We start from the raw sequence: 72,089 nt of genomic DNA, 5'->3' as shown, positions 1-72,089 counted from the left end.
GAGAATTGGTACAATTGTGAGCTCAAAGCTGTGTGTAGTCCTGTATACTACATTTAGGGTCTATGTTGGGTCTATATAGGGTCTATAGCCAAGAATTCAGTTTCTTGGGTGCTTTTATATAGAAACAGATAGTCCTGAATCTTTCTAAAAGCAACTAAAACTAAATTAAAAAAAAAAAAAAAAAAAAAAGAAAAAAAAAAATTTTAGAAGAAATATACTCTGGGTTTGTGTCTCTATGGTGGAATGATTGTTTTGTTGTTTGTTGCTTTCCTTGGCTATTTTACATTTTAAAGTCCTATCTAGTAATCCATGCTGACTTCTATATCTTCCTGTTGTGTTATGTAGTCAATAAAACCCATACAAGGGGAATGTGAAGAATAACCTTGAAGTCTTGCATTCCACAGGGAAGGCAGCAAGGAATGAGGCCCAGAGCAATGGCTGTTGTGTTAGTGAGAATAGTCTCATGAAACATAAAAATCAAACGTTCATATATCTTGTTTGATTTGGTCTTCATTAATGCCAGTTGTGTATTCCTGGATATTTAATAATCACTCATTCAATTCAAGAGTGATAGCTGAAATTCTTATCCTAAGACATAGTCCTTGAACTAGATCTGCCAACAACCAATTTTTTTCCAGCCCCAGGCAACGATGTTTAGTCAGTTAGATCAGGTATACTGGTAATAAGGATACGTAAAGTGTTGCACAGGGTTGCAGAGTGCATGTATAGATAAGCAGGTCAGGTTTGGCTGGGCTTGTTAGACCACATGTGTAAGAGGCTCTACTTGTTCCTCCCCAGGACAGCTGACTCAGGAAAAAAAGTGTAGCTGTGGCCAAGCATTGGAAGTTGAGGCTTTTAATTCCTACTTTGTCATTCTTCTTCTGTTTTCTATTAAAATGATATTCTGTTAAACGTATACAAGGACTGCAAAACAATTTCATTATTCCCACTGTGGGTAATAACATATAGAAATGGTGAAAGGTCAAAACAAACTTTTAGCTATTTTTAAATAATTTTTTTAATGATCATTTGAAACTGAACAGGAACATAATGTTTATGGTTGTGAATCCACCAACAGTTAAAGGAAATAAACATCAGATAAATAAAATTATTTGACAGAATAAGTAGGAAACAAGTAGGAAATGTTTGGATTTTTTGTTTGTTTCAGCAGCACTATCCTGACATCATTTTGCTACCTGTATCAAAGGCTGTCACATCCTCACTCGACCTGGCCAAACCCATGTGCATACAACAGAATGAAGATGAGCTGTCGTAAATAACATCATATTTGATTGTCATACTAGATCCTTATGCTTGATTCTCAGAATCAGTGTTCATGCTCCCAAGTTATGTCAGCTTCCTTCTATATGACAGAATACATGTTTCTAGTGATCAGTATGGCATTAGAAGGAGCACTGCACTTAAACCTAAGAGCTATACAAACTGCAGGAATATAAAAGATGAATCGTGTTAGTGGAGCCTTCATACTGCAGTCCAGACAGGGTTTGCATATAGGTGTCAAAATTTTGATGACTGAATATATGTACACATCTATTAACATGCTTGGTATCTATGGTAATATAAAACTTCCTAAGCCTGCTCTGATAAAGCTCACTGAAGGAATAGACTCAATTTTCTTATGAACCCACAAACTTGTTTTTGACATAGTTCATGGAATGTTGTTACATCCTTCACACAAATACTCTACCCGAGCAGTATATTTGTTCCTACCCCTGTTTTTGTTTTTTTTCTCACTCATTTCTCCACATTTGATCCTCTAAAACCCAACCTCAGTAACCTTCACCAAAAGATGTGTGGGAAGAAAAAGTTAATGGTGGGAGGAAGAGGGAGGAGGGGGTCTCTAATGTCTTGGAAATGGAAGGCAGTCAGACAAACATAGGGTTTTGATGTGAGATTTATCATATCCACCATATCTAAACTTCTCCATTACCTGTGATGAGAATCGGCAATAGAGAATCATCCATAACAAATACCTCTGAAGCTTTCTGCTTCTCTCTATTGGCTATTGAGGAAGCCTGTTGACAGCCTTGGCCCAGGAACCTAACTTTTTGATGTCTGAAGTTTGGAGAAATTAATTTTATCCATGGTCATCATAATAAATATCACAATAATTGTTATTTATTACAATAAGTCCTTCAGCACAGGAAAGCTCATAGTGAATCAGTTTTTCCACATTTGGTTAATAGTTGTTCAGTGTTGTATCATATCTAGTGCACTAAGTAGTCTCTACAATCACAAATCAGTGTAAAACTATAAATGTATCTCCTTTTTGAAAGAAACTAGTGTTTGAAATTCCTTATGCTTTACACAAGATAACTTACTCATTCCTTTGAAAATCTAATTGCTTCTGCAAGAGCACTATACTGATTCTAATAGAAATATGCAAGGAAAATAAAAAATGGTAGTAGGTAACTGAAAGGGTTAAAGAGAAAATGAGGCTTAAAAAATTCCTAGAGAGGACTAGAAACTAATAACAACTAATAACATGAATTCTCTATTTGCTAGCAAGCTTTACCTACAAACATATTTCATAGAACATTCATAATATTGTGATAGCAAAGTAATTCCCACCTTAACTTGGGAGAGTAGTACTCCCTAGGGGCATTAGGGATGTGTTTGCCTGCATGTTTTCTGGGTTCTGATTCTGAATTAAAAATTACATTTATCCTTCCTTTCAGAATAAGGAAGGCAGGAAGAGTTTGACTCTTCTTGGATAAATACTTGCTCTTGAATAAAATAAATAAATAAATAAATAATATATATATATATATTTTTTTTTTAAATAAAATGTGTTATAGGTCAAGAAACTTGAAGAATAACAAAGTTGGCTACTCTGAGTATTTGTTTTAGACCCATGAAATCCTTTAGAATAATTATTGTATAGAAGCCTATGGATATGCCATAGAACTGATTTGTCATAGAACTGATTAGCCATAGAACAGCAGCAACTTTTTTACAGCTCCCTCTGCATTTATTGCTATGTCAGGAAGGCAGAGGTCAGGAAAGACAATATGAATTATATTGCTAACAGCCTATTTTCGTAAGAAAACACTGATTCTTTGGAGGCCATATCTTATTTCTCCCACAAATTGGTCCTGAATCAACAATGTACTTTACCAAAGTCCTAGTTTTAAGCAATGAATACGCCCTAGGATATATGTATCCCCAGACTGAGTCCTGAGATGAATGTCTTGTCATGACTGTATTGATGTACACAATCTATGTCCTCTAGTTTCCTTAAAAGACAGGCAGTCACAACACACAAACTCTGTAATTTAGATGATCAGAGGACCAGCACAGGGGAACATATTGACCATACCTGATACACGAGACACCCTGTTTGGGCTGGAAGGCTACAAATGGCATTGCAGTTAGACATCCTTGCAAATTTGTAGCCACTTGATCCTGTCCCCCACAAAAACCATCGACTTCTGAGGGATTACACTTATGAACAAGCTGATGTCATTAATGTTTTTAACATATAATATAGCTTAAACTAAATAAAAGAGATTCTAAAGCATTTATTCTATTTTCTACTGACTGTAGAATAATCTGTCCATGTGTTATGACAGCACAAAAGTTCTTTAAAAAGACAAGCACCTTGAGACAAATCACAGAATCACAGAATCACAGAATCACAGAATCACAGAATCACAGAACTGTAGGGGTTGGAAGGGACCTCGAAAAATCATCGGGTCCAACCCCCCTGCCAAAGCAGGTTCCTCAGAGCAGGCTCCCCACGTAGGCGTCCAGACAGGCCTTGAATATCTCCAGAGAAGGAGACTCCACAACCTCCCTAGGCAGCCTGTTCCAATGCTCCATCACCCTCACTGTGAAGAAGTTCTTTCACATGTCAGTGCGGAATTTCCTGTGCTCTAACTTGCAACCATTGCCCCTTGTCCTATCCCCACAAACCACTGAGAAGAGGTTGGCTACATCCTTCTGTCCCCCACCCTCAGATATTTATATACACTGAGGAGATCCCCTCTCAATCTTCTCTTCTCCAGGCTGAACAGACCCAGGTCTCTCAGCCTTTCCACATAAGAAAGATGCTCCAGGCCCCGTATCATCTTTGTGGCCCTCCTCTGGACTCTTTCCAGGAGATCCCTGTCTTTCTTGTACCAGGGAGCCCAGAACTGGACACAGTACTCCAGGTGAGGCCTGACCAGGGCAGAGTAGAGGGGGAGGATCACCTCCTTTGACCTGCTAGCCACGTTCCTTTTAATGCACGCCAGGATCCCATTAGCCCTCTTGGCCACAAGGGCACAGTGCTGGCTCATGGTCAACCTGTCATCCACCAGGACCCCCAGGTCCTTCTCCTCAGAGCTCTTCTCCAGCAGGTCGTCCCCCAACCTGTACTGATACTTCGCATTGTTCCTTCCCAGGTGCAGGACTCTACACTTGCTCTTATAAATCTCATTTGGTTTCTTCCTGCCCATCTCTCCAGCCAGTCCAGGTCTTGCTGAATGGCAGCACAGCCTTCTGGTGTGTCAGCCACTCCTCCCAGCTTTGTGTCATCGGCATACTGGCTGAGGGCAGACACTATTCCCTCATCAAGGTCATCGATGAAGATGTTGAACAAGACCGGACCCAGCACCGACCCCTGGGGAACACCGCTAGTCACAGGCCTCCAGCCAGACTCTGCTCCGCCAATCAAATGCTGGTACTAAGCCTTCATATCCATTTACATTCTTTTTTTAAAATAATGTAACAAGGAAATAATAGGTACCATCATTTTAACAAGGTGACCTTCAGAACGGATATTTCAAAAAAGAAACTGCAATTTTTTACACATAACACATAATCTGTAAAGACCACAGCTATGTAGCTCTGAACAGACTGCACTTAGTGCTTTTAGAGTGTTGGTGAAAAGAGTGGGTTTGTTAATTGCATAATTGTAGTCTTATATAATGGTATTTGTGATAGGTGAATTTATAATTTACTATTACAGCACGTTGCAACGAATTACTATCCACTTATCAGTCTATGAACAGCCCTGTATCCATTACACTGAAACTCACTTAAAGGTAGAATAATCACACTAATAGAATAAATCTACTGGTCACAGGGTAGTCCTTTATTGAAAAGAACATGTGAGGGCTCAGCAAGGACAGAAGGACCTTGAATGAGGCACCTGCTCAATTATAGGCTACAAGATGAAGGTTCTAGGCTTCTACTGAAAGTCAAATTTAGCATAACCTTCATAAATAAGAGGAAAAGCAAACAGACAAACAAGCAAAAAATGATAACCTGGGGTTATAACACCCCAGGTTAGTCCTTTGCATTGTTGATCATTGGGGTAACTCCTTGCAGTTTCACCATCCATCTGAATTGTAAATATAGTGAATAGTCAACTGTTGATAAGGATACAGGGCACACTGTCTTTATACCAAGCCAATGTATAAACCACTTTCTAATGAATGCCTGAATACACCAAACTTAATTAGCTTTTATACAGCTATGTTCAAAAAGGAAGTTTTTAGAACCCTTCATATAGATTATCTTTATTGGTGGCAAATTGTTATCAACACTTAACTCTCCTTCCAAAAAAGCTCAAAATGCAAACAATGCAGGAAGACTACTGAAGCAGAGTATCAGGATGAAGTAGCCAAAATTTATTATCAAAAAGAGTAATAACCAGTGTATAGCCCTATTGGATTATTAATGGCTGCACCTCAAATTAGATTGCAGCTGTAGTAGAATTTTTCAATCAAAGAAACTACTACTCACCATGTCACCCCAGAAAACATAGTGTCATGCTATAGATTGGGCCACCACTCTGTGCCAGTGGCATGGTGGTATGGGCACACACCTGTGTTGGTATCATGTAATGGAGGGATATATACACTTCAAAAATTTTTTGTGGTTAGGTTAGGAGAGGAGAGTTCAGTACTTTATCCCAGCTGATTATGCCACAACTTTGCCTCAGTCTGGCCACGCCATATAGGCTCACAGCATTACGCAGACACCGTGTGGGACTAAAGGTGAAGATCCATATCTGAGATAGTTGTCTTTTTCTGACATAATGATTTGGCAGAAGTAAGTACTGCTAGGGTGCAATTCATCTTATCCAAAAATTAATGTCTACATTAGGTCACACTTACAACTTATCTCCATTGACAATAAAGACAACATAAATTACATCTAGAATATATATTACATGCATATTTATTGAAATTAACTGGAACTTCATGGGGAGAAAGATTTCCAAACAGTGCTGATGTTTCATGTCCTCCTCTCTACATCTGCCTTTTTTTTTTTTTTTTTTTTTTTTCCAGTCAAGACAGCGGAGAAATAGAACTCCACAGCCCAAGTGCTGTGAAACAGCTCACAGCTGTACTGTTGAAGTTCTAGGGGTCTAAGAAGAACAGATGGATCCCATAATGAGGATCAGGAAAGCATCAACTTTCTATCTAGGATCTAGCTCTCAGTCCAGCCCAGACTATTCTTTGGTCTGTGTATGGGATTTAATACTGTGGTGACTACTTGGTTTGCATCAGAGCAGAGCCCAGATAAGAACAACCATCTATGCAGGGCAGTGTATTTGTCTGTCTGTCTGCCTGCCTGTCTATCTATCTACCTATATGCATATGTATATTGATTAATATGTGAATTAATTGCACATTAATTCCATTGTATTTTATTAATACATACATCTTATATATATTAGAAAAATAAAATTAAAAAAAAAGGCTTTGATCATACCTTAGTGAATATTAAAAGCAAATGTTAAGCAGTCTAAACAATAACACTGCCACTATCCAAAGGTGCCCTAAGCAAGATAAATACTTGTCACTTATCAGTGGTGCTGCCTACTGATGTGACTTTTGCTTGCTGCAAGAGGTAAAATCTTATGTATCCAGCTGTGTAGAGATAGGAGTTTATTGATCAGTATATGTCTTTCTGTTTTATGAACATGTATTGACCGAGATTGTGTGTGACAATCAGTTTTTCCTTATATATGTATGTGAGACAAGTACCATCTATTGATTTTGATTACACAGGTGGGGTTTTATGAACATCCTTTCTTAGCAACAGCAGTAAGATAGAGACCGTATTTCCTATAAATGTGTACACATTAACTGAAACAATTCTTAATTTACTTTAGATTGTACTACTGTTCTAATGTGTATAAGCAGCACCAGATAAATATATCCCTATTCATATAAAACATCATATTCTGACATCTATAAGATCATGAATTTAAAACATGCCTGTTGCCCTCATGGTGCATCAAAACGTGTTCACAGAACACATAAGTTTTTCAGCATAACTTGAATAGATCAGAACTACACTTAGTCACACAAAGTTATTTGCATAACTGATTTCTGTTATTATGTAAAATTGCCAAAGCAGTTCAAAGTTCAAGTATATCTAGGTAGGAAAAATAATAATGAAAAGCAATACACTTTCAAAGTGCAGAAGACACAAAACATCGATCAAGAGAAGCATGACTGAATGAGAGTTTTGCTAGCTGAAAGCCCTCTGTCAGAGTGCCTAACAGCAATTCATACAGGCAAATAAAATTCCTGTATGTACACAAAAATGTCAAATGCAAATATAAATGTGAAGAAATTATTCAAACAGTGTAATGTGACCACAAGCAAAACCGTTCTGTATCTGGTCCCTGTACTTTAAAAGTAAAATGACATAAATGAGGACGGAGAACAAAACGAACAGAACAGAGAGATTCAAAAATTCATTTGACAACTCAAAAAAGGTTAGATAAAAAACTAGGTAGGCTCTTAAGAGAGGAAAAACTGCACTGACGGTAGAGTTAAAAAAAGCCTGGAAGAAATTAAAGTGTCTGCAGTCATGCCACCAAGAAATACAAAATCTACAGAACTAAGCCCCTTCCACAGCTGTCTTTTACTCCAGCTCCTGCACACAGAAATCTTTTTAGCAAAGAAAAATATCCAGAGGTTCAAGAAGAAATCAAAGTTTTTGTCCATATAATTTAAAGTTGGGTTCATGTACAGAACCTAGGCCTTTCCAGTTTGCACAACCAGCAGCTCCAAAGAGAACACTAAACAGTATTTGAGTGCCCCAGGGTAGCATGTTCACAGTATGTGTCCATAGCAGATGCCCTAAGCACGAGACCTGCTCCTCGGATTGACAAAAACGTACTCTATATACTCTACCAATATATCTCTGAAGTGGGATATACCTGTACCAAAAGAACAAAGTTCATTAATACACATCTGTGACAGGTAGGCAATGATTGGATATATGTCAAGGTCCCTCAAGAAGCCAAGGCAGGAGTCTAAGTGAAGAGTTCGCTCATGAAATGAGACCAAACGACTTTTTTACAGTGGTATTTAATATATATATTGTGTTTAAAAGTGAGTTATTTTGTGGTCTTTCATTTTAGTCCTATGTCAGATGCATTTATTCTTTCTAAAGCATCACATATCTGAACTAGGGGATGAAACATTAAATGGTAAGTGCTGCCTGTAAGCTATTACCTAGGAAAGGTAGTATTTACAATGTAGAAGTTACTTTGGTGGTGATGATAGGTTGATAACAGAAGACAATTTCAAGTTTTTTCTTTCAGTTCAAGGGCTGAAAGAATAGGTAATTGCCTTTGGATGACTAGTATTTAATTTGGATAATTTTGTAATTGCCTTGAAACTATAGAGTTTCTGCAGGCCCAAAGACTAGAAAGAAAGAAATAAAAATAAATAAAAATAAAAATAATAAAATAAAAATATTTAATAATAATAAAATAAAAATATTTAATAATAAAAAATAAAAACATTTAATAATAAAAGTAAAAAGATGTATTAAACGCAGCTAACAGTTATTTCTTCAATGTCAAAACATTGCAGTGTTTTCTTACATTAATTATTTGAAAAAAGTTATGTCCCGGTCCTGCATTTAAAGGCAAGTTTCAAAAGCTGTGTAAAGGCAAGCTTCATCTCACTGTGACATTATTGTATGGTCAAAATGAATTTTTCAAACATTGTCTGGAAAGCTTAAATAGCCATTAAGGATCAAGTATTCTAGAAAATTCATTTATTCACCTATATCCCAGGTGCATTTCTTTAACAGATGTAAAGAGCTGCATGCTAGTGTAGACCAGAATGTAGCTTGCTTTTGCTACTACTATGGCTGGCTTCTCTGAATTTTTCTAGGCAGGTAGATATCTCCAAAAGACTTCCAATAACCCAATTGAAAATGGGAATGTAAGATTTGGATGCTAAATTACTCTTACAGGCTTACTGGTAAATACAAAGTAAACACTAAACAGTGTTTGTGAAATAATCAAATGAACATCTGTGCAAGTAGCTTAGAAAAGTGTTTTTGTGCATTCTTTATACTGCAATCCAAACAGACATAACTGAACCAACTTTAGAAGGGCTAATGTGGGACCCAGATGAGGCAATATTATACCTAAAACTTCACATTGTACTGAAATATATAGTGTGTGCTGACACTCACCTTGCAGATCAGAAATCCAGCCAAATAAAGAGCAACTATTTTAATGCATTCCTTAAATTTGGGGTTATAATGCAAGACCTCCCAGAATAGTTAGGCAAATAAACTCAAGAATGAGGACACATTTCCTCTGGGTTTACCCGTCATTTAGTTATGTAGATAGGGAGGAAAAAATATAAGTGCAAGTGATGCAAGGAACATATTGTTTCTTTCAGATAAGAAATGTTTTATGAATTCCTATGAAGTGTAGGGAACTGCATAATGAAAAATTATGCCATCAATAATGCAAAATGGAAGGGGAGAAATGGAACAAGTTAGGCCTGCAGCATTTTATTTATGTAAAAGAGCTCTTCTGTAACCTTGTCCTGATAAACAAGGAAAAAATGTTTAAAACATTTTTTTAAATAAATCTTCATGGTTTCACTCTACTGGTGAAATAAGATAGCCTGTAATTAGTAAAAGATACTGAGTACACCACTGTGTCTTTAAAAGCAGCATATATAAAAAGTTTACTTTGACAATGTTTAAATCCAGGATCCAGAAAGGAAAAAAAAAAATACACAAAAGCACACACATATATAGAGCTTATTCCCATTATAATGTTTTGTATCAGTAAAAACACAGTGGGAGACACCCTTGCTTATTTCTGGAAGTACAACACTGCACTGGTGACCTAATTATTTTTGTGCTTAAAGGCACACTCATCAGAAGTACAATTGTCTTAATAACATGTATGAACCTGCCTGTAAAAACTGAGATTGGTAAATGTGCAGGAAAAAAAGAAAGAGCTAGAGTAAAAATACTACACAGTCAATTTTTCCAGGAAGAATGTATTCTGTTGTAGTTATTAGGAAATTCACTTGCCCTGACAGTGTATGCCACATTCACCTATCAGACAGAAGGAAGTCCCCATATGGTAAAGCTTTGTTCCCAGAGTGGGATCAGTTGAAAGGAAGGACATAACTTAATTCAATGTCATCAGCACAGAAAGGATGAGCACAGCTTTGACAGCTTTCATTAGCAGAGGATCAAATTAGAGGGAATCCCAATTATCTGCTGTGGCTCTATTTGTGCAATGGCAAGCTAGAATAAAATTTATATGAAGAAACAGAGGTAGCAGTGTTCAGAGGAGACAAGGGCTTTTACAAGGTAAAAAAAAAAAAAAAAAAAAAAAGTGCTGATTTTTACCATTTTAGGACTCCCCAGATTTAAGAAGTCTGTATGCTAAAGGACGCAATGGAATTATTCATAATATAGTGAAACTAATAGTAAGTATAGTATCTGGCAGCAAACTCTGGATCTTTCTCGACTTTCCTTGAATTTAGGAGTCAAAAGAATGTCAACACTACAGATCTCTGTAGTTATTTATATATCGCACTTTGAAAGTTACTTTCTGTCTGAAGGAGTAAGGAATGAGGCAGCCTGTACTCTCGGTAGACCTCCAGAGATCAGTGGAAATGGCTGGAAGCTGTAGAAGTGTGTAAAATGCTTTTTTGTGTGTGTGTGCGCCTGGTTTTTTTGCTTCCTGTATAACATGGGAGTGATCTCTGTGTGCTTAGGAAGATGTTTTGTGTACTTCAGCATCGCTAGGCAGAGGTCGGAGGCTGTGTCTAACACTGCTAATGAGAGCTCTCTGCATTGAAGCCCCTTCTGGAGAATGAAAGCCATTTTTAAGTTCAGTGGAGCACCATTTTCTGAATGTAGACTCTGTAGAAATAAATAGACCAGATTTAAGGTATTGCTTAAAAAAAAAAAAAAAAAAAAAAAAAAAAAAGAAAGTTAGATGAATGGGAAGGTGCCTCTGTATTAACTGAATTGCTATGAGGTTAGATAAAGGAAGAAAGTATTGCTTGGAACTGCTATGGTGTTATTAAAAATGGTCAGTCTGGGTGCAATCTCCAGCTAAGTGCCTGAGGACAAAAAACTGTATCACAGTTCTGATGCTAGTGTTTAATGTGAAATTATATCTTTGGCTGGAAAAGAGCTCTTTGTCTGACAGAGCAGGGAGCTTTTGTTTATGATGTTTATTAGGGCTTACCAGGAAAGGTGGCTAATGTAGAGTGATAAGAGTATTACTAATTTTCTTTGACAAATGGCTCTCAGATATTTTCCATTGTGAATTGTACATTAAACAGCAATTTTTTTTCATGAATTTCCTTTTCTTACAGCTATGTGATACTGATTCCACACCCGTCATATGGCAATTCTAATGCTTACACACAGTGAAGCAGTATAAAGAGTGCTAAGAAAACAAGATTATAATAAATAAACATCAGTCTAGATATTTTTGCAGTCATGCTTCTTCAAACAAGCCCTAACAATACGCAGCCTAGAGTGATTCAAAAACACATACCTAATCCAGATACACTAAAAGAAATTATTGACTTCTGCTATAATTTTTGGTTTGCCTTGATTCTAATTTCCATCAGTATTACAGATACTACTTTCAGCTAAGCTCTGAAAAAAAGCTGGAAGACCTGCTTTTTTGCAAAAGAATGAGTTGAGAGCATTACATGTATAGTCTTCTGTCCTGTTACTACTGTCAGCAATTTGCTGAATAGTCTGAAGGAAGGACAAGCAAATATTGAGATGAGACTTTGGCTGGAGTAATTATTCCCTGTCATTCTCATCAAGAATATCAGAAAGTGTTTAGTTTAAAATAACTATAGTAAAAGAATGATTTTATGAGCATTTTTTGCTGAGATAATTAGTTTAACAGGAAATCTCTAAAACCTGAAAAACTCTCCAGTTCATCCTGGATCTCTTATAAACAAAATAAATGAGAATGAAAAGCCTTGGGGTAAAAGAGTGACAATTCTTTTCTGTTTTCATCAGAAAACATAAATGTTGAAATCAATTTTTTTTTCCACTGGGATGAATGAAAAGTATGTGAACTTGGTCTGAGGGCTGGGGCAATTTTCACAATGATCCCTTTCATTGAGTCAGCCTCTTGCCAGTTTATACAATCTTGAGATTGTATATGAAGTATATGAAGTTCAATGTCTGTACCACATCTTCCTGAAAAACAACAGCTTTCCCAGGAAACTCTCATTTTTAGATGCTGTTTTCATAACCTTGAGCAAGGAGGCCACGTATAATGCAGTAGCACCATGTACCCTTCAGCACCCAGTCCTTATCACCAGACAATGCTCTCCATGACTAGGTTTTGAGCAATGGTACAAGTTCCTGGAGATAAAGAAAGGTCTTTATCTTCATGTTCAGTGCTGCAGGATATTTTAAGACAAGAAAATCCACTCAGCTCCTTATAAACCTGAATTAGGTAAGTAATGCTTAGTAGTAACTGCTGTAACTTTGTCCTGTAGCAGAAGTATATTGTATGACAAAAAGAGTAGTCACAGAGACAGAAAATGTGCAGTGGACTCTGTATTCATTCCTGCCCAAGCATTTGTAATCTCTCACTGTCTGTGAGCCTGCTTTATTTTCCAGTGAACTAAGGCATTTTTGTACAATTTGAGTAGATGTTTCACTTAAGGATTCAGTACCTTGTAGCAACCAATACAGTTGCCCATACACTCTTGAGTGCTTAACTCCTGCACGGTTTTCATGCTCCCCATAACTTCTTTGATTTTTCATCATTTCTTTTCAGTATTTTTTCATTTCTATTGCAAGAGAGAAGATGATTTTTTGCAGCTGGAACAGAATGTTTCAGTAGATGTCCATTCTGCTTTCCTAATACAAATGTGAAGGTTATCTTCACTCATGACAGCTCATAATGTTGTTCCCCTGTTTTTTGTTACATAAATATGTTAACTGTATAGGGAATACCAAAATATTGAGTGCAGAACAGTAAATCCAATAAACAATTTTTAGGAATTTCCAAAGTTGGAGAATTTGAGTAAGCAAATGGTGGACAGCTCCACACGTTATTATAGTCACCCTATCAGTCACTGATCTCACTGCATAAATAATTATAATGTAAACTGAAGGAGAGATGGGAGGAAACCAGGCTGCAAAGGAAGAGCCAAAATGCAAAGAAAACAAAACTGGGAACATAAGATGATAAATAGAAAATGAAGAAAAAAAAAAAAAAAAAAAAAACTTTTACTGAAAAGGAGTTAAAGAAAGGTCAGATTAACTTGGGGATTTATGAACACTAATATGAAAGAAGAAAAGATCATACACACATAGAGAAAAAAGAGGGTTATTAAAGTGCTTATGTACAAATGGAAAGAGCTTAGCAGCAAAGATAAGAGAGCTGACAGCATACACACATTTGGAACTTGTGGTATTGTGGGAATAGTCTGATTGGGCTAGAAAACAAGAATGAGAAGATTACTGTGAAAGGAGATTTGAGTTTTGAGGAGACAGGGAGGGAGGAAAAGAAAGGGAGATGTATGCAGACTGGTGAAATGGGAGAGTTTAATTGCAAAGGATATTTCAGGTATGATATAGAGATGTTCGAAAGAAGACTGTTATTGTGGGTGTTTTTTCCACTATTCCTTAGCTCAGCAGATGAATGAACTTCAAAATCAGTGTGCAAATTGTACACAGTCATAGAATCATAGAATGGTTTGGGCTGGAAGGGACCTTAAAGCCCATCCAGTTCCAACCCAACTGCCATGGGCAGGGACACCTCCCACCAGACCAGGTGTCCCCAAAAGGAGGTGTCCCCAAAGCCCCATCCTGCCTGGCCTTGAACATCAGTGATGGGGCATCCACAGATTCTCAGGGCAAACTGTTGTGGCTTCACCATTCTCTGAGTGAAGAATTTCTTCCATATATATAATCCAAGTCTACCGTCTTTTAGTTTAAAACTATTACTCCTTGCCCTATGTTTATACTCCCTGGTAAAGAGTCCCTCCCCAAAAAAGTGAGGTATAAACTTGGAAAGAGTAGTAGATGTATAACTTAACTCTGTACATAAAATAAGGAGATGCCAAAAGACCATTTATGCATTTCTACTTGTTCTACAAGTATTATACATGTATGCAGAGTGATGGGCATACTCAGATGTATGTCTGCAAGTGTTTTACTCTTTAAGGGTCTGAAATTGACATACTGAATGCCTCAGTTGCCATAGACCTCCATAGGAATGAAAGGCACTTAACACTTCAAAGGTCCTTCATTTGAAAAACAAACAAACAAACAAACAAAAATAAAACATATAAAATTGTGCACAGACAGGCAGCACAAGATTTAACTTCAGGGAAAGGAGTCAATAAAAGAAAGTTAAACTTCTTTTGAAAGTTTTGAGAGTTATAAGTGAAAAAAAAAAAAAAAAAAAAAAAAAAAAAAAAAAAAACAAGGATGTACTACTCAGAAGGAAAAAAAAAAAAAAGCTCTCTTCAACTTGATTTACTTTTATGAAATATGAATATGCATTGCAGACATCTTTAAAAAAGGCATGATGGAGAAAATGAGGAAGAAGAGCAGGAACTGAATTCAGGTGCTGCTGGCTAATCAAACCAAGCACTGTGGGGCTCCTTTGCATGCTAGCCTACTCTTTCACATGCAAGAGTCATGCTTTGGAAGGATAATGTAATCTCTTGTCAAGCTTCATGGAGTAAGCAGCACATCACTTGTTCAAGCTCTTAAAATCAAGATTATATTGCTCTGATATGCAGCCTGAAGGAGATAACACTTCTTTTTCACATGGCTATTTCACAGTTGATTTTTTATTTATGACTGCTATAGATCTGAGAAGGAGAACCTATAGAAAAGAGACAATGCTCTAACTTTAAATGTAAATATCTGCTGCAAATTACTTTACAAACTGTACTATGATGGCTGCTACTATAGAATTTTGACCACAATTGCTCCAAAGCCCAGCTAGCCTTGTGTTGTGTTTCTGACAGCACATTGTTAGGGAAAGCAGAAAGAACTGGCAAGCATGCAAGGAATTTCCTGAAAGAAGACTTCCCAGTTCTAGAAAAGACCAGCTTAGAAAGCCTTGGTAACGAAGGCATTGGATTTTTGTTTAAAGATTTTTTCTTTCTTCCTTGAATTTGTCTCACCATTTCTTGAACCCAATTCTGCTTTTGGTGTTAAACATGTCCTATGGCAATGATTCCATGGTTTGATTATGTGGTGTGAAAACGTACTTTTTGTTTGCTTTAAATTTGCCACCCTATCATTTCATTTGGAAGCCCTGTAAATCTTACACTGTGAGAAACAATGAATAAATGTTTCCTGTTCACCTACCACATGAATAATTCACGATTTTATAAATCTCTGTCTTAAACATCTTTTTTTTTTTTTTTTTCCTATAAAAAGAGCTCTAATCTATCAACAGAAGCTATTTCTTAGTTTTGATCTCACTAGTTGTCTTTTTTTCTACTTTTTATAGTTTCCTATATGTTTTTAGTGATAAGAGACACCAGAACTGTACTCAGATGCTCAAAGAGTGGGCAAACCATTGAGCTGCAGTGTTGCATAACAGTGTTTTCTGCTTCATGTGGTGTTTATTTCTTAATGATTGCTAGCATTTCATTTGCTCTTTTGACTGTTGTTGAATATGGAGCTGTTATTTTCATAAAACTGTCAGCTATAACTCTGACATCATTTTTTTTTGCCTGAGTGGCAATCTGTAGTACAGAGACTACTTGTGTTTATTTATGTTCTTTTCTCCCAACTGTACTACTTTGCACTAATGAACACAGAATTTCATCTGCCATTTTGTTACATTTTATGTATTTACTCAGTAACACAAATTCCTTTCAACCAATCTGTTCTCATGAAAACACATTTTGATAACTTAATATATATATATATTATGATTACTGAATCTGTTTATTCCCTCTATACCCTCTACATCCTGTGAGAGAGATAATGTTTGAGAAGAATGTAAGAAAAAAAAAAATATTGAGAGAAAATTATATATGCATAGGTTTTTCAGGGTTTCTTTTCATAGAAAATCTATTTGTACTTTCCAATTTGGTATAAAGATAGTCTGTCAGTCTCCCTAGTGACCATAATGCTGGAACTATTGAAAAGGACAGATTCCTTCTATTAGGACCACTCAATGTGATGTCTAACAAGTGTTGGGTTTTTCTGTTTCTTTTCTTTTCTTTTTTTTTTGGGGGGTGGGGGGGGGAGGAGGGAGGGGAGCAGTGATAGAATTTAATCTATGCTCTGAGTATGAGAAACCATATGTGTATATGTGTGTGTGTGTGTATACACTTAAGATTTTGGATGGCCTATTTTTGCAACAGATGTTATGTCATTAGCTTGAAGTCCTCTGAAACACAGATTTAATAGTCATATTATATATCTGTCACAAAATTACCCTAATGCTTATCAGCATAAGGAAATTCCTAGATAAAATAACATATTTTGCATTTTGAGCAAAATTCCTCTTCTGTTTTGAAATTCGTAACATGCTAAAAACTACATGATCTGGTTTAAAGCACTGTTGAAATGGATTAACCTAGTCCACTCAAAGGCATTCTCAGAGTGGGCTAAGACGGTAGAATTCTACTCGCTTATTTTTGGAGATTTGCGTTAGAAATTCTTACAAGTGTAACAAATCACCCTCAAATGCTACAGTCTTTAAAGATATACACATCTTTAAGGTGTGAATTATCTGACCCACTTTAGCAAAGAATGAATCTCACTTACCTTCCTTTAACTATATAAACCAGAATTTCAGTGACCATAGGGGAATCTGGGGTGACTGGTTCTGCTGGAGCCCATCCCAGATTGAAAAGGAGCTAATACAGCAGCTGTTCTAGTCTGCAAGGCATGCTAAAGTGTATTCAAAAAGATAATGTTTTCAAATCAAATTAAATAAAAGACTGAAGAAAAAAAAAAGTGGTTATCACTGATGTAAGAGGTAAAGATGATAAAAATGAAGTATTCTAAGAATAACACTCCTTTTTTACATATAACACTCCTTTCTTTTTGCATTCAGGCAGAAATCTGAAATACTGGTGATTATGGGCTACAGTTAAAGACATACTCGTTTCTTAATAGTTTTAATGTGCTTGTCTTCCTGCTCAGTAGGAAACACATTAGTGAAAAAATATCAGATGTGGTCTTACTGGAGAATTAGTCAAATTAATTTATACAAAGATCCAGTAATTGTAAAGAAGTAACAGTATGAAAAACACTATTGGAATAAAATTCTCTCTGCTGGGTTAGGTAGATTACAGGAGTGATCTTTGTTTCTGCTTCATAGATTCTAAATTTGATTTTGCCTTACAATTTTGTGTTTGCTTGGATTATATGTTAGCCTTCAAATTTAAAGAAAAGCTAGGTAGCAAACCATCTTTCTGGAAAAAATCTGGAATAATATTTTAGACTCAAGTCTATATTAATAATAAAATAGTATCTTTCCTTATTCATTTCCTTGATTTCCACTTTTCCAAAATATATTCTCTGGCTAAGTACACAGACTTTAGTATGTAGTATAGTCGGTTCATCTGAAATAAGATCTGAACAGAATATTCATATCTAACACAAATTAAATGATCTCTGAAGTTAAAACAATTTTTCATAGTTGTACTATGTCAGCTTTCATTCTGTCTGTTTCTACTTGCACTTCTGGTTTGGAAGGAAAATGGAAAGAATTCAGAACGATATGTTTTCCCTTTCTGACATTTTAGTTCCCCTTTCTTTTTTTTCTTTTTTTTTTTTTTTTTCACTTCCATTGACTTCCTTCACACCAAACAAAGCTTGTAAGCATGAGGATCCATTTCCATCCTGACTTTGCAGACCAGAGATATAAGTAAAGTTCTCACACAGTTCTAAGAAATATCCAATTGAACTACAATTTTATTACAGAAACAGGTCATTATTCTCTGTCTGCAGAGTGCTTTTGAATGTCAGTGAGCAGTTGTGCACCTGCACTGGAAAAAAACTTTTTTAAGTGAAGGAAAAGTCAGTTACCTTAGTCAATAATATCTGCCAGAGAGGCCTTCTGGCATCTAGAAATTCTCTATAAAAATGTTCTCTCTGCAGCAATGGAATGTCTTAAACTGGTATTTTCTTTAATTTAGAGTTACGGTAAATTCATTTTTTAAAAAATATTTTATTCATTTTTTTTTAATATTTTAAGAATTCAGACATTCATAACACTTTTTAATTTTCATTAAAACAAAGCTTCCACTCTCATTTCTAGATCAAGGGAAAAAAAATAGTATATTCTCAGAAAGACCTAAGTTTTGAAAGAAATTTATCATTTATTTCAAAATAATAAATTTCTTTCAAAACTTAGGGAAAAAGGAAGACATCAGTGGATAGGTGAGAAAAAAAATAGAGATTAAAAACACTAGAGAACAGACTGTTAAAATTCACATACATTAAACAAACGTAACGTAGTGAACGAGAACACATAAATTAAAGCTAAATAATAAGCTTCATAGTTACATGTAAAATTAATCACCAGAGTTAGGGGAACTATTAAATGTTGTTATTGATGGGAGATGATGTAGTAATCCTGAAATGTAGTATGAATTTTTCTTTTTGCTATTTGAGAGAACTTGAAGGAAACCCCCTAGAAAATGAAATCTATTATTCTAGAGAAAATAATGTTTTCACTTTCACTACTGAAAATGGAAAACAGATCATACTTATCCAGGACAACAGCAATTGATAGAAGAGTCAACCTCAAATTCTGAACTTTTGACATCTAGAAAGATAACAATGAAGTGTTTCAATATTTTTGTTTGCAAATTTAGGGGAATCAAGAAGCAATAAAAGTTAGAGGTGGCTGGTAGTACTCTTAAAGATGATGACATACAGGGAACTGGACACTTGGCTAAAATTTCTCAGTGCAAAATACTTTTACAGAGAAAACATTGCTTCCAGTATCTAAATCCTTTTGGAACTATCAAACAATGTGTAAGGTCCAGGCAACACTTAGAAATGTGAAACTGGGTAATAATTGCCATGAATTCATAGAAAATAGGTCACAGGCAGCCAAGATTTTCAGATTATTAAACAGTTTGACCTCTGTTTCAGATATTTTGTAAAAATTATTTTTAATCATCAGAAAATATAGTGAACTGTCCTCTAGCTTAGCAGTAGAACCATAATCTTAGCACAAGAACCATAATCTGGCTGTTCCCTGAGGCCTGTGTCTCTTTTCTCAGCTGCAGAACCTGTGCAGAACAAGTGCTCAAGTGCAGAACTTGTTGACTTAGAATGATTGTATAGCATAGAATTTCCTCCTGAATTATTTCTTGGTTATGTGCCGCTGGAAGTATTGTCACTGGAAGTGATGGAAGTATTTTTACTGGGAGCCTTTCAGTTTATGCATTTGACAGTTGGAGTAGATATGGAGAATCTTCTATTTAGGTGGTTTTGGGTTTTAGTCTGGTTTCTGGAGAAATCATAGTATATGATTATGCTGACAGTTTGTCTGCTTTTTTCTCACATATCTTTAATATAACAATTGTGATTAATTACAACAAAAATCCCAGAGCAACTACAATCTTAAAATCTGCCTGAAGACAAAGGAGAGAAAGAGAGACCTTCTACACTTGAAAGTTTACAGTGAAAATTTACCTCTTGTTAGATACCAGAGAATGAATGTGAAAAAGCAAGTAAAGAAAAGTTTCATAAATCTTTTCATGAAACCACTCATATATACTCCAATTATTTTATTGAACATATTGACTATATTTTTATATTAAAAAATACAAGATGTATGTGGATCTTTTGTATTAAAAGTAGAAATAAATATATATATTTAAGTATCATAAGTGTTTTTTTACATTATGACAAAATACCTGGTTTCTGTTTGGAACATTTTAGCAGAAAATAAACTGATGCAAACCCAGTCACAATGAAGGGAAATTGACACCGTATCTCACACTTTCTTGGGAAATAAATTATATACAAATGTGCATACAGCAAATAAACCTTCTGCCCATTCTAAATAGAGCAATACATACAGTATTTTTAATCTCCAAAAATTGAAAATAATATGCTAGGAAACAAACAAACAAACAAAAAAGAGCAATGAGAATTCCATAAATTCCTCCACAGTGAAGTTGCTGGTTGTTTTAATTGTTTTCTTTTGCATATGCTGCTGATTAGCTGCCAAAAAGCAAAGTGACAGATTAAATTTCTCTGGAATTGCAAAAATCTTTTCTAACTCTTTGGATATGCTTCAGAGTCTCTTGTCAGATTAAAAACCTTATGTTCTTAAAGCATGAAAGCCATGAAATAAAACTGAGTGATTCTGTCACCCTGAGGACTTACTACAGTCAGTAACAGCAGTCTTGATCTGACAAAAACTCAGACAAGCAAGGCCACAGAAATATTCCCAAATGTTAATATTTAGTCATTAATAAAAAAAGGTTTAAATTTTTAATTTTCCTTTTTTTAAGTATTACACAACAAAGCTGATCCAGAAATATTAAGTCTCTTGAGTTCTAATATATATTTTGAGCAATGAAACAGGCTACTTAAACCAGCCCAATAAGACTTCCCATAACAAAGATCATCCAGTCACATCCCCCAGTACTTTGGGAAACATGCAGGACCATCAGTGAGTATGGTTATCAGTGTGACTCAGAAGATCTGAACCTATGTTAACTACAGCACCATCCTTGAAAGAAAAGAGGTTAAGATGTGAAAACAGAACTGAACTTTTATGAGAATGACTTCTTAATTGCAATTTTCCATTGCAGGTGTGTTCACAATATACCTGCAGGATAGTAAATCAGGTGGTAGGGGGCATAGAAATTAGAGTGTGACTTACTTACTTCTACTTACTTCTTTGTTAGTTATTGGAAATGAAAACTGAAGAGTGGTGAACCCTTCAGGTACCATCACATGGTCTCCATATGATTTTGTTCCACTGAAATCTTCAGTGAAAGCATTTGAAAAATTGAAAATGGTTAATGTATTTGTGTTCTTCTTCTCTGCAGCTGAGTATAGCAACGAGAATTATAATCTGCAGTTCAGCAGAGGTCAATGAAGTTGTTCTATTTACTTCATGGGGGATGGAGCACCTTTTACTGAATGAAGATCTAACCTTATGTTTAAACTGAAAAGAAATAGAGAATTTGAAGGCAATTGGATCTGACACAAGCTCTGCAACTGCAGAAGATCTGTGCATCAAGTATGCTTTATTATTCTATGAAGCTGACCCCACCAGGTGCTTTAGCATTAAGCAAGGCTTACATGCTTGCTTAGTTTTCAACTTGCTTTGCCCTTCAGCGTTTTACAAAATTTGGACCAGTGTGTCTGCAGAATCGATCCCTTTTTCTATTGAAAATGCAAAATTCATGTTAAGAACAAAATCAAACAGGTCATGGCAGCTGACAGAAAGGCAAAACCACAAGCTGTATAAAAATGACTGGCAGGATATTTCTGATGTTGTCACATCACCAAAAGCCTTATAAAGCTTTCAGGCTTTCACAGTGAGCAGCACTATCTGACGCCAGCTAGATCTCTGGTACTGCTCTTCCCCTTTTTCTGTGTAATTCAGAGGCAAGCTAGGCATTGTTCAAAAGACACCAGTTTGCTCTTTTATTAATTGCCTTTTTCCAGACAACTTCAATTCACAGAAGACAAGGGCCTCTTTCTTAATAATATTGCATATTTTATCCTCTCAAATTGTTTAGCAAATCCCTTATTCTGTCATAAGTTTTTCATTTCCCCCCTGACATTTCACCCACTATATTATGGGCATCATCTGAGGATTTAAATCCAAAAGCTGTTACTGTGTCTCCAAAGCCTCAAATCAAAATTGAAGGATGTAGTTCAGCTGTTCTTCTATAAATATGCAGCAATTTTAAAGAAATAAGGGTCAAAGCAGAATCCCAGAGAGCATTGCAATAACCTGCACTCACTATATTTAACTAGAAACATGAAAGCTACTTAGTTTCAAGGAAACATTTAAGTATTACAAATGATGAATTTACAAATTCATGAATTATTGATGAAATAGAAACCTCTCTGGAATTTGAGTAACTTCTATTTGAACATAATTCCCCATATTTGTGTACAGGAATCTTAACAGCGTTTTTCAATTTCAGTTTGGGATTTTGGATACAGCAAGAGTCTCTCTTTTTGTAAGCATCTGGTGAATTTGCATTGTAAATATGGTTTCACAAGGGGTTGTGAGTTTATTGTCACAACTGTCAAAAATCCTCCAGCTCACAACCACATCCACTTTCCCTCTATTCATCCTGCTCTGCTCAAGGAGGTGGCATTTGGTGTAAAGATGTGTCCTGGGGTGTGCTGGCACGTGGATCAGGCTGGTGGGACAAGCACTATTTGGGAAGAACTATGAGGATTCCATGAAGCCTAGATTAATATAAAAGACCCATAGGAAGGTTGTAGTTCCCAGAAACTAGTCATGTTCAGGACCATACTGATTGTGCTGGTCCCCAGTCATCCTTCCTTGCTGAGTATCTGTAAAAGATCTATTTTGGGAAAACCTTTGAATCCTTCTCTTAATGGGCAAAGTGACTAGAGAAAGAAATCTTGTACAAGTAACTATTTTTAAACCCTTGCTTGGACAAAAGAAAATGGAGCCATGATGGGAAATTAACATAGTATAACATAATATAATATAATATAATATAAATCATAATTAATAGGAATCAAACATTATGCAAGCAGGAAAACATTTCACTTTCTTCACTCATTTGAGAATTGATTCTGATAATAACACCTATAACCTACACATTAACTTCATTACTGTTACTATCGAAAGAAGCCCATCAGGACGACTCACACACATACACATAATATTGAGCCCTGCCTTATCCTCAGCATGATAATTACTGTCCCAGTGCCCTCAGATTTCATTCTCATAAAACATAATTTGTGGTTAAGTCAAAACTGGCTAAAGAAATCATAAAAGTTAGAGATTTCTTCCCTTATGGTATGTAAAGTAGTCATTGTTGCAACTACTTGAACTCAGAAAAACTATTCCAGTTTGAATTTCTACCTTCTCTCTATAGATCATGTAATAATGCTTGTTTTCCAAATTTCATTTGGAGCTTTAGCTTTTAAAGTGCAAGTCTTCATTGTCCAGTAACAGTTTGCACATCAAAAAAAAAAAAAAGAAAAAAAAAAAAAGACAAAAATAAAGACAGAAGAAATTAAAATAAAATAAAATAAAATAAAATAAAATAAAATAAAATAAAATAAAATAAAATAAAATAATAAAATAAAATAAAATAAAATAAAATATAAAATGAAAGCTCCTAACCTAGTAGTATGGCATATCCAAGCCCTTGAATAGATTTATTTGATTGTCTTTTTCAAGGTGGCATAGTGACTTGCTGGTGAAAGGTATTATGCCATTTTAGAACAAAATAAAACTTAACAGGTCAGCTGTTGTCCAAGGTGGTTTTAGGCAGTAACCTTTTGATTGATATATAAAGAAACAGTTCTGAATTGCTATAAAAAAAAAAAAAAAGTAAAAATGTTGGAGGGAGGAATCAATTAAGGAATCAATTATGCTGTCGGAGACAAAGATGGAAAAACTGCAGATTGTGGCAATGTATTTTGAGGTTACCTCATTCATGTAAAGGCATTTTATAAAATATAATGTAGATCTTCCTGTAGCTTGAATATTAAATTGACAGTAGTTTTCCATTAACTGCATATGATTCAAATTTCAATTTCCATTAACTGCAAATGATTCAAAGTATAACTTCTTTGTTTCCATAGTGTAGTTTTACAAACTACTAGTTTAAGAGCCAAGCTGCAGAGCAGACCATAGGCACACTTGTCCTAGTTTAGGCTCATGACAGTTAACTTTTTTTTTTTTTTTTTCCTAGATGATGTACAGTTCAGGAATTAGCAGGGGTTTGAAACCATTTGCAGAGGAGTTTAGATGTCGCTACCTTGTTTTGGGGGCTGAGAGGTTTTAATCAGTTGGATACAAAGCATACCATGGAGTGAATTGACACTGAGATCAGAAAATGCTCCCATTTTATTTGGTAGAATGGATATTGTATAATAGAACTACTCATTTGTAAATGTATGTAGATAATCAGAAAAATTTTTACAGTGTGTTAGGGGTTAAGTCAGTATTGTGCATAATAGTTTTGCTTGAGATTACTTCCCAAGCATAAATGTTTTGGCTGGTGGCTCCATTCATTCTTTGGTCGAACACTGTATAATTTATCCTTTTGTCCTTCACCTATTTGCAAGATGATTCCCATGCTATGTGTCTAGAGAGAAATGAAATTACACTGCGTCACACAGTCTAGAATGACAAATTTCCAGGCATTCAACTCTACAACCCTTCTTATTAAATGAAAATTTTGCACTGAGAAACTACTATTTATTCCATAATGTTTGCTTAATTTCTGTTTTTATCATATGAAGAGGAATTCTGTAGCTCTGTTTACGGTATCAAACGCTCTGATTTTTCATAATTAAGAGCTTTGTTTGTCAAATTGTTGATGTTTACACATCATAGCAATGGAGAGAACAGTGCTGTGTGCATTCATGGAAGATGTTCACAGAGAACGCAACTGCCGGCTGTTGGTGTTTGAACAAGCTCTCACAGCAGAATCTGGGGTTATATACAGGGACATCACTGTATAACTAATACTCATTCCAAACTTTCTTTTCCTCTTGCATTAGGGAAATCTTTCATTTGAATAATGACCTCACAACTATAAATGCATTTCCTGCTTGATTTTAACACTATGGTTTTGTTAATCTGGCACCTAGGATTATCTAATTTGCATATGAAGCAGGAGTATTTTCATTCTGGGACCTGGATGAAAAGTTTGGCCCATTAAGTTAAAATTACCTTTCCACAAAAAGAAACAAATAACAGAAGAAAATGTTTTCAATCTGTTACATGTGTACAATCAGGAGAAGTATCTTCTACAATTCTTAGTTCTTTAAAAGAAAAGTAAAGCATAGCTGGTGCCTTTCTACTCTGTGCGTTTAGAGCAAGAAGATGATCATACTGAAACTTTTGGTTTTGTTTGTTCCAGCAATTCCTGAATTAACTTCATTCACCTACTGCCTTCCTACTGCAAATCTGTTTGAACCATAATAAAGCTGTGCACTTTCATTGGGATTTCATAAATTTATGTGTCAGCCAGAGAAACTGATATAGTTTTAATTCCAAACATTCACACTGATGATGCTGTGATAAGGACCCTGAAGAGCTAATTAATAGCATGATGTAGTTTTATGACTTTGGGTGTGCATTTGAATAGGGTGCATTCACAAAACACATTGAAATGTTATTGTTTACAGACACTCTCCTCTCTTGCTATATACAGAAGTCTATATATAAAGATAGGTTGGTTGAAGTCAATGAACAGCACAGGACCTACCTGTCGATTTTCCTGAGATATGGAAAAACTCTGCCTAAAACTTTGTGTATTTAATTAACAGAAATAAATGTTCCCTGAAGCCCTTTCAGAAGAGATGTGCTGAAAATTACAGTTGGTGTCAGTCTCCCACACACATGTAGCTGTCTTCAGAACTGTCCATAATAGAATTCTGACTTTGTGCAAAAGTTTCAAAGAATGTCTCAGTTCTTCTAGATTCTTCTCCAGCAACCACCCTTTCACTAAATCAATCAGCTTTGATCACCACCTTTATTCTCTGACGTCTTTTCGTGATTCTTGTCAGTGCTTATTTTGAAGACTGAATTCTGAAATCCAAAGTCAATGCTGAACAATCTCATCTACCCCATATTTTTCATGCTATATATATATATATATATTATCCTCCATATTCTTTCATATGGTTTGAAATGTATATTTGAAATGTATTCACACACAGAGCTTTCATTTCTTATAGGAGATACCTCAGTGGTCTAATTGGAACAGGTTGCCCAGGGAAGTGGTGGAGTCACCATCCCTGGAAGTCTTCAAAAGATGTTTAGATGTAGAACTTAGGGATATGGTTTAGTGGGGACTGCTAGCGTTAGGTCAGAGGTTGGACTCGATGATCTTGAGGTCTCTTCCAACCTAGAAATTCTGTGATTCTGTGAATAGACCTTAGTATTACACAATTTCTTAATGGCCAAAAATTTCCTTAATTTCTGTTTTTTGTAGTTAAACAAACATTAAACAATCATTCACTGGAGCATTAGAATTCTGAGTATGTGCTTTGTCTGATGACAACTTAACATGGAGTAAATTGAATTTGCTCTCATAAAAATAACTATAATAAGAATATATTAGAATGAGTTAAGCCTATTCTTCCTGTTTTTTCTAAAGTCATCATGTGAGTGAAATGTCCTTCTTCTTTTATGTTGTGTTTAATTTCCTACACTGTAAAATTTATGTTTCAGAGTACTGATAAATACTGCTATTCAATTTTACACCTGAGGACTGAGAGGTCTGCAGCAGGGAGAGACATTACCTGTCCTTAAGAAGATAGATAGAGCTTTTGCAGAAGAGAAAATAAAAACTGTCTTTACAGATTCAAAATTAATATATAAATATAGAAGTATTTCAATTTATAAATTCATTAAATATGATTATTGGAAATCATGGGTAGTACATTGTTAGTGATTTTCATGGCAATGGTTATCTCTGTCCACATGGAAAATTGTGGAAGACATTCTGACAGTAGTATCAGTTTGAGTAATTAGACAGAATATATGGTAGAAAAATTGCCACGGCTGCTCAGGTCCCAGTCTTCAAAGACAACATGGTGTATCCCTGATTCATGACAAATATTCATCCATGCAAGTTCATTTCAGATGCAACCATTCTATTCAAGCTTTAACTGATATACTGTAGCATTAAAGTAAATAATTTAATAGCAAAGTTCTAAAGAGAAGGTTGTATGGGAAAATTACACCAACATAGATTAAATTATATTTTTTCAAAAATAAATGTCATGTAGTGTTGGATCAGTGTAGGTCTCCAATCTCAAAGTAACAACTAGCATACACAGCATTTTAAATTTTCTTTTCTTAAAAAATATGTTTGAAATTCAGTTACCTGGAGCTTTATATTTCCAGCATCAACATTTTAAAAATCATCAATAAACATTAGAGGTTGCTAGACTTTCTGTATAGATTCCTCAGTTTTGCAAAATACTGAAAACCTCTTTTTTGAACTGTGTGTAATGTTAAAACCTGTGCACTTGCACTGAGATTTCATATATTTATGTATCAGCCAGGGTAACTGATATAATTTAAATTCCAAACACTCATGCTGATGATGCTGTGAAAGGAACACTGAAGAGTTAATTAATAGCATGTTGTGGTCTTATGAATTCAGATATGCATTTAAATAGACTGTAATGCACTCTTAATGTTACAATAGGGAATTTTTTTTTTTTTTTTACCAATAAGACGTCAACACTAGTAGCTAATTTGTAGATTATGTTGACCTTTGTGGTCAAATTGAGTCAAAGTCACCTGCATTTTCATGATCAATATATGTCCCAATTCATCAAAAAAAATCAATTCCATTTCCTGAAACTTCCTGATATTTCCTGAAAGCATATGTACATTGTCATATTTTTAAATTAAATGTACCTCAGCTAGAGTTAGACATAGCACTAAAGATGGCAATGGAGATCTGATTCATTCTCATATTCTTCTATTTTCTGTTTTATTATCAGTATAATCTTCAATTATTCTTCAATATTTGAAATTCTAAGTTTCGTTTGTTATCTTGAGCTCTAGAGAAAATGATAGGTAGCCTAAGTACTTTTTTTGGTGTTTTGGCGAATGTCTAATATTTCTTAAGATCTTGCAAGCAAAACACTGTAGATACAGTAAATATTTTTTATTATGCTAAACTACTACAGAAGTCTTGTTTCTTGGAGATGTCATTCTGAACTGAAAGTGTAAGTAGGTGGTACAGCAGATATGTTTAATTTGCATTAAAGATTTTCTGGTACAATTATTCTGCTATATTGTTCATACCATCATTTTTTGATAAAACACATTTTCATAGATAAATCTCAAAAAAGTACCTTTCTTTCATTCCTTTTTCCTCATTTTACATTCTCCATTCTGTGTTAAGCCTTGTGAGATAGTAGGATAATTTATATATTATAAATGTGAATCAGTTCTATAATGATAATATATATTTATTTTGCACAATTTCACAACTATGAAATACATATTGATGCATTTAAAAAGTAAGGAGAGCAGTCCTGGAAAAGACTTTGACTTTTTCTTCTTCACTGGAGCTTCTATCTCTTTGTCTTCAGTTTCTGTAATCAGCTGTTAGAACAATACTTTAAAGAGCTGTTTTTTATCTTTGATGATCCATAAAGCATCACACTTCAGCAAATTATTATTTAATAAGCTTGTCACAAGGACCTAAGTGCCAGGAAGTTTCATTAGTCATTATATAATGGATTGATATTCACTGGTGCAGAAATCACAGTTCAAAATTTTACTTTCATATACATGTACCAGAATTTAAGGCTGATGGTTTTGAAAAATATGATGCAGTGCTGTTCTACTTTAAGTAGGAAATTTAATTTTTCATGAAACTTTTTCATTAAATTTCTTTTTTGATAAACAAATACTTTACTCTTTTTTGTTGTTGTTCTTTGTTACACAATTGAGTATTTAACTGAAACATGAGTTATTTGAGCTACTTCTGAAGTGGTTGGCACAGTTGCCCTAATTTGTACATCATGAATGATCAACAATATTAATGGAAACTGGTTTGTTCTGTCTCAGGGGAGGATTTTGCTTAGTAAATGCTGCTCCTCTGGGTGTATTACATTAAAGGCTGGCTTTCACGTTCCCATGTAAAGTGAAACCCAATAAATCCAGCAACGAAAGACACGCTTCATTTTCTGAAACTAGCTTACTATGAAAAATGTAAATAAATCTTTGTCCAAGAAATCTGTGTGTATGCTGCTTTGATGGCACTTACTGACTGATTGAATTGGCTTTATATTATTTTTTACCATAAATATATAATATTTATTTTTTTGTGCCTCTTCATTTTCACCATTCATATTGGTGTTTCATAGAAACCTGCCTTAAAATTAAACCTCAATTTTAGTACTTTTAATCATTTGGCATCTGTGTGGTACTTTCCAAAATAACTTCTTTCCTACTGGCCTGGAGTGGTCCTGCCATGAGCATGCAGCATCAGCATGGTGAGGAGCTGGGAGTTCTGAATTGACAGCCTTAGGGTAGACTGAAAGAGCAATTTATTCCATCATTATTATACACAGATTAAGGCAGGTTTCTAATAGAAATCATGCCTAGGAAGAAACATCAATACAAATCCTAACTTGTCCTTGGTGCCTCCAAACTCCCTGAGGATTTAGAAGTTGTTCCAGAAGGAGATTGTGTGGTGATTTTGTTGTTGTTGTTGTTGTTCTTGTTTTGGCTTTTTTCATTTTTTCCTAAGTCTGAGAACACAAGTTATTTACCAGTGCAAGTCAGCGTAAACCATCCTTTCATCTTGCTAGATCCCCTTTCCACCCTTTGAAATAAGTCCATCCTATTGCACAGCCACATGGAAAACAAGTCATGAATGAGAGGCATGGGAACAGGTACATCTCTTCTTAAGAGAAGGGAAAAAGGCTATGGAGAAAATAAAATAAATGCAGGTGGGAGAAGGGAAGAGGAAGCACAAGAGAAAGCAGCCCCCAGTGCCTGAGCACTCACCAAGGCTTTCCTCTCAAGCCCAGCCACTTCTTCTTTCCCCAGTCAAGGATAGGAGCAGCTTTCATCTTTCTTCTTCTTTTTCCACCTGTTGGAGCTTGCTTGTCCCCAGAATATGAAGGAGTTCAATTCAGAGTATTGCTGGTTAGATGCTGTATCATAGATCACTTTGATCTACATTTAGCTGTACCTCATTAGGGGAACATGTTTTGTTTAAGTAGAGATGAGGTTATTCATAAGTAATTCAGTGCCACTGAGAGAAAAATCAATTGTAGGAACATTAAATTTTCATTAAACATGTTAAATGTAACCTGACAGTCAAATGGTCTCCAGTCACATAGGCTTTACTGCAATATTACTTTAAGTAACAGATGAAAGAAGGGTTAGGTTGTAAAGAATACTTAGCATGGCTTACAAGAAAGGATAAAAGTGGAGTATTTCTCCATTAGCATTCACTCAGCAGGTATCTTCAATTACTTGTGGGGCCATCTGCACTTCTGTATATACTGTGAGTTTGGAGTGAGTAGTACATGCAAGACGAGAGCAGATTGGAGCTGTCTGGGCTAAGAAAAATCAGACTTTCATGTTTCTGTAGGATATGACACATTTTGAAGCTCCTGTAGGCCTGAGAAAATCATACACCACAACACCTTGCACTCCATTCTTTCTAACATCACAAGGATTTTTCCACCTTTCTTTTAATCGTTTTGACATAATTTCCATGTCTTCCTGTCCCATAATATTGTTTCCATCCCACTCAACACAAAAATTTCTAGATGTTGCCTTCCCCAGCTTTATTCTTATCTTTACATACCCAGCCACCTTGTTCATGGTCCATACTACCTTCACAGCAGTTACGCAGTCCTCAGTCCCCTGAGAGTGTCAACATCATCCCCAATTAGTTGTACCCCGACCCTGCTCCTACAAGTCAGCAATACCTCAGCTTGCCCACCTCCTGGTTGGTTCCTCCCTCCAATGCAGCTGCCTCTTCGTTCTCCCTCCTGCTGCTGCTCCTGACTCACATTAGTACCCATGCCTTAGGCAACTGCTCCTCTACTCCAGGAGGAAGTGCTCCTGTTCTTATCTAAGGCTTTTATTTCTCCCACAGAGCAAGCTGCAGGTAATTTCTTTCTGTAGGAAGTTATGCTGCTGCCATGAGCTGTACATCCCTCAGCTGTAGCGTGGAGTGGTAGAGCTTCTCCTCAGCCTGTGGCACCACATAGTGAGGAAGGTCTGTGACTGTCTTCCAAATAGAGCTTTTCTGACAGAGCATCACCATCATTAAGCTTGTACTGACTGTGGCTTATGACTTGCCCAGAATCTCCCAGCTGTCCTTCCCAAGTTTATCATGTATCAACGGCATGGCATGATCCTATTAATTTGAGTGTTAGGTTTCATTCAGTCAGCTATTGCCTGTGATTTTTCATTTCTATTTATCTATCAGAACTAACTGCCTGCTTTTCAGAATGGGATGTATGTATGTGACACATCTTTCCCCAGTTCCTCTGATAAGTCAGTGTGTAGCAGTCAATCAGACACAAGTATGAGAAGAATCTGAGCTTTATTTTACAGTTGCTGCCAGTCTCTTTTGTTCTGATACATCTGCTTAAGCACGGAAAATGATGTTGTAGAAGTACAGGAAATCTGATTAGATATATTACTGCTTTTCCTGCCTTCCCAGATAACTGCAGTCATGCAGCTATATCACACGAGAGTAGTGTTATTTACCTGTTCTTGCTTTAGAAAGAGATCAACAACTGCTTTTCAGAACACGTTTGTGCTGAAGTTTGCTCTTGAATTCTGCAGGAGAGAAAAGAAATGCACACGTCCTGTCATTTTTACTCTCTTCTGCCTAGATAGTTTCTAGTAAAAATATTTTATTTCGATCTTTATTCACCAAAATTAAACAGAAAGTGCTAGTGTCTTACAAAAGAAGCCCATTGGCTTGTATAGAATGGGCCAGTGGTAAATGTACCTCTTTGCTCCAGAAGTCTGTCTTTTTAATGCTACTACTCTCTCTTTAAAATAAAGATAGCAAAACATGTTAGATTCACATGCAGACCATCCTGAGTGCTAACCTAAAAAGGTTAAGGTTAAAAGGTTAAAATGAAAAGGTTCATTTCAAATACAACAACAGTGGAATAAAAGATGCTGGGCAGTTTCTATGTATCATTCAATGTCTCATCTTTAAAAAAGCTGGAAATAACTTTAAAAATAAATAAATATATAAATAAATGTGTTCTTCCACTTACAGAAAGCTTTTATGGAACCAAAATCTTTTATTTGCATGTATAAATCAGGCTTTGAGATAAACTGTCAATTGACATTAAGTCAAGTGGCATAAAGAATTCAAACCAGACGGTTGTCCTTATAACACCATTTACATGTATCTATCCAACTGTTCCTTTTTGAGAAATACAATGACAAATGATATATATTTTCCCATGTGTTCCTATGTATTAAGTGTTTTCAGTGAGCAGCATACCCTTGAGTCTCACAGGATCAGTAAGAGCTAACAGGCAGCTGAACCCAGAGTGTCGCATATGGCACTCTTTGCACCCTGACTAAGGCAGTCTGAGGAAGACTGTCAACTCATCTTTTCCCTGCTAAATGCTTTCAAATGACCAACTGAATGACACTATTAATACACAGTTCCTACAAATAATTGCTTTTACAAAGTGAAAATAGGGATGTTATGCATACGGTAGCTTGAACAGGTTTTTCGATTTAAGAATGTGCTACTTTTGCTCCTTCCAGCCTGCTTTAATGCTGACCTCCCCAGAGAGTTTCTAAATAGTTATATGATTGTCAGTTTGGGAAAGCAGCAGAATTTCTGGCACCCCAGAGGCAATGAAGATGTCACAGCAGGTTCGATCATTACTGCTTCAAAAATGTTACAAACTTTTGATGGATGACATTTCAGAGACTGAAGTTATGTCACTTACTTAATTTGTTTTTAAGGACAAAAGAAGGTGGGATTGTTTTTTTCTCCTTGTTTGTTGTTACTTAACAAATAAGCTTCTTGACATATTCCAGTATATTTATCATTGCATTGTTTAAGTGGTGCAGAGTTTTACCTTACAGAATCCCTTACAGGTGTTATAGGAGTTTCTTCCTGTTTTGTATCCAGAAAAATGAATTAGTACATGTAGTCCTCAGCAGAGTATCTCACAAGAGAGGAGAGGACTCTTCAGTGGCCTCCAATTAGCAGAGAATTTGTAAGGGTATCACTTTATTTGCCACAGTTTAGATTCATAAATTAGTTTTACATAAGCTAAAACTACTTGTTTTTATGTGAATGGAGGATAAGAACATAAAGAAAGGTACATTGCATCCATCTTCTATGAGCATCATAGCACTGCTACTAGTCATCTTCCAAATATTTACTTTTTCATTGTGCTTGACAAATTCCTAGGTCACTGATTTTTTCAAAATTCTTATATGATTTTTTGTTGTTGTTGTTATTTCTATGGATAATGAGTGAAAGCTGAATGAAAGTTACCAGGATCTGGACTACTACGAACAACTTACTATTCAACATTCAAAGAAATGTTTAAACTTTATGTTGGAATGATAGAGGTCATTTTGATAATGAGAATGTTGGTATTTTTATGTTAATCCTGGACAGACATGAAAGTATTTAAGCAGTTTGCCACATCAGTTGAAATATCTGCATTAGAGTCAAATGAGGTAAACAACAGAACAGCTGAATATAGGGCATGACTTTAGAATATACAAAATATGTTGGAGTAAATATGTTCTTTGTGTGACAGAAAAATAAAAGACAGTAATGTTCCTTTTGGTTTATTTTCAAATTGAATATATCTCAACCTGTGAAATCATACACGACTGTACCTATATCTTTTTAACTAAGGCTGTTAGCAATAGCTCTTACTTAATCACAACTGGAATGTGATCTAATTATTCTTGCTAAATGCTGAACCATTTCAACCTTTAAAGTGAGAAATACTTTCAATGGAATATCTAGGATAAAATCTGTATTATTACCTTTAGTTAGTATTTACCACTTCATGTTTATGACAAACTCACAAATCCTTGGAAATGCACAGCAGTAGGAGCATGAGGCCAATCCTTCATATTACAGAATGCTCTTATAGCAAGTAAGTTATTATCACCAGCCTCATATTTATACAGTGAAGCTGAGGATGCTCAGCAGCTTGTGAGCTGTGAAGCTGTTTGTAGGATACTGCTCCAAACTTAAACTGTGCAGGCACAATGGAGCCCCATGTGAACATTATCACTAAGCAGCTCATGCTAGCAGAGGATTTGGATTTAGTCTATGACTTTTTATTTCCCTACCTTATGGATTTGTATTGCATTCTTACCATATGTTTCAGTCAAATTCATTGCAAACATTTAGTTTTAATTATTTATACTAAATTGTTATCAATTTCTATGGAAAAATAATAAACTAACCTTCAGAGAGGTGATTTGTATGTGACTGTTCAAAAGTTTTTACAATAGCCATTTTAAAAAGCTGATATCCTAAGCTAAAAAATTTAATGCAGAGGTTAAAGTTAAGATTTGCTCTAATATGGGAAGTCATATGCATGCCCTGTCCTGTCCCTTGTTATTCTATTTAGTTAGGAATAAATTTAGCATTTCAAATCTCACACTAGCACCACTTTGTATTTTGTAATATAGGTTTATGGTATTTTATATATATGATTGCAGTTATTCCAGACAACGAAGGTGGAGGGCCACGATCTGGGCCCTAAGGGCTTTCTAATCCTTCAATTCCCAAGAAACTGCCTTAACCATTTTATCTGATTTGTCCTAGTGAAACCATGATGCTGTGGGAAATTCAGGAAGGACCCTTAGGGTGAAGAGAAATCTGTAACCTGGAAGATATAGTATTGAGGGAGTTCTGAGCTCAGTTTTCTGCTTCTGGCATTATTTACATATTCAAAGTTCACATGCTTGGTAAAAACCTCAGTGCACAAAGGACATTGTGTACCTCAGTCTTTGGAGTCCTGCATATCTCCAGTCCTGCAGTGGAGACTATCTAGTAGGTCAATATTTGTGTCTTGTAGCTGTCTTTTCAAGAACAGTTATGAGGAGGTCTGACTTGACTAGTGTCTGCCAGACTGAACCTGCAAGCATGCAATCCCCTTCACACTTACTTTCTGTGTCCCTTTTAGGGACATTGTTTAGCAGGTAATGTTGCTGGTAGGGGGACGGTTGGACCAGATGATCTTGGAGGTCTTTTCCAACCTTAATGATTCTATGATTTTAACGAGGTATTTATATATAACGTAGTTTCTTGAGCTTGAGAATTTGTAGATCCCAAAGAAAAGATTCAGGTGTTGAGATCAAGATGGAAGACACCTAGTGAATGCCATCTGATCAGCCTTTTTATGTACGGCTGCGTGGTGTTTAGCTGCCAGCCGGGTTAAACCACGACACACACTGATCCTAAATCTTGTGGACATTTTAGAGATTAGTGTTTAGTTTTGGTGTTTAGTGACTGGTGTTTAGTTTTTTCCTACGTTGTCCTCCTTCTTAGCAGTTCAGACCAAAGCCAAAACTGATAATCCAGAAAAGAATATTTCTGAGAACTGAAATATTTTTAAAATAATCTTTTTTAACTGTATTAGAAGATTAAAAAGTTTTAATCTGGCAATTAATCTGGAATTGCTGGCAATTCCTCAGCTCACCTTGGTTCTCCATTCTTTTTCTTTGCCCTAAACAGAGCTGTTGTGTCATTACAGACTGGCTTCAATACACAAAATCTTTCTAATAAATTTCAGTCTTGTTTCAGATATTGCCACTGTGCTGGAACTGCTCTTGTGAGAGTTTGTAATGAGGATATGTTGCTTCAAGCTAACTGAGAAGTTCCTTCTTTCATTGTCTTGATTTATCTGCAGCCTTTGATACTGTTGACCATGGGGTCCTATTATATTGCCTTCAGCACCTCCTGGGTTTTTCAGGCTCCATGCTGGCCTGTTTCACATCTTATTTAATGGAGCACTGTCTCTACAGTTATATACTACAGTTCTCTCGTCATACTGATGCCTAAAGCTGTATTGTGCGATTGGATTTTGATGGTGAAATTTGCCATGACAACATTGCAGTATAGTAAAATTCTCACTTTTGTTTGTTAATTTTTTATATATAACATACACGCCAGGTGTACAGAGGTGATAATCATCCGAGAAATTATGCAGCTGTTTGTTTATGGATCTGTATGATAATGTGGTCTCTAACAATACTTGGCGCTTTCACGTAACTGTCAGGTTCTAAGACCATATGGTGTTAAGTTTGCAGGTTTCGTGTTAAGAAAAAGCTATTTTAGAACAATTGAAAAAAGTGAATTACATCTCCAAATGTATTCTTTCCTTTTCATTAGTATGTGTTAAAATAAAGATATTCTTCCTGTTAACAAGCAGTGTCTGTTACAGTGTCTGTTCTGGGCATCAGAAAGGTAAAAATGGAAAAATCCCAGGGTAAAAGGTTGTTCTCCATCTCTGCTTCTTATATACACAAGTCAGAGACACTTTTTTTTTATTCTGGATTTTCTGCTGTTCATCCATCTCAGGACATCCTGTGCCATAAAGATGTGCCTGTCCAGCTTCTACAGGTGTAGGGTCAGCATCCATCCAGACCTGACTGAAACGGGTCACCTGTATGTGTGTGTGTATGGGATCTCCTTTAAAGTTATCTGAAAGTTATGGATCAGGTTTAATGTATTTTGCTGGGAAATTGCCTGAGCATCACTACCAAGAGAGAATTTTCACAGCTTTTATTATTTTACATCTCTTGAGTTTCTGATATATGCATTCTTATCTAGTAATTCTACAGCTTAATAGAGGCAGGAATGTGAATCTGAGGTTTATATCTACTGATTCAGAATGAAGTCAGTCCTCACCAGCTTAACTAGTACTTAAAGTAGAAATTAAATTTAAAAGCTTTGTGTGTTTTTTGGTTTGGTTTGATTGGGTTTGGTTTTTGATCTGAACAAGGCCAATTAAAAGATTTCTGATGAAAAATCTACAGTCCATTTCTCACTTGCAACTTCAGTCTTTTGATACACAGAATGCTTTGTGGTTGTATTGAATTTATGTGGCAAGGTTTTGGTAGCAGGGGGGCTACAGGGATGGCCTCTATGAGCAGAGCCCAGCAGCTGCCCCATGTCAGATCAGAGTCAGCCCCAGCTGGCTCCAAAAGGGACCCTACACTGACCAGAGTTGAGCCATGAGCCAAGCTGGTTGGGCTTCTGCGAGAACAGAGTTAAGAATGTGGGAAAAAAAAACTGCTGTGCAGCTGGGAGGGAGGGGTGAGAAGCAGCCCTGCAGCCCCCAAGGTCAGTGCAAGAGAGCAGGAGGTGCTCCAGGCACGCAACACAAGTTCCCCTGTGGCTTGTGGAGAGGCCCCTCGTGGAGCAGGCTGCCACATGGAGCAGATCTCCACACTGCAGTCCATGGAGGAGCCCCTGGTGGAGCAGGTGGATGTGGCCTGGAGGAGGCTGCGGCCCATGGAGAGCCCCCCCAGGTTTGCTTCTGACAAATGGACCCTGTAGTACGGAGCCATGTGGGAGCAGTTCTTGAAGAACGGCATCCCATGGGAGGGACCCCACGTGGAGCAAGGGCAGAGAGTGAGCATGAAGGAGTGACGAGGAAGAAGTGTCAGGGATTGACCACAGTCCCCATTCCCTGTTCATTTGTGCTGGTTGGGGGGAGGAGGGAGAAGAGGTTAGATGGGAGAGGAAAGTTGTTTTTAGTTTGCTTTTATTTTCTCACTGTTCTAGTCTGTTAGTGATAGGCAATAAATTACATTTATCTCCCTATGCTGAGCCTGTTTTGCCCCTCATGATAATTCTTAAGTGATCTCCCTGTCCTTATCTCAACCCTTGAGCCCTTTCCATCTTATTTTCTCCCCCTTTTCCATTGATGAGAAAGAGTGACAGAGCAGCTGTGATGGAGTTCAGCTGCCCGGATGTGTAAAACACTACACTAGTATAACAGAAGTTAAGAACTAATTATATGACTCCTTGCCTAGTTTTTTGTTTGTTTGTTTGTTTTTTCTTGTTTGCTTGTTTGTTGGTTGATTTGCTGTCTTCATTTTCCTTTTCAGTTTATCATTTCTCTTGACAACCATGAAAATGCAATGATGAGAGTAAGAGAAAAGATGAGGTTGCCAGTCCTCCCTTTTGCAGTCACATCCACAAGACCTCCAGAGTGCTTGCTGGCCCACAGTTGTTCTTACAATCAGCATTGTGGTAAGAACTGCAGTGTTGCATCGATTTATGCTATGTTCAGGTTCATGGAGATGAAGTCTTGGGACTAAAATGCCACTTCCCTACTTCATGATGAATATCTGGGATAGTTCTCACTTTCTTCCTCTTTATCTGTGTTCATGACTGTGGAATATATGTAGCATCCTTCTTATGCTTGATATAGAAGTTTCTCCAGCACATGAAGACTAGCCTTCTTTTATAATGCCAGCTTCAGACCTTCTTCATACACTCTACCTTCTTTTTTCATGTAAACTCTGCTCTCTAACCTAATAGGGTATTATGTCTAGTACACAAGAAGTCTGTTTGTAATGGTAAGATAAAATTTTCTCTGGCATTTTTTTCTGATGAATTCCTGCAACTTTTCTTTTTTAGTTTAAAACCCAATGTTTGTGATTGTGGAGGGCTGCTTTCTAAGTACCAATGACTATGCACTGCTAAATAAAAAGTGTCAGGGTATAAGCTTGAGCTCCGGAGCCCAGATCACTTATTGCTTAAGTGCTAGCACTTCTGAGTCAGAGACTGTTGGCCCTCACCTCTTCTTGGCAGTCAGGAGGATAACATGCAGACAACACCAAGCACAAGCTACCGCAGCACGCAGACCCATCCAGAGAATGGTTATCACTTATGGTTCATTCCTTTTAGACAAATCTAGTGAATCTGCATCTTACAGGAAGAAAAGCCTGAGATGAGAGCTGGTAGCTATTAACAGAGGAAACCTTGTATAGTTTGGGGTTAAACATGGGAAATATGCTGGTACAGAGACATGTATGTCTCTGTATAAATATGTAAATAAATAAATAACAGGTAGATTAGAGAGTCATTCACAAAAGTACATCACAGAGTGGAGAAAGGATTGTTGTAGCAATGGCCACTTGGTTTGGTTTTCTTTGAGATGACATTAAAAGCAAAAAAGGTGTAGAATAAATGACTTAGCTAACTTAAATGACTTCCCTGTAACGATTCCTGCATTACTACTGCAGGCAGAGCTTCCACCCTGGAGCAAAGCAAGCGGGGCCTCATCTTCAGCTGGGCTAACAGAGCAACTGCCATGTTAGCTCACTGCAGATTAGATGAGATATCAGATTTTCTAGAATCCTTCTGATTGCAGCCTGACCTTCAGCAAGCTAGGACATTATCTGCACATTTTTTTCCATATTAGAGATAGGTTTACAGGATGAAATTCAGTGAGATTTGTTAAGGCATTTAGCTCCAGTGTTTTGGTTCAGCCTCATTTCTGCTGTATTATACTTTGCACTTTCCATTAGGTGAAGAGCAATTTAAAAATGTGGGAAGAAACCCCCTTTTGAAACCATTCGCTATCATCTTTGCACGGCCCTCACTTCCAAATGTAGCAAAGTAAAGCAATGTGGAATCCATTCATTAAATGACACATTAAGCAGCCAGTGCCTTTTTTCTATATTGCCTGCAATAAAATATATTCAAAGCACTTCATATTTCATTAAAATTATCAGTGAAATGATTTTCATCTAATGTTATTTCTGCTTTTAATAAAAAGGCCCTGCAAAATGAATAACTGAACATTTTTCCTTCCTTTCTTTCTTTTTTTACAATTATGATATTGAAAATATCCCACAAGTGAGGGAATGACTCATAAATTGAGTTATGAAGGTCATATTCTATGAAGAGCGGATATTTTCCATATATCTTTAAAGGCTTGATCAGTCCTGCTGGGTATAAGTTATTTTAGTTCATGGCAAATTTTAAAACTATGCTCTGAGCTTGATATAAGACTGTTTACAGTAGTCCATATTGACTTTGAAGCACGTTTTAAATACCTACATATATTTGATTGGTGTTCTTTTTGTAGGTACTATGGCCACGTTAAACATGTAATAAAAGGTTTTTCATAAACTGTCAAGTTTAAAGTAGTTTTGACAGCTTTTTTTTAGAAGTCAGAGCTGTAACAATTAGATTATTTCACTGTGATGTTGTTCATTGTTTTCTGATTACAGAAAGACTTTGAAAGCAGAAAAAAAATACATGGGAAATGGTCATTTAGAAAAGAAAAAAAAATAATAATTTTGTTTCTTTTGATCTTAAGCTCATTATAAACCTAGATAAATGTAAGCTTTGCTGCAGGTATCTCAGATAGGTGCCAGATACACTGGAAAACAAGAAAGCAGGAGTGCAGCTCACTCAGAAGTTACAAAGAGTAAATCCATGGGGTATGTGGAAATAATCTGTATTTGGAGAAATAAAGATAATTCATAGAACTATGTTTAAAATAATTACACATTGATAAAAATAATGGTTTCAGTCTGAACAATTAAAAGATGTTTATAAGGTGACAAAAGAGGTATACTGGAAGTTCTTTAGCTTTGATAGGATAGTTGGTCAGGATTCACTATTAATTTTGAATGTTAATATAGTAAGAACAAGTCATATCATAGAAAGAAGTTATGAGAAACTGTTTGCCCTAAAGCAGAGCAATGGGGATTAATATAAAGTACATTGGGTTTATCATATAATAATATGCTGTTTTTTAACAGCTTTAATATGAGCTGTAATTATAAGTATCCCATTTGCAGAATTAGGAAAGAATACTGAGATAAAGTGAGAAAAAATATTTAATTTGGGTCAAGAAATTAAAAAAAAAAAAGAAAAAGCAATGAACAGGCAATTATTTTCTGGCATTATAATTTACAAAGTCACATACACCATTCCAGCATCCTTTAAAGACATAGAGACAACAAAGTAAAAAATGAAGTAGCACAGATGAATTCATGCACTGGAGGGAATCAGATAATCCGATAAATTATTTTGGTGGCTTTTAATGAACAAAAACTAAATGTTATGCCTTGGATGGTCTTTCTGAGCTAAAAGATGATTCTCTCTTTGTGTTACGATTTAGAGCAGAACAGCATTTCAGGGACTCTTGGAATGTTGAGCCCTACACTTTAGCTACCTAGTTTGTTCTGTTTGAATGTTGTTTATCAGATTTTTTTCAGACCACCTTAATTCCTTTCTCTTAGATCAGCCTGCTTAGCTTCTTCACCTCACATGCTGCAGGTGTCCCCTTAGAGATACCAAGGCTCTGGCCTCATCAGTACCCTGCCGAGACCTTTATCTGTTGCAGACAGAGAGTTTTCTGATTGGATTAAAGATTGATTATACACTAATCACACCATCTAGACAAGCAGACAGGCAGCTTGTGGTCAATGGGATCTTGTAATCAGCACTGGGATAATAAGATGCATGCAGCTGGGATTGTTGAACAGCAGGTTTTGACGCACAACCTCCGTACTCTGAAAAAGACCATTTACATCTTAGACTTCTTTGAGAAGAAATGGATAGTCAATTTGCCAGCGGGAACATTAGTTGAAAGTATTTCCCAAAGCATTAAGACTGCTATTCTAATGGTGGTAAGTGCCTTCATTTCCAAATGCTATCTGCAAAGGTCTTTAGAAAAGGTCCACAAAAATAGCCGCAGCCTACTGACTGCACATTTGTAAAAGCCTTGGAGATATTCAAAATTTGCCAGTTTCCAACCATATCAGACTACTACTACAGGAAATTTTTTCTTACCTTGTATCAAATCAATCTTCACTTTCAAAAACAACAAATCACTTTGAGGTGAATTTGTCCCTGAAGTTTCAGCTGGTTGAGGAATGTAGTCTTTATATAAAGTGTACAGGTAAGATAAACAGAACAACAGAATATGTTGTCTCACCAGTTGATTTAAGTACACTTATGTTCATAGGCTTCCAATCAAGAAATCCATACACAAACAAACATACCCAGCCACAAAATATAGTTCTGTAGCTAAGAAAGTGTGTTAGCAGCTTACTGTTTGTGTATGTTTCTGTGGGGAACAATGATGGATGCGCAGCCTTTAGTTGTTACAATACAATTAGAAATCTAAATGGGCTTTGATGTTACTAATAGCTGCTTTTTACATTATTCTGTTTTGGAGGATGAAGACTTCCTTACTTTTTGAGAGGCAGGGAAGGAACGAAACACCTCGTTTTCTTCCTGCTCCTCTTGATTTCTCACAGAACAGCTATTCAACACATGTGAGAATTAGGTGCCACTTTTGGAGAACACTGCTTGGTTGATATATTGTTTTGCAAATACTCTTGTAAAAAATACATAGGGAAAACCTTTTTTCTTATTTTACTTTTCAAATGCTAGAAAAAATGTAGCTTCTTGTAGGATTCTGGCATCTCTAATCAATGTATAGTCTCAAGCACATAAGGTTTTTTAAGATTTTCAGTCAAGTAAACAATTACAGCAGACATTTGCAGCTGGATGACATTTCTAGAGATTATTTTTTTCATTCATTTACTGTGTGTTAAACAGAACCATGCTAGATTACATGCATTTGAAACCACCAACTAGAACTGTTAGGACTTTTCTCTGTTTCAAAGCTAAACACACCAGTGTGTAGAGCAAGCTATAACAATCTCTGGAACATTTTTGTTATGTCTATGCTCAGAATTACCATCTGATTCTTGAAGAAATTACACAAGAATAATTTTGGATAGGAATCTGTGCACCAACACCAAATAGCACTGCAGTACAGTGGGGTAAGAAATGTGTGAGAACATTCACCCTTTCAGTTTGGAACAATAAAATATATTTCAGCATTGCTTTTAACTTGTAAATATGTGCAGATAATGATTATCTTCTGCTTTCAGTTTGCAAGCTATAATTACAATACCTGCAGAAAGGCAACAGTGAATAGAATCCTAATCACGGAGGGTGGCAGCTACCTAGAAGAAATTTAAGCAATATTTATTTCATTTTAAAAAACTTAAATTAGAGGTAAAATTCAAAGTTAAGGTATACTCAATTCTCAGTTTCTTAGTATGAAATAGAAAGCTTTTGTAATTTTGCCATAAAACCTTAAAAAATTCAGACAAATTCAAAACCACATTTAATTTTCTTGATTTTGTTCTTTCTAGCCTATAAATCATGAATATTTTACTAAAGCTGAAAAACAAACAAAAAAGAAAAACTGCTGGCTTAGGTGATTCTTTTGAGTAAAACCTGCAGACCTCAGGCTCTGACAATGGGTTTTGTCACAGTCAGGTTTAATTTACCACAGGAAGATTGTACACAGTTCTACCATAAGTGTTATTTCATTTAAAGACTCAGAATTGAACATTTTTCAGGTAACAATGGGTTAATTAACCAAGGTTTGGAAATCTTAAAAATAAATAAATAAACAAATAAATAAACTTTTAATACATATGTGTGAACAGGCTACAAATTTCCCATCTTCTCTTGGAGTAGAATACTTTGCATTTTCTTTACAAGAGTAAATGTTGCTGAAGTGGTGGAGACCTCTTTCCACATCCTTGAGAAACAAGTATGAAGTCCTAGTTAAAGTAGGGCTGTTACATAGCTGCTCCTGAGAGCAGACTTTGCCTTAAATGCAACTTTAAAATATTCAAGTTTGTGTTTTAAATCAGTGGGAGGGAACAATGTCCCTGTGAAACACAAATTTTTAGTTCAGCTGCTTGCAAGGAATGGACAAGGGCTCTGTAAGGTATAACCTGATTTCTGTTGGGAGCTAAGGCAGAGACAAGTGAATAACATCTCATCCTTCCCATGTGTACCTGTAAGGAGCATCCCCACAACCAGGGCCGTGGAGGTAGACAACAAGAAAGAAAATGAGCCAAGACCAGAGTGCCAAGAAGTTCCCTGAAGGGCGTAGCAGCAACAAAATGGGAATTCAGCACATGGTCCTCCTTGGAAGATGATGGCATAATGGGAATAATGACAATTGAGAATTATTAGTTACATTAAATTTGTGCTGAATTACCAGTGAGGTTAAATCTATGCTGAAGTACCTAATGTCACATCCCATTACTACACAGAAGAGAATGCATCTAATAAGGACATGTGGAAAGGCAAAAGCCTGTAATTTCATTTATTATTTTTATTTTTATTTTTGCTTTTGGAAAGAAAGAGTTCCTTGACAGTAGTTTTGATTCTTGAAGCAATCTCCAAAAAGAAAGGAGCTATGGGTTTTAAAAATGAAATTGTAAGATTTTATTTTTCTTGTGGTACCTGTGGTGGTTTTACCGTGCTGGGCAGCTAAACCCCACAACTGCTCTCTCACTCCCCCTCCTTTAGATGAGGAGGGGGAGAAGTAAAGCAAAGAACAACTCACGGGTTGAGATAAGGATAATTTAATTAAAGGGAAATAATTATAATAATTAAATAAAGACTACCATGAACTAAACAATTTAACTAAGGGAAAGTAAAAGGGAAAAGGGGAAAAAGGGAGGAAAACAAACAAACAAAATAAATGAAAGCTATATGGAAGTGCAGAGGAAAGAAATTACTCTCTACTTCCCACAAATGAGCGATGATTGACCACATCCTTGAAGCAAGGCCTCAACGCACGCAGCCAGTGTTCGAGAGGAGGACCGACGTCTTCTCAACGAGAGCCCACCCCTCCCCTCTTCTTCCTGTTTCCACCTTTTATTGCTGAGTGTGACACCACATGGTATGGAATATCCCTTTGATTGGTTTAGGTCAGCTGCCCTAGTGATGTTTCTCTCCTCACTTTTTGCCCACCCCCTAGGAGGGTTAGAGAAAGGCCCAATGCTGTGCCACTGCTGCTCAGCAGTAGACACAACACTGGTGTGATAACACTGCTGTTCCAGCTACAAGTATAGAGTACGGCACTGAATGGGCTGCTGCTGGGAAAGTTAACATTCCAGCCAGACCCAGTACAGTACCTTGAAAAGTCTGCATAGGTTTTTACATGTTCTGATTACCCTGTTTTACCACCCTCTGTCTCCTTTGAATGATCTTTTCCCTTTTTATAAATTTCCAGTCTCTTAAAACCAAAACCCAGTCTTGAAACAAACTCAAAAATACCAATTCTCCCCATGTTCACCTTCTACCTGAAGGCCACAAATACAGATCTCTTTCCAAACTTTTCTAAATGGGGACAGCTTCACTTTAAATTGTAGGGATAATTGGGAAATCAGGTTTGAGTTCTAGAGCCCCACTCTAAGTACATACATGCTCTGACACTCCAGTCCCAGCAAGTTTCTTATTTCTGTGCTGAGCAGTAGTGTTTGTGATTGGAACAGAACTTTCTTTCTTTACAAAGAAAGCATACTTAAATTATGCGTGTAACTGAAGAATCTGAAGGTGGAAATGATTTAGTCAGTGCAATAGGTTTAGAAACAACTGAGGCAGAGGAAAAACAACAACAACAACAACAAAAAACAAACATTTGGATAGCTGTCATAGGTCAATGTAGTTTTCAGTAAGTAAAACTGAAGAGGGAAAACTGTGAGACTCTCTGTTAAAATACAAGGTGCTTGTGTTTTTTTGTTTTGTTTTTGTTTTGTTTTGTTTTGTTTTGTTTTCCTTCATTTTATTAAAATTTCCATAAGGAAAAGATTCCAGGGATACAAACATACATGCCCATGTTTGTCCAGGTTTGCTCACATTGCAAATATCAATATTAAGTTCTAATACATCCCATTGGGCAATTTCAAAATGTATAATGAAAGTATATATAGAACATTTCCATTAAAATCTCATCTCCTGGAACAGAAAAATCTCTGATGGAAATCTATGAAATTCCTTTGCAGAGGCAAGGTACTGATTTAAAACGTGAACTGTCTATTTACCCTCATTTAGTTACAGTGCACCATGAAGTAATTCATATTTAGCACTTTAACTCAAGCTAAGGGGAAAAGGGAAAGTTGAAAGTCAGCATAAGATATGAATATATGTGATAAAATTCTGTAGCAATGATCATTGCCTCCTAATAGAGTAGTTGAAGGTTAAGGTAAAGGTTGTCAAAAAAAGAAAAGTTCCCCATCATTTAATGTTCTGCTGATGAAATGACAAAGTAATAATTTCAGTTGGGGTTGTGAAATTGGTACAAAGTTGAAGAATGACATGATATGGAAAAAGTTGTTGAAGAGAATAAAATACCTAAGTCTTTTAGCTCAAAGGATGTGAGACTGAGGTAGGCTCTAAGCATCAACCCAGCAAGGAATAAAAGATGAAGCTAACAACCCTGTATGCCAACAAATACTGAGAAATCACGTGAAATGCTTGAACTGAGCATGGACAGGACAAGTGAATGAGTTTAACTGAATGTAAGTGTGAGAGAACTGGGTATGGAAAGGCAGTATTTACAAAAGGAAAATAGGTAAGTTTCAAGGGTGAGGTGAATTTTGCTTCTACAGTGATAACCTGCAAAGCAAAGTCATATTATCTGCAGATTTGAATTTGAAGTGGACCAAGTAAATAAAACTGAGAGAGCAATTCTGTTAAAAATGTAGGCCATACTCTGTGTTTAGGTTAATATCTCTGTGTAGCAGAGTATGCTTAGCAATATTAAAGCTCCTAAGTAAATACATGGGTAAATAATTTATAGTTCCATTTGCTTCTTTTATATCTTAACACAGTTTCCCTCAGCAAATCATCAATGGACATAGCTTGTTTAATCAAAGAAGCTTGTACATCTTGTGAGGAGTTTATAAACACTTTTGTTTCTCAGGGGGAAAAAAGGCAAGTTACTGACTGGGCTGTTGTACATCTTGCTTCAGACAGCAAATGTTGCTTAATTCCTCCCCACAGGCTTCGAACCAGAAGAGTGTTTGCTCTGAGGGAGGCTAAGCGCAGCTGGGACAGGGTTCTTCTCTCACGCCCTCACTGCTGGAGAGAGCTCTCATTGGAAACATTGCATGTGGTAGCCAGACAATTAACAAGATGTTTTTTTAAAAACAAAATCGAAGCATATTGAAAAGCAGAGAAATTGTAATGCCATAGAGATTGTTTGCTCTGTAGAGCTGCTGGGATTGTTGCAGCCAAGAGGACCTAGGATATGAATTTGATGTTTCTATGGGTTTGGATGTTTGTTTGTTTGTTTAAGACTGAAAAAATCTATTTACATCTCTAAGTCCTCAAAGTAAACCTTTCTTCCTGAATTGTTTTGCAGAACACTAGAAATTCAATGCTATAGCATAGTATGGGGATTACAGAAGTCAAATAAATTTCTTTTCAGTCTCCAAACATAAATTACATTAACTTTCTGTGCATCCATTTTACTCCTCTTTTTTATTAAATATAGTGCTGTGATTCATTTAGCAATCCCAGCTGTTGTGTAAGGAAAGCATATGAGGTACTAGTTCTCTAGTGAGGACGGTCTCAGCCGTGCTGAGCTACTAGAATATGAAAGATTTTGCTTGGTAACAATACCAGATTGAACAGGTACTTGTTGTATAAAGTCCATTCCAACTCTAGATAAATGACTGTGAGAAAAAGGTAATTTATAGTTTAAAGATAAAAAAGAAACAAATGCAACCAAAAGACTGTGTTTACTTCAGAAATGTTCAATATTATCATTTCCAATACTGTCATATTGTATCTGGAAATGGGAATAGGAATTAAGCTAGATAATGAGGTTTTGTTTAAAAACTGAGGTCGTTTCCTAATGCAGTCTGATGTGATTACAACAGGAGAATCAATAACGGCCACCAATAAAGAAGTGGGACAACTAAATGCAAGAGAAAAATTTCATTATAGAGACCCTTCACATGACATATACAGTGCTAGTGCTTATTGGTTTTGGACCATTATGTTTATACAGAAAATATAGCAGAGAAATTAATCTAGGCTTTTCCTTTTTTCTATTTATTTATTTTTTTAATTTTAAAGCAGTTATGACACTTAATTACACACTGTTTTCTCTCTTCACCACCATCATAAATATTGCTACTTGTCCTGCAGGATGGCATGGTTGTGCGTTGCTAAGCAATTTCTTGACATTTATGGAAGGAAGATAAATAAATATATAGGTTGCAAGGAAGGATATGCATATGTAATCATGCAACCAATGACAATCCTTCTTAACAAAAACATCTTGAGACCATTGTTCTACACTTTGATGCAGCAGTCATCTTCCACTAATTTGGAATTCTGTTCTCCAGTTACTCATGTTTACTAGTATGTTTTTGTACATAGGAAGCCCACTGAATTCAGAAAGGTTTCTCTGAGTAAATGTTAAAGCACTGGGATCTTGCAGAACTATATCTGCTTCTGTGGAAAATTATACTTCAGTGCATGGAATCTAAGACCAAGACTTTCTGCAGAAGTGTCTGCTTGTGGACAAATAGATGCTATTCATGTCTGTTGCTGTGTAACAGCTCAGATGGTGATATTCCTCTGTAATGCACAAGTTTTTGCCTGTTCAGTCCATGTTAAATTAAGGTGAGAGTTCAGTCCTCATCAGTTTCTGATGTACAAATCCTTTCCCTTCATGTGTCTTTTGAGTGCTCAGCAGCTAGGATGAGATGAAAACCTGACTCTTCTTCTGTGCACAGGGCACATACAAGAGAGCCACAAGGCTCAAATTAAGTAGCTGTATAAATCCCTGGGTCTCCTACTGGAATTCACCTTTCTGTTTCCATTAAGATATGGGCAACAGCCCAGCAGTAAATACTGCTGCACACACAACCTTAATCTAATCAAATGCTTGGAGAAGTAAGTGGCTTTCTGTGGACTTTGACTCAGGATAGTGCTTTTACTGCATATAAGCCATCTTGGGCTCTGGAACTGGTTTTGCTTTAAAATCTTAATATAGCCTCTCAGCTAGCTCCTTCATCTGTGAGACAGGTCTGTAATGCTGAAGTATTAACTTGTAGAAAAGATGCAGTGACTGCTCTTCTCTCAGCCTGTTCCTTCAATGAAAGTTTTTCCTATTGAAATGTAACTGGATACACCATGAGCTCATAAGTTATATCACATCACGGGATCTGGACCTGATGTCAGATGCTTTGTATTTCCTCCTCTGTATTGAATCACTACTGATACATTCTTTATATATCAGAAAACATACACTTTTGGAAACCTGACATGATAATCCTATCTCTAAATAGTGGGATGGCTACAGAATTCTTAAAACCACTCATTAAGAAGTCTTTTGAGTAGTGCAACCTTGAAAAAGACAGAAAACTCATAAGAGGGGAAAAATAACAATGAAAATTATTCCCTAACTTACAATATTTTTTGACCCAGCGGTATTCATTCATCCTTTTCAACTGGGTGAATTTCTTCTCTAGGGGAAAATTGCATGGCCTGTGGAAACAAGAATGATTTCTACTCAAAATCTGGACATCTGTATGTCAGAACAAACACAAACCAGTCTGTAATCCTGAAGACTGGCAAGGTCAGTTAAATGCACTTAACTTGATTCTAGCTGTCTCAGAGTTTGATGAACTGTCCCCTAATAAGAATGGATTTTGTAAACAACCAAATGCATAGGATGCATAACATTATCTTGAAAAGCAAGACAATCTGCACCAACCCTGTATTAGACAAACTTTAATGTGTTTCTTTAAGATGAGAATCTGGCCTTTATCTTTCCTGCCATGGCATATATTGTCCCTATTTATGGGACAATATGTTAGAAAGACACATACATAAATAAATCTGTAAGCAACAGAGAAATTGAATTGGATTGGTTGCATTAACAAAAAATAGTTCAAAGAAAACCTGTTCAATGTTATCATTATCAATTGAATATATGAATAGACATGTAACAAGATAGGGTTTATTAAAAAAAAAAAATGTAATACAGCTATCTAAATTTTGTTTCTCTGCGATGACTATAAATGAAGAATATATAATAATCATCAATAAAGATCTGGAAAAGTTGAAATGTGATGGTGGGTTTTCAGTGTAGGAGCACATTGAGTGACACCTGTAATTCTTGGTTTTGGACCATTGTGCAAACACCTCAAACAGTGAAAATTTGATTTCCTATGGGTCTGTGACTTATGGTCACAAATGTACTGTGCCATGTAATAAAGGGCTCAAGTTACTGCCTGTCTCTTGTAAGCCTGTTAACAAGGTCTTTGATCTGTAGGGATCACCTTTTTCCATTAAGTATGTACATATACAATATCTTTAAAATTTCTTCCTATTAGCTTTGGCTGAAATTGGCCAAAGAATCCCAGAAGCTGTAAAGGTGACTGTTAGAGAAGTAAATATGTACATAATTCTCAGGAAACTGGATGGAAGAAATAGACTGCCCAAAATAGACTGGGTCATACAAGAATGAGATGGAGCTTGCGCCAGTGTCAATTACCACATAAATTTGCTGATATGATTCACACTGACACTTTTTATATTTGTACTGGTGATTTTCACTGACATTTAACTCAAATGTGTAGCTCCATAGAGGCGAAGAAAGCTTGTGTGTGAAGAATAGCAAAATCCCGATTATTTTTTAAATACTGGGTGATAAGTCTGAACTACTTATTTTACTGTAAAGGATTTGGCATAATAAAATTGTATGTGATAAATCTATCTCCCAGACAAAATCCATCACGGGGCCAAATTCCTCTTTACTTTGAACACATAGTTTTATTTATGACTATAATTTGATCAATGATTTGAATAGGAGGCTTTATACTTTACTTCTGTTATGCCAAAAAATAGAACACGATTTTCAGTGTGATGCATGTGAGGAACTAACATCAAATTCTGTCATTTACTACACAAATACAACCCTGCTCGTTGAAATGGATAAGTGTAAATTCAGTGTGCAGTTTCATTTTACATCTGGTGTGCTGCTGCCAAAAGGGGCTGCTCTACTCTCTGCTAAGCATGCAGTCTTGCTTTGCATTCTGTAATTAGAAGACTGCAGGGTAGGACTGAAACATATTCTAGTTTTTTGGTCATGGATTACTTTGTCACATAAGCCAATCAACCTGCCCTACATAGTACTAAATGTTGCTTTCTGGCTGTCTGTCAATGCTCCTTAATACTTAGATGAAAGCAACATGTAATTATCAGACAGAAATTAAGAAGTAATTCTTTCTGTTCCTGTTTTGGGAAGATAAAGAAAAGGGGATGATTGAATAGGACACCCATCTTTTTAAACTGCCCAAACCTAAGAAAATTACCTGCCTGAACTCAAAGGTATTTTCAGCTTATCCTATCAGACATCTAAGTCTTTGTAGAATATATTTTCCTGGTGGGGCTCTGTTGGTCTCTGTCCATCTGGAGGTGTGGCTGGCTCTATATATAAGCAAAATGAGTCTGAGGCTGCAGACTGTTTGGTCAAAATGATAAACTGTAGCTTCAAAAAAAAAGTTTCTAGAGATCTTTTTAAATAATTTTGATCTCCAGAAGTTTTAATGAGGTCTTCAAACATAATCCAGAACAATCACATGTTATTGAGTTTTAAAGAAGTCTACCTGCATGGTGATACCTCAGAGAACATGAAATTCTCTACACAGGCTTGTTAACTCCTGGAATTCAAAAGCAGTTTGTACATTATTATTCACCTTTGTAACTGAGATGGAAGTGGAGTGATGACATGCAATATTGGCTCAGAATCCATCTAAGATTCAGAGTTATGAGAGCAGGGCCAAGAAGGTGCTGTCGTGTGTCTGTCCAGCTGTGATATTCTTCTTCTGAGCATCTTTATTGGAGAATATATAGAAAGAGTTGGAGGTAAGCTATGCTGAATAACAAATAGCCCTTGGAAAGTAGCTGGGGCTTGGAACTAAGGGTTGAGATGAATATGCACACCAACAAATATGCACACCAACAAATGAAGAAAGAGACAGAAGGGATGTTCAGAAGGAGGAAACAGCTGGGATATTAAGCAGAAAATCTCTGACTAGCACTCTCTGAGAACATCGGAAGACCTGGGGGGGCACCCAACAGGGCTGTGCATAGATGTGCATAGCTGTTACCAATTAAACTGAAGCTTCTCCTTTAAGTTATAGCTACAACCAGAAGGAGATAAAAGAGATAAGACCTTTGGTTTTCTGGGGGAGTCTGTAAGCAGAAAGACACAGGAAAAACTTCAGCCAGAATATCAGGAGGAAGATCCAGAGGAGCTGCAGGCTGGCACAGACATTACATAAATAAGAGGATTTTCCTCTTGCTATAATGGATCCAAAAAGAGTAATGGATCCAAAAAGTGTAATGAATTTTCACTGCTCCATGGGAAATATTTTCAGTGGAAGAATATAGAAATAAAGTGGAATAAAGTCTACATAAGGAGAATTTTTTGAGCTTTTGATAAGGTGATAAGATACCTTGTTATTTGGTGTTTAGATTGTTCACAAAGCTGTGGAAATCATGAGGGTGGATGATGTATTCAAAATGCAGTCTGGAGGTATCTGGCTGGAAAATGTTTCTCTTTTTCCACTGGTATGCTGATGTGACCTTATAACATTACCTAGGCGAGCTCCATCAGACTAGGAACCAGGAGCAAGTAAGGGCCTGTCTTCCCCAGAAGGGAATCATCTGCCAGTCAGAAACAGGACATGGAAATGCACTTTGCAGGTGACATACTATGACAGATCTTCTGTTAAGCAAGAGAAAAACTCAGAATGTATAACCATTTGCCTGCTGGGCTATTCATATCACAGTGCAAATCACAGGAGCATCCAAGAATGCATTACAGCTTTCTAAATACAGGTTAAATAAAACCATCACAGTGGTGCTACATCTCTTGTTAAAAGCAAGCTTTGGGTTGAAACTTTTGTTCCTGGCAAGTTCTCATTTTCTGACATTTGATAGAAAGTTCAGTATGTGATTATGCTTTTTTTTTTTTTTTTTTTTTCTTGTTTAAAACAACTCTCAACAGAGAGTTGAGTGGTTGAAGCTGCAGATCCCTAAGGGAATAAGTCAGGAGAATGTCAATTCAGCAGAGGCAAAGCCACATTTGAAGGATGCCACAGCTCAGGCTTCACTCACCAGTGAAACTTATCAGAAGTCAAAGTAACCTCTTTATAGTTATGAAGGTATTTAAGTTTCCCATAAAGCTCATGTACACTAGCTAGTAAAAGCATAGTTTTTCACTCTTTGAGACATTATATGAATGTACTAAATAACATTTTTTATCTACAAATGAAACTATTTTATTAATAGACATGATTAAAAAAATAATAACACTATAATTGCTTTATGGTTATAAAATTCATCATTAGTTTACTTCTTATTAATTTCCATAGATGTTTCAACAAGGGACTTGCTTGTTGAACCCTACAGTAGATGACCTTGAAGTGCAAACTGTCCATAATGTCTAGTACAACTTTTTATTTTCAATTCCAAACAGCAATCATAGAATCATAGAGTCATATAATAGTTTGGGTCGGAAGGGACCTTAAAGATCATCTAATTCTAACCCCCTGCCATGGGCAGGGAAACCTCCCACCATCCAACCTGGCCTTGAACACTTCCAGGGAATAAGCATCCACAGCTTATCTGTACAACATATTCCATGTGCCTCGTCACCCTTATAGTAAGGAATTTCTTCTTTATATCTAATCTAAATCTCCCCTCTTTTAGTTTAAAGCCATTACTCCTTGTCCCATCACTACACTCCCTGACAAAGAGTCCCTCCCCAGCTTTCCTGTAGGCCCCCTTTAGGTACTAGATGGCTGCTATAAGGTCTCCCTGGAGCCTTCTCTTCTCCAGGCTGAGCATCTCCAGCTCTCTCAGCTTTTTTTCATAGGAGAGGTGCTCTAGCGCTTTTATCATCCTCATGGACTTCCTCTGGTCTTGTTCTAATAGGTTATGGATTGAGAATAAAAACAAACTTACTTGAAATTCACTGATAATGCAACAATGAGGATCTGCATTCTTCATGATGCACGTAAAATGAAAAATGCTATTCAAGTTTTTGACCTCATCTTAAAAACAACTTTCTGTGCAAAGATACTTTCAGCAGCCTTTTTCATTTCTTTTCCTTTCCAAAATTTTACCTGAAATTTATAAAGAAGATGACTTGTAAAATGAATTTCTCTTAAATAAAGTGCCTTCTGTTTGTAATGCAATGCATTCAGAGCCCACCGCTAAGCATGTATTGTGACAAGAGCACTCTGCAGTGTACCCATTTCCTAGGTCTTGTGTCAGCCATGCAATATGCTGTCACACTTTGGGAAAAACAGTTGTATAATTTTGTTCAGAAAAAGTCTTCAGGGATATTTCACATAAAGGGATTGTATTCACTGACTATGATATGAGTCAAAATCTCTTAGACTTGTTACCATAGCTATTCTTGACTGCTACTGCTGATATTTTCTATACATATAAAATGTACTTTTCTTCAGAATTCAGGGATGAATTCCTGTAAAAAGCTTCAATAAATGATAGAAATACATTTTCTGCCTTTACATATAATTATGTAAAATAAGGATCTTCAATTTTAAACTAATCATGCTCTTCATTCCAGCAGAGAAAATATTCTCTAAGAAAGGGTAGATGATACCATCAGTTAGAGTACTGCTGTACAACTAAGGATAAAAATTGGGATTTCAGAAGATATCTATCGCTTATTGAAAAAGCAGGGATGTGCAGAGACTCAGTCTATTAAAAACTTCTGTAGATAGCATTATTCTACACTTGTAGTGAACTCAAGTTTTTGCTGCCACTCCCACACGCACAAACCACAAGCAGGCAGGGATATGGAGATATTTCACTGTAGGTCGCCAAGAGGAGGAAGCACTGCCCAGAATTTGCAGCTTCCAGAATGGTTTGAAGTGGAAGCTGCTCCATAAAGTCTTTGCATATCAAGAGCTCAAAATGAGTAGATAGCAGGATAAAATAGCTGCAATACGAAAGAGAAAACTTGAGTATTGAAAAGGGAGCTTGAGTTTAATTTGTGCAAGAGTGAAAGTGGGTTAGAAAAGCATATATGTTAGAGCAAATGCAAGAATCCATTAAGTCAGTTAATATTGTCCCTAAGGTTCCCACTGCAGAGATTCAGTCTGAAAGGTTAGTGTTCTTATTGTTCAACAAATCTCTGAACAAGCTTCCCCAGGTACTTAGTTTAAGCAAACATTAGTGCAAACGTATGTTTTAGAATGAGTGCTAACGTCTCTCTGCTGATCATTGCCAATATCTTCACCGAAACGCAAGATTTATCCATTATGTAAATGTGATTCCCCAGAGTTAAACAAGGAGCTTTGCTTTTCATTGAACATTATAGAAATATTTCCAGTTGTTTAAATCATAGCAGTTCTCTCTATTTAAATAAACGTGTGGAGAGGACAAAAGAAAACATCCTTGATGGAAAAAGTGCTGAAATGAAAGCAGGGCCAATTGTTTCAGGAAGCTTCAGGAAAAGCTGGTCATGCAAAAGTAAAGGGGAAATTTTGTCTTTGGTGCAGCTTCTTCTTTTACTTTTCTGCCCGTTTAACAGAAAACTGTATGTGGTGTGAGCCTCTGACTGCTGAGACTGTTGTGACTCACCCAGGTGTGCCCCTTTCTGCATTGTTTTAAGCACTAAAGGGAGCCCTCCACCACTAATCGCTTTCCTCTGCCAACTTACCTCTGTATTCTGACCCCATCCAATAATTTTTTAGCCCTCTGGCCAATTTTGACCGACTTGGAGATAGAGGTTAGAGAAAATTAAGCTCCTGAATGTACTGTGAAAAGCAATGACAATATAAGACTTTTGAAACTGCTGCCACACTGTTCTGAGAATATCCTGCTTTCTAGGAAGCTCTATCTGATTTTTTACTAGACAAAATAAAAATAAAAAAATAAATAAGTAGCTTGTTTCAGACTCTGATGTGTAATTTGCTGAAGAGGATATCAGTACACATCTCTGTACTGCTCTGCTGTCTGCTCCTCCTCATATTCTCATGTTAGAGATTGTAATCTCCTTGGCGGGAGAATTGCTGTTAACATAAACAGAACCAGGGCTTCAATTTGCTTTAATACAGAATGAAAAACTCCCTTACATGAAGGCAAGAAACTCCGAGCAAGCAGCATAGAAACAACGGGTCTCATGCCCAGCTGAAATAGCTCTTTAAAACAAAATATGATGAGCATCCAGCAGTCTGCTTGGTAATGCGACCATTTATTTCCAACTTCATAAAGCAAAAGAAAGGCTGTTAATATCAGCAGCTAATTACAGGGCCTCCTTCTCTCTCCAGGCACATAAAAGAAGCTGTGAAATGCAGAAGGGAGAGACTGCAGCAGTGGCAGATTGAGGCTCTTCTTGTTAAATTAAATCTGGCTGAAGATTTAATGTGTTAGAGTGGACAGCAGTGATAATGGGTACTGTTTCTTTAGTGTGCCTGTGTATAAATTAACTACCTTTAAGTGCTATTTGGACAATAAAGCTTCAGCAGTTTTGCTTCTAGTTCCACATATGCTGCAGTAATTACAAGCGTAACTTTATTTACTTCTGGCAATAAAAGTATGAATAAATGATGTCTCATTGCTTTGGTCATGTTCTCTCTTTGGTCTCCTCTCTCATTCTGCTGTATCTTGAGTCATGTCCTTTGCTCTGGTAGTGCTATGAAACACCAAGCTGGCAGCTGTCTTGCTGCGTGACATATCTCCCTCTCACTCAGGTCTTTAAACATTCACTCCTCCTGTTTTCTGAAAGAAATGTGAAGATCTGATAGAAAAACAGAATGCCTGTAGGTCTTATGCAATGCAGGGGTGCTATTCTATGTACTAAGTTATTTCTAGAAAATTTAAAACATTGATGACTATTACCTCTTTCTTACTTCATCAGGTCCTTTCAAATCATAGTACCTTGCCATCAGTACTGAAACTAATTCAGCTGTGGCCCTTAAGCTCAGTGACTACATTGATTTTTCTTTTCCTAATTCTTGTTTTCTCTTCCATTACAAAGTACCACCAGAATTCCCACATGGGTAATGAATCAGATTTTTTAGACAACTGGGTTAAAAGAAAGAAAGGAAGGAAGGAAGGAAGGAAGGAAGGAAGGAAGGAAGGAAGGAAGGAAGGAAGGAAGGAAGGAAGGAAGGAAGGAAGGAAGGAAGGAAGGAAGGAAGGAAGGAAGGAAGGAAGGAAGGAAGGAAGGAAGAAAGGAAGGAAGAAAGGAAGGAAGAAAGGAAGGAAGAAAGGAAGAAAGAAAGGAAGAAAGAAAGGAAGAAAGGAAGGAAGGAAGAAAGGAAGGAAGGAAGGAAGGAAGGAAGGAAGGAAGGAAGGAAGGAAGGAAGGAAGGAAGGAAGGAAGGAAGGAAGGAAGGAAGGAAGGAAGAAAGAAAGAAAGAAAGAAAGAAAGAAAGAAAGAAAGAAAGAAAGAAAGAAAGAAAGAAAGAAAGAAAGAAAGAAAGAAAGAAAGAAAGAGAGAAAGAAAGGAAGGAAGGAAGGAAGGAAGGAAGGAAGGAAGGAAGGAAGGAAGGAAGGAAGGAAGGAAGGAAGGAAGGAAGGAAGGAAGGAAGGAAGGAAGGAAAGAAAATTCCTCTGCTCTCATGACTTGCAAAAAAAAAAAAATGTCTAAAAATAACAATATCAAACAGAAGAAAAAGTAACCTAGTCATAAAATAAGTATAATCTATCTTCTTAATTTTGCACAGAAATTTCAGAAAGCTGGTTGCATTTTTGTTTTATTCTTGGAATGCCTGGAATTATGTTTTCAGTTTGCTTGTAAGATTCTCATTTTAAAAGTACATTAGGCCAGTATTTGCAAATAAATGAATTTTGACTTGAATAGACACAATACAAGAAAAAAAGATGCTGTAATGTCAGCAAAGTTGTAAAGCCATCTTTATCTGGAATATTCAGGTGATATAAAAATTAGATAAAGTCATTCCAATTATAGGCAGGGCTTGTGTTTATGTGTATGTTGCATTTGTTGCTTTTAATTCAGATTTCCTAAGCTCAGCATTTAAAGATAGACACTGAAATATTTTGGCAGCAGCAAAGGCTTGATTTTCAGACATCCTCCATATTCACAGCTTGCAGTAAATTTATTTTTCTCTAAAATCAAATTAAGGTTCTTAACTATGTGGTTTTGCTCCTAATTGTATGTGTTGAAGCAGTAGCTGATTGAAGCTTACTGTTGAATTTAAATTAAATTTCACAATATAGACTTGTTTGTGTGTTTTCCCCCTAGTGCACAAATACTCAAAAAATGATGGAAGCTTATGTTAAGATGCAAGAATGCTAGCATTTGAAGGAACAAATTCATGAGCAACTCCCCACATCTTGTATTAAAACACTCTTTGGACCCTATGTTACACTTTTATGAGAAGACTGTATTTTATAATGTTTTTTAAACATCTTCAGCTGGAGAAGCATGGCACATGAGCAGTGCTGTGGCCACAGCAGAGGGCTTTGGGAACCACACAGACTGTACAGAGAGGGAAACCATGTGCTTTGCCATGTGTCCTGCTCTCCAGTCAGGTGTGCTGTGACAGTGTGGCATGTTATGGGTAGAAGGTGAGCCCATTTCAGACTTAGCCAGTGAAAAATAGACCTCTAAATGAAGAACTTCACTTTAGGCTGAGAGGCTGGGGTCTTTCCTTAACCCTGCTGCTGACCCATATGATTCTATAGCAGCCATCTCCCCTCTCTGTTGTTGCTTCCCTCCTGCCTTCTCAGCTGCCCTTATTTTGTTTTCTAGTTTGTCTAATACACAACCAGCTTTTCCTCTTTCTATGAAGTATCTCAACCAGACACCTCCCTTTCATTCATCTCCATGCATCTCTAAAGACAAATAGTACTTTGTTGGTGTTGGCAGACAGGCCTCAAGAGGACTTTGGCCCGTTGGAGCTATGCAGATGTAGGAAGAAAACAGTCCTGCAGTGGGTTTTAGTTTCCAAGACTGAGATTCCCAAGATTTCCAAGATGAGAAAAGTGGAATATTCCAGAGCTTTTGTTTGGCACTATTAGTTCAACATCAATGTGAGCTTCAGAGCTCTGACAAGCAACAGTTTAATGGGCACTTATTCTTATGAAGACAGTTTTTGCATTGTGCTTCTTGAGAAAGCTGGTGCTTGAAAATAAATTAGTATATGATGTGCTGTATTATTTGCAAAATGAACTTGCAGTGAATAGAGGTGATTAGCACAAATACTAACGGTCAGTGGATCTGGTAATCTTGCAACACCCAGTGTTAAATTACTTTCTTTTAGCTTGTTCCACCAAATGTTCAAAACTTCATAATTAGAGATGATGACACTTGAAACTGCACACCAAAGGTTGTCCAGGTCCAGGGTTTTGCTCAGATTTGTCAGGATAGAGCTGCCAATTGCAGCCATCTGCTGTGATGCCAAACCTGAACCCCACAAGGAAAGAAATTTGATTCATATTTGTTTCAAATTGTTGATATCTAAGATTTCTAATACTTAATGTTTTTGGTTTTTTTTCACAGGTAAGTGCATTTGGGAATGTTTCCAAAAGAAAGACAGGTTTGGGATTTGTTCCAGGAAACATTTTATCAGAAGAAACCTATTTTTGAAATAAATGCAAAAGTCTGCATTTTTACTCCGCTGGACATCTTGGTGGGGGATATGTTTTATCTTGCTTGACAGCAGCTCAGTCCACAAAGCCTCGCATGATATCTCACTGCTTCTGATTTCAGGACCTCGTGACAGAAAGTGGCCTTGGATCCCATCCCGTGCTGCCTCAGCTGTGTAGGAACCATCTCCCACACAGATGGAGCTCTGCTAAGTGATCAAGAGATGAATGTGAGACTCTTGATTTTTAACTCCCATCTTGAGGTCCCCTCAGCAGTACTGTGAGTATCTCATGTGAGCAGCAGATTGCTTCTGCCTCTTCTTCCCTGGTGCGCTGGGGCAGCTAGCTGGCAGGTTCATGACTGATGCTGGGACATGGGCGAGGAGAAAGTAACACTGATGACCAGAGGCACTTGGACCTGCTGGAGGAATAGGTCAACAGGAGCCACAAGAAATGCAGCCAGGGCCTACGCCCAGTCTTGCACTGGGGAAGGAGGAGCCCCCTAGCAGTGACACAGGCTGGGGCCAGAGCAGCCCAGGGGCTGGGGACAGCATGTGGACACAAACATCACCTCATGGGCAGACAACTGCCAATTTTCTATGCAGCACCCACCTGCCTCACCCTCTTTGGTCTATAAACATTATGTTTCAGGTGCCTACAGACTTGATGCAAGAAAGACTTGCTGTTGTGACTGCAGTCTAGAGACCTTTATCCTTTCCAGGGAGGCTGAAGAAGCTGCTGAGCAGAGGACTTCATTTTTCCCTTGCCCTCTGTCCAGGAGGGATTATGAGCATAGGTATGCTCAAGTATTTTTATTTCAGTAGGAAGAATAAATTGAAGATACACTGGGACTTTGGGAAATATTTTATGCTTTGAAAGAGATGACACTGACCTAAGGATAATCTAGACCAAGAAGAGAACATCTTGTCAACCAACACAAAGCCAGAAAGAAAGGGTAGCCTGTCATTTCTTGAAGGTGTAAAAAGGGTCTATTTCTTCCATCCTGGCACAGAATAACATCATATCAGTGACAGTGACAGATATTTGGGCCTAAACCTCTTTGTATCTTAATTTCTTCCTAGTCAAAATAAGTTTGCTGCTAGTTTTATAGCACATTCTGTGGTTCTTTGATGAAAGAGATTTCACTATTGCAAATTATTATTTTATTACTTTTGGCAGACAGAATGTTTAACAAGTCATTTGAAATGTATGCTTTTTCAAAACCCGCTAACTGTATTGGGAATCTTTACACAGAATCTTAATTTATCCCTTTATACTTCAGTTGTTTTTTGAATTCTTCTTTTGAACCACTGAGCGATTTTCAATCTGAAAAGAGAATCTGAGGAGCAATATGCAATTGTCACACACATCAGACTCCAAAAAAATGGTTTTATGCCTTTGATGTAGTCTAGACAAATGAACATATTTCAGAAACATTGCACATCTTAAGCTACTGTCTGACTGATGAAAATACTGCCTAATTTTTAAATAATTAGCTCTTCTAATTTTTGAGATATGAGCATCTGCAAGTGAGGACTTTACCCAGCAAGTAAAGTCAGCATCCACGTGCACTTTCAAAGTACGTGAGCAGATGTTGCTCAGTATCCCCTCCCCACTCTGCAGTTGGGGACAGCTCAGCTAAGCGCTCAGCTCCTACTCCATTCAATGACACAGGTGGGCAAAACAGGAGGAATGACAGAGTGAATAATTCTGTATGAGCAGGGCTCTCCATGCAAAAATCTCTTCTTAACAGCACAAATACATTCATGTGTTTATAATATATATATTTGTATGAGTGCAAGCGCGTTTTCTACTGCAATGATCTTTTGGCAGCTAGGGATTACTTTTTATCCTTTTCTGTATCATAAGGCTAATGAAACAGTCAATTAAATTAATCCTCTGCAAATTTAAAGTGGATGAGAAATGAGCACAGCTATAAGCTGTAGAATTCACAGCCAGCTGATATTGACGGGGAAACAGGTTAATGCAGTCTGATAAAAAATGAGATCCTTAGCCCAAACTAGACACTCTGTGCATGGCGTTCCTCTTGATGTCAGTGAGGACAGTAATGCCAATGGTTTGAATTCCTTACAAATCTTAATTTACTTGGCAAAAATCTGTTTATCTTTCTACTGATCCTCTTCTGCAGGAACGACTTTTTCCTTAAATCAAAGCTGATTATTTCTAGATTGGAAAAAAAAAAATAAATATAAGATTGTCCTCTCAATGCGCACACCTTTATGTTCCCGGCTTTTCTGAGTCTAACATTATCCTTACCTCTAAGAGGTGTCTCCTTTTGGGAAGTAACCATTGAGCTGAAGCACAAATAAGCATAAGGAATTGCCAAAACAAATCTTATTAATCCTTTGACAGAACAACCTTCATGACTGGATTTTGAAATAGGAAATGCAATGTTGCTTCCGTTATTAATTAGTTGGTGGAATCAATTGACTGTTAACTACTAACTAAATAGCCAATCCTGCAAACCCGTAAGCATCTGTGCATCTTTAGCCACAAGAGTAATCCTGATTACATTGATGGGAGAACTGTATGATTAGAATTAAAACAGACTGTAAGTGTTAGCAAAACAGAGGTATTAATTACAATATTTCTCTATAGAAAGCCTGTGTTGCTTTCTAACTTGTAAAGCAGTCGTGTTAGTATTTACATGTAACTGTAGTGACCTGTCTTTAACTGAAGAAAGTCCTATTCAAAATAAGTACATGAGTCAAGACTGAAAAGTACAAGCATCTTCTATACTGGGTTTTCTCAGCAATTCAAAAATAATGGTGGGGGCAAGGAGGGTGAAGTATATATAGTTTTTTCATATGTTACTGTTCCACTCACGTTTCAAGCTCCTTGCTTTTTCCTAAGCTCTCCCTTTAGTTTCAGTTCTTAAAGCTGTCTATAGATGCATGTAAGTGTCTACAACGGTCACTGCTCAGCCTCAGGACAGATGAATATCTTTATTTATCTTTTTTTTATATAGATCCAAAAATCTGGGCACTCTGTAGTTTGTCGATGTGCTGACCATTGCCAGCAAGATGGTTAATATCACCTTACTGAGTATATTTACCTTTCAAGTTATAGAAAGATTCCTGGTGCAACTCCAGGTATGTCATGGTGAGTATTTGAGTCTTTGTACAATGAATCAACAGCAAACAATGACCCACACCTACCTTGCTCAGATTATTCTGTGCAAGTGGAGCAAATACAGAAGTGGCAACTGTACTCTGATACCACTCTACAGAAAAGAACTATGACGGTTTGATTCAGGAAAAAAAAAAAAATAAAATAAAATAAAATAAAATAAAATAAAATAAAATAAAATAAAATAAAATAAAATAAAATAAAATAAAATAAAATAAAATAAAATAAAATAATAAAAGTAAATTACGGAAATCCACCTTTTTCTTACTGTTGGAATGTATTTGTAAAGGAGCAATCACCATGCTCCAGACTGTGGGGTAAATGGGAGGGAGAGATTTAAGGAGCACTTTCTGAGTTACACATGGATATGAAGAATGGATTGCTGAAGTTTTTTGGTTTTGTGGTGTTTAGTGGGTTTTGCTTCTTTTTTGTTGTTGTTTTGGCTTGTGTTTTTTGTTTGTTTGTTTTGATTTGATTTGATTGATTAATTGATTGGTTTCATTGTCTTTTCACATAACTGCCACAAGTTTTCACAAGTTTCTCACAGATTTAAGGTACTTTGATACTTCCACAACTCTTAGAAGGATATTCCTTAGAAGGAACAGCATGAAGCTGCATCAGGAGAGGGTCAGGCTGGTGTTAGGAAAAGGTTCTTCACCGAGAGGGCAGTCAGGCACTGAGACAGGCTTCCCCGGGCAGTGGTCACAGTGCCTAGCCTACCTGAGTTCAAGAAGCATTTGGACAATGCTCTCAGACATAGGGGCTGACTGTGGTCTTGTGCAGAGCCAGGAGTTGGACTCTATCATACTTGTGGGTCCCTTCCAACTCAGGATATCTGTGATTCTGTGATTCCTCAGCTTACTCTAAACTCAGTATCATTTAAGCCACGAAGCCATGGCTACTGTATGTAATACATAACATGCCAAGGCTGCTAGATGTTCCTGAGATAAGCTTGTTATATTTTCATAGTATTCCAAGATTTTCTTTTAAAGAGCTTCAAATGTTACAAGTGTTCTTGTTTAATCAACTGAGATGTATCAATTTTCACTAGCACAAAATGTACAAGTCGTGTCAATGTAGTAAGTTTGCTCTGTGCTTAATGAGAAGAGATTGTCTTGTGTAAGATGTCAGTTGGATGAAGAACATTTGGCATGAAAAGGCAAATGAGCAGACACTGCCAAAGTATCATTGCTGTGAACCAGTTGTCCAATGTTTGATGACAAACTTACCGAAGACACTTAATGTACATCAATTTTCTCTGAAATGTGTCAATGATGCTGTATAGTCGAAGACAGCAGTTGTGGTGACATAACACATTTCTTATATGCTGTACTAAGTTGCAAAAATATTTCATAGCCTAGAAAATTGTTCTTCAACAGTGTCCCCCAGATTTTTTGTGGAAACTATGCTTTCCTTGTACAAGTCTGGCTACCTGTGGCCTGTCTTTCTTCATGCTCGCCTTAACCTTGGAAAAATTTACTCCCTGTAACAGAAGTAGACATGTGGTAACTTAATGTGAAGAAAAATAAACTGTGCTGTTATTGGGATTTTGTTCATTCTTTTTTTTTCAAATCTATCACAAGAGACTGTAAGCCAAATATGTAGAACACAATAAACAACACTGAAAGAGGCTACAAACTGCATTTTGCAACTTTGAACTTAATATTCTTCTAATGCCCAAACAATGGTACATCTTAGGAACAAGATAAAAGCAGCAAAAGTGTATCAAATTCCTGTGAAATGATTCCCCTACTTTGCATGGTATAACATCACCTATTGAGGAATGCAGTTGTTTAAGATGCTTCTACATCTGATTATAAGATTAAATTTAAGAAGATAATATATACTTTACCACTTATTTAGTGCTGAAGTATAATCCTGTTCTATGTAAATGGCTAGAATACAAAATAGATCTGCCTTGTGTTAATGAAGGGAACTTTCTCCTTTCGGTTTATATGCTTCTACAGATGTGTGCTTTTTTGAGTTATAAATGCCTCCTTTTAGAGTTCTTCCTCTTTGCACCCTGAAGGGGCAAAAAGTAGATAAGGATTTTTGGGTTTTGTTTGTTGTTTGAAAAAAAAAGTTTTTCATGAATACCAAAGTAAGTACTGTAGCATGAAGAATAACTTAAATGGCTTTGTAGCATTGTACAAACAAACCATGAAAACTTGAGATAAATGAAAAATATTGAACTACGGAATTGAGACTCTGGATGAAATTAGTCACAGTATGAATTTAATATCCAGGACACATCATCTGTGTGGGATTACAAAGGTCACCTATTAAAAAGTCAACATTTACCAATAGTTACATTCTGCTCTGTGTGCACATTTACGTGCATAGTTCACAAGTTAAGGAATTGTAACTGATAGAGAGATTATTATTTCTTCTATGGTAAATAATTTGTATTTTGTGTTTTGTTTACAGATTTATAATATCATTTGATCTGGGAGGGAGCTGGCTACCTATTTAAGCACTGAAAACTCAGACTTCAAGGTTTAAAATGTATACTTTAATGAGGGAGTTAGCTGCTGGGAGTTAGCAGTGCGGGATGGAGAGACACATTTTGCTGATTCAGAACTTATTTTTGTTTTGTCTTGTTTTTTATTCTATATGTATTTGAGTTCCCACAGACTGATACTCCTTCAACCCTAATTTTCTCCTCTCCTTTCAGCTTGTTGTGCCTTCTCAGGGAAATAATATTCTTATAGGTACAGTATCTTAAAGCCATATAGCTATCCCCTGACAAGCACTTTACTTACGTCAAAAACTACTTACATCTAGAAGGTATAAAATAATAAAGAATACTTTGTAAAAGATGCTATATATATACACCCTGCCTTGCTCCTCTGGGCCAGCTCCCTTAGCCAAGCTTTCCAAAAGCTCTGCTTTCTCCCGGGGAAGATTTCTGCTGGTTGTGGCAAAGCGTCTGACAGCTGGGAAACACAGAAGTATTTTTCCAGGCTGAAGCAATGGTAGGACGTTTTCCACCTGGGTCTGAAGGAGCGTTATGGATGGATCTGTGTGAGAAATGATGCAGGCAGATCATATCCTCCTCCTCCTTGGCAAAAAGCTCCTCTGGAAGTTCTGTGCCATACAACAGCTCTGAATCTGCCCTGAGCTCTCTGCTGTCACATGTGCAAATTCAGTACTTGAACTACATTCCTAGGTAGGCTAGGTATGCTCTAAGATGATCTGCAGCAGTCAAATGCTGACTGTGTTGTAATTCCAAGTCCTGTAGCTGTGAACTTCTATAATATGGCCTCCCTTGCTCTCATTTCCATGTGCTCAACCTGCAATTTGAAATTGCTCTCATAGGCTTACCCAACTTCAAGCAGAGCTAAGTTATATCTTTCCTTAAGCCTCTTTAATAAAAGCAAGAGCTCCCATTTCTTTTGATTGGGGTGTTTATGCCTATTTATGCCTGTCTCAGCTACAAAAGGACACTCAGCCCTTTTGCTGCCTTCAGCTGGCAGAGGGGAATCAAAGCAGGTGAGGTGATTTACCTGTGCAAGAGGATGCTGGATCCGTCCTTACCATTTTTCCAGGGGGCTTGCCTTTCCAAGCAAGGTATATTTGACAAGGCCTATTGCAATGTGAGTACCAGCTGCTAACAGACACAGACCAGTTTACCCTTGTTATGAGATCACATCCCAGAGCGATGTAATAGGGCCTTGGTTTGCCATTTGTACTGTTCAGGATCAACTGAAGAAACAAGTTTAACTGTGTGGATTGGTTGACTTGTTCGCACTTCACATTTCGATAAGAAGCAAAGCTTTATATATCATAATAAAAGTTCTTTATGTGAGAGACTTTCTCAAAAATGCTATGATAGGTAAGCCATATTTTATTTTATCTTATTTTATTTTTCCCACAGGATGAGAAAATGCTAGAAAAATATACATGGCAAGTACATTCACTGACCTTGCCTCATTTACTCACTTTGCTAGCACTCTGTATCAACCACCTCTTTGAGCAGGTCAGTGCTGAGTGGGGCATGTACTCCTGGCAGGAGAGGAAAAAGTTTTTGTTTCTTTAGTACAAGAATGTCAGCTTTAGTTTGTCCCTGTGTATGATGGTTTTATACTTCTGAGTATTGAGTGATAATTGTAATACCAAGGAGCTGAACTTGTGCAAATCCTCGTGTTTCTGAAGTTAGGATCTGTGGTAAAATAAGAGTGGGTACAGAACAAGGAGAAAAGCTTGGCTGACTTACTAGTGTTTAGGACTTTGTAAGACATTGTTAAAGGACTAACAGGTAGCTCTGGTCCTGCTGCTGATATAACTGTATTCCAAATTAGATTTGTTAATAATTCTATCTTTGTTTTATTACTTCAATTTCTTTTCTGAAGAATGGTGAATTTTTCTCTTTCTGACTTTTCATGATAAGTTTATGTGCTGAAAAAATACAATGAGACTATTGGTGCAATTTGCTGAGCAGATAATGTATGACATTGAGGTCAGTCCTTGCAATGAGGAAGGTAACCGCCTTCCACATTTAAGCAGAAGATTACTCAAATATTCTTGGTCAGACATTAAATATAAAATCATTAATATGATGATAAATCCTATATCATAATTTATTTACTCTGCTGTTAATGAAGTTTTGGAGAAATATAAACAAAGGTAAAGGTGTCTGGCAGATTTAAAATTGTTGTTAGATATTTTCTTTCTTATTGATCATATGACATTGCGTGCTGGGGAAAAATATACACAAGATATCATTTTTTCTTGTTATATGGGCACCAAGTAATATTCCTTTTTCTCCCCAAAGAACTTTGAGAAAAAGTTTTGGAAGTGCTTTATTTTGAGTGGACAACAACTGTTTGGACATAGACTGTTTTAACTTTAAACCTTTTTTCACTTCTGTTTCCATGTACATACAGCACACAAAAGGATGAAGGTCTTATATCATTTGGCTTTTTCATAGCCAGCATGAAAGAAAACTATTTTGTTGAAAGCTTATGTGTAAAATTACCTTAACCTATCTGCAGTGGTTGTACCACTGCTTTAGAGGTTTTAGAAGGCTATTGCAGAAGCATTACTGCTTTCTTCCCCTCCAAGATAGAAAATAGACACATATAATTGCAATGTGATTTTTCACCAAGATGACAAATTAGACCTAGACAAATCCTGTTTAAATTAAAATATTGATGTGAATGACACCCACTGTAGTTCAGTGATTTTTTGTGAAATAGAACAGACTAAAATGTTAAATCTGAGGTCCTGTTCCTCTAGAATATGCATCTCTGTCTCACTGGGCCATATTCCTTACAAGAAATTCCCTACAAGTTCATGTGTATGATTTTAGGAAGCTCATTTCTAGGCCTTCAGGTTTCCTATGTATAGACTGAAAAAAGAGTCTGTGTCTGTGAAATATGTTCTAAAATCTTAACTTTGAGAAGTGTTAAGCCTTATTAGAGTATAAAGCTGTTGGTGACAGGGATTGTCCGAAGTCATGGGCAGAATGGGTCTTTCTTATAATGACAGATTATAACGAGGGGTGAGAAATTGGTGTAGATTCTCCAAATGTTCAGCTTTTTTAATTATATTAGGGATAAGTAAGACTGAGAGTCAGTAATATCTTTCCCAATAGTCAACTGTCCTTTCCTGTTCACCAACTCTGGCCCGAAGGCTTGGTGCAGATTGATTAATGAGCTCTACATACTCATAGTTGCAGTTTTATTATATTAGTGCTGTAGGGTTTGCATACACAGACCCCCACAACAGGAGCAGATCAAGAATTATATATGACTGGTTATAGATTTTGCAGACAATCTTTTCCTGTTACCAGAATCCCCTCCATCATTTGTAGATTTCATTTTAACTAATTGTTCTTCACCAAATTTACATGTAGAAGGAATTAATTTACCCACAGATGCTATTCTATACTGTGCCAATTCTTTCCTTAAAGAGTGAGATCTCAGTGTGTGAGATCTGAACTGTCTGAGTTCTGCAATGATAGTTCTCTCTGTATAAACATGGTATATGAATACATTTCTGAGGGAAAAAAAAAAAGGGGGGTGGAGGGGAGGGAGAGAGAGAAATGAGGGAGAATTAACTAGCTCATTTATCCAAGCTTTGCTTCATCCTGAAAGTTGCTGTCAGGGATTCTGTTACCAAAGTCACTGATTTTGCAAATCTGGATGCCATTTCTCTATATCTTTAAAGGAACCTATTAAGACTTTCTTGAAAGACAACATCTTACTTTTATATAATGCATTATTTTTTCATAAATACTATTGACTACTTAGGAAATATAGAGTCCTCTCTGGCCTCAGTTGCCTGCCTTGCAGTTCCATGTTTCAAGTTTTGTCGTGGCACTGAAGCAAGAGGAAAGAAATGAACTCTGCTAACCTATTCTCTTTGCCTGCAAGAATACTAAAACTGAGTTACACAGAATTATGTATTCCTAGCTGGGTTGTAATCACTTGCAGCATATTCTTTATATTTATGGCATACATCTAGGAAAAATAAGTAAAAAGAACACTGAAGCTTTCAATGGTCTCAGAACAGTTTCCTTCTATTATTACAATAATATGGTAGATGCCTGTTGTTAAATGCTGTATAGATCCAAGGTATTTCTAAATTTAATTAATATTTAAGTTTAGTAATGCACAAAATCACTATTTTTTTTTACTTTAATGAAGCCTATTTTCTAGCACAATTTGAATAGGCAGCACTAAAATAGCACTAAAATACATTAACATTAGGTCATCTGCTTTGCATTTACAACAATAAGCTCACATTTTCAGAAAGGATAATCTTAAACAACATTTTTGCAGTACCGACTGTACAGCTTTATCTTAAAATTCCAAATGTTTCAACAATAGAAAACGATTAAGAACTAGACACTTATTCTTCATCTCTCAATGATTTATGACACAGAAGGAGACCTTTCCATGAGAGTTTGAGGTGCTAAGGAGGAGAGTATATTTAAGTTGGCAGCTTCCTGCCCTCTGCCTTGTTTACTAGGCACAGAAATTACTTCATTGTAGCCACCTTACTAGAAAATGAGGCTATTGACTTGATTACATGGTTGGCCCTAGGTATGGACACATATAGAGAGATGGGTTCTTCAGTATTTATATAAGCACATGTAGAAAATGAAAATAAAGCACACGAGCACACACATTCCTCGAGCAAGTGAAATAGAAAAAAAGAAAAAAAAAAAAAGGCAAAACTCATCTTCTAAAGACTAAAGGTCTTTAGTATTTTTTTGCCTGCACGATGTGTTACATGCTTTCCAGTCACTGAAAGAAGTATTTTGCTCGTTTCAAGGGTTCACTATTTAATCATGGAAAAATAATAGCCAGTATGGAAAAAAAAAAAAAAAAAAAAAAAAGAGAGAGAGAGAATGTTTACAAAAACATCTGCTCTTTTGTATGTGTGTATGTAATTTATAGTTCATTGTTCTTTAAATTTTGAGCATAGTTACAATAATCTGTACAGCCACTGGTTTTAGGGCTTTACTAAATCTGTGATCAGTATTAATAAAATAAATGGTACATTTGAGTGCTACTGTTCTGTTCCTATTGAAATCAGTGAAAGTTCATCAGTTAAACAAAAAGGGGTAATACTTCACCTCAAAACTGTAATCGGGAAAAAAAATCAAACAAAAAAATCATAGGAGTAAATAATCAACCCACTCTCAAATGACTACCAGCAAACTGAGAATATTTTAAAAATAGAATTAATATTCTGTTTCTTTCCTCCACCTACTCTGTTTCCTTTTGTTTCTTTTCACATGTCATTACTAACTCAATAATCTCCCACATTGATTGTCATACTGCGGAAAGTAGTTAACAATGACTGAAATCATGCCTGTAGCTCTTAAGTTACCTGTTAACAAGATGATATATGACCTGGATACAATGCATGAGGCCAAAACATAACACCTGCATTGCTTTGAGTGATGCAAGACATCTCCATAGCACTCATATGTGTACTGGCTGCTAAACAGTGGCACAGGACTGTTGCATACAGGTTTATTCCAACTCAGTGCTACATAATTGTTTTGTTGGAGCAGAACACACAAACTGGACTTTAAAATTTTCATTTATTCAACCCAGATGTTAAGGATAAAACATATCATTGCTGAGTTTGCAGTGGTGAGTGGCAAATTAAAAAGTAGTGAAAGAAATACTGTTGTGTACACGCTGTGGGGTTAGTTAGGATAGAGTATTAGAGTAATTCCTCCCATTTTTCCTCTGTTATTTCCATCTGTAAGGAGACTGTGACTCTTTTATACATTTCTGTTAGTTCCTTTGCCTTTTTGCCATGAATACAATGCTTTATTTACACGTTCTTTGTTCTCTCTGTTCTGTCCTAAACCCCCATCTACCAAGCTCTTAGTACTACATTACTGTAGTGATCAATAAATGAGCACTCATATTTATACCATAAAGATCCAAGTTATCATCCTGGCTTGTACACTCAAGCTCTCTATTTTCATCATATATTTTCCTTTTGGGGGCTGCACATTTGCTACACACTTAGCTAACCTGTTTTCTTTTTCAGGATTTACCTGCATCTTATGATATTACACAAGGACCACCACCTCACACAGAGCATCTGTGAAAAGTTGTAGATGATACTGAAGAAGTAATCACAAGGTGAAAAAGGCATAATCCATGGTCATCAACTTATTAAGAATCTTTCCACTGACTGAGTTAGGTGGAAGAGCTTTATGGTCCAGATTCTCTTGCTGCTAATATTCTCTGACAGATATAGCAAGTATTTCCTTATGTTTCATCTGGAAGTTTTGGTACATTGTTGTTTTTGGGGTGTTTGTTGTTGTTGTTGTTTTGTTTTGGTTGGTTGGTTGGGTTGGGTTGGGTTGGGTTGGGTTAGGTGGGTTGGGTGGGTTGTGTTGTGTTTGTTTTTGTTTTCTTTTATCCCTTCACATCTCATAAATGTAACTCACATTTGTGTGTCCAATTCCAGCATCCTGAGCAGCTATAATGGTAGTTGATCTTTCTGAGAAAAGCTGTGATAAAAGAGCTGTTATTGCTTTTGTTTAGTTTCTAGTTAAGAAATCTTAAAGTGTACTAGAGGGCATGTGGTACTTTTCCTGGCAACTCTGGTGACCTTCACAACTAAACCATCGTGCTGGTAAAGCTGAAACCGAGGCAGAAGCTGTCTGATTTCTGGTTCTCTAGTGTTCCTCTCACAAGAAAAAAAAATTGTATATGTATATGTATATGTATATGTATATGTATATGTATATGTATAAGTATATGTATATGTATATGTATATGTATATGTATATGTATATGTATATGTATATGTATATGTATACATATGTATATATATGTATATGTATATGTGTGTATATGTTTTATGCTGATTGGGAATCTTTAGCTTTGTAAGATTTTCCATAAAATTTCGTCAGTCTATAGGAAGGTTGTCAGACATACCTCTTTAGTGAGATACTAAAGTGGATTGTTATGGACACGTATTCCTAGGTGATTTGTAATTAGTGTGTGTCTTGTATTTATAGCTGGCATCAAGGATAGAA

Source organism: Aythya fuligula, chromosome 2 (assembly GCF_009819795.1).
Source record: "Aythya fuligula isolate bAytFul2 chromosome 2, bAytFul2.pri, whole genome shotgun sequence".
NCBI classification, from domain to species: Eukaryota; Metazoa; Chordata; class Aves; order Anseriformes; family Anatidae; genus Aythya; species Aythya fuligula.
The sequence above is the reverse complement of the archived record's forward strand: the minus strand, read 5'-3'. Positions refer to the sequence as shown.